This window comes from Mustela lutreola, chromosome 13 (assembly GCF_030435805.1).
Source record: "Mustela lutreola isolate mMusLut2 chromosome 13, mMusLut2.pri, whole genome shotgun sequence".
NCBI lineage: Eukaryota > Metazoa > Chordata > Mammalia > Carnivora > Mustelidae > Mustela > Mustela lutreola.
Genome location: NC_081302.1, coordinates 29,212,863 through 29,284,951, shown reverse-complemented (window position 1 = coordinate 29,284,951; position 72,089 = coordinate 29,212,863). Strand labels below are relative to the sequence as shown.

General features: G+C 41.3%; 2 protein-coding genes across 2 annotated transcripts; both read right to left on the bottom strand.

Moving 5' to 3' along the window:
* Positions 1-4,836: 4,836 nt before the first annotated feature.
* Positions 4,837-8,280, bottom strand: POU4F1 (POU class 4 homeobox 1). Its single transcript, XM_059144218.1, has 2 exons — positions 8,052-8,280; positions 4,837-7,341 (listed from the first exon to the last, which is right to left on the bottom strand). The coding sequence occupies exons 1-2, from the start codon at positions 8,172-8,174 to the stop codon at positions 6,199-6,201; spliced, it is 1,266 nt and encodes a 421-aa protein (XP_059000201.1). The 5' UTR covers positions 8,175-8,280; the 3' UTR covers positions 4,837-6,198.
* Positions 8,281-17,697: 9,417 nt separating this feature from the next.
* OBI1 (ORC ubiquitin ligase 1) lies at positions 17,698-61,905 on the bottom strand. The gene is made up of 6 exons (XM_059144305.1): positions 61,752-61,905; positions 49,028-49,163; positions 46,863-46,954; positions 43,615-43,863; positions 39,387-39,475; positions 17,698-20,469 (listed from the first exon to the last, which is right to left on the bottom strand). The coding sequence occupies exons 1-6, from the start codon at positions 61,821-61,823 to the stop codon at positions 18,954-18,956; spliced, it is 2,154 nt and encodes a 717-aa protein (XP_059000288.1). The 5' UTR covers positions 61,824-61,905; the 3' UTR covers positions 17,698-18,953.
* Positions 61,906-72,089: the final 10,184 nt, after the last annotated feature.

Sequence of the window (72,089 nt, the reverse complement as noted above, 5' to 3'; positions counted from 1 at the left end):
TTATCAAACTTTTGTTTGTAATTCTTTTTGCCTAATCAAGGTGGGCAGTCTCTTTTCCTCCTCCATCCCTTCTTTTGCCACTTCTCCGTCCAAGCTCTCTTTTAGCTGCCTCAGTTTCCCCTCTTCTTTCTCTATACTCTTGCCTTCGTAAATCAGAGTTGCGACCTCAGGGCATTTGGGATTGGGGCGGGGAGTGGGACGGGGTGCTCTTTCTCCACCCCCTGCGTTTGCGGGAGCGGGCGCTGGACTCACTACTAGTGCTTTGCCAGGTTATCTTGGACCGAGATCTTCCACCCCCGTTTTCCGATCCAGGATTCTACTGAATTCTCCCGGACGGAAGCAGAGTGGCCAGCCTTCTTAACACTGTGGGTGCAAATCCTTGCCTCCTAAGTTCAAATCCTTAATAGGGTTTTCGTTGTGTGCACCTTAACTACAACAAAAAAACAAAAACCGATACCGTATTGCTTCCAAAAAAAAAAAAAAATTTTTTTTTTTCTTTTTAACGTAAACGAGTTTTGGAAAGTTTCATGGTGTTTAAGGTGCCTGCTCGACTTAGGCAAACTATGGGGAGGGGGGTATTTTTAACCTCTGTGAGTTACCAGTCCCTTCCCTTTTTTCTCAGGACACCCTCAAAGGCACTTACATGGTAGGGGAAGACTTCTGAGAGCTCCTAATTACCAGCTGCGGAACTCCGACTCACCTCTCGGAGGAGACCGGGAGCTCGCAGCGCGCATGTGCGAGCTCCGCGCGCTCCCTGCGCACTCCGTGCGCGCCCCGTCCGCCGGGCGCTCCCCGCGGTCCGCGCCCCGCCTGCCACCCGCCTCCGCTGCGCAAGCGCGCCGGGGGTCCAGACCCGGGACCGCTTATCCGTTGGGGTGTTTGGCGGCCGGGCCAATTCCCAGCCAGGGCCCGAAGGCTGGTGGCTGTCCCGCTGTCTGAGAGGACCTGCGGTCTCGGGTGGCTGGAAGCCTTCAGACCAATCGGCAGGCGGTGGAAGGGCGCATACCCGGCGCCCTGCGGTCGCTTGGCGGAGGCTTGCGCGCTTGGGGCGCTGGGATTCCCCGCGCGGTCGGCCCCGGGTGGGCGGGTGTTTCGGTGGCAGAGGGAGAGCCCTACACGGGTCGGGGGAGGGCGGGTCCCTCCTGGCTGCAAATTGTGACCCAATCATCTCCGCTTGCGGTGTGAAACGGCACCCGCCCATCCATCCGCTCGGAAGTCCGAGGTCTAGCCGAGAGGACGAGTGAGCAGCAGACTGCGGCGGCTGGAGGGGAGGGAGCAGACCCACGAGGCGGCCCCCGAAGTAACTCCCTGAGACCCGGGAGCGCTAGTCCACTCCACCTGCAAGGCCCTTCCCCGCCCGCGCCCAGCCCTCCAGGGCCTCCGGATTCGGGCAGAGGGGGAGAGGGAGGCCTGCCCGTCTCCTATCAAGTTGACTTGACAACAATTACGAAAGTTTTTAATTAGCTTCTTGTTATCATTCATTTTATTAATTTCCAGAACTCTCCAGCCATGAATTATTCAAAGAGCAAGACAACCCGAGCGGGGCGGTCGCGCGCCCCCGCCGCACGTTCCCGGCCCGGCTCCGGCAGCGCAGCTCGCCGGCCGCCCCGGAGGGCGCGAGCCGGCCCCGCGCAGCTAGCCGCGGTGGCGGCGCGAAGGTTTGATCAAATATTAAATAACGTAATTATTGCGACAAGGCTTATCTCGCAGGTGGAAAAGAGGCTCCCCGCGAGAATTAGAATTCGGCTGCTATTTTTAAAAAATCAATTAAGCTTGCGGTCTCCTTTGAAACCGCCCGCGAGCTCTGTGTGGCTCTCATCGTGGGGCTGAGACTACGGCAGCCAATAACACGGATAAACAGAACCATACCAGATAATAATTGTGGTCATCACCTTTACCATCGCGGGGGCCACCAAGGCAATTCGAATGGAGTGGGGGAACACTGCTTTTTAGCCAAAGTCAGAACTCAACAATTCCCACTTCATGGACTAGACTATGAAAGCTCTTCCCCCAGAAAGATGGAGCAGGGATGCTTCACGCAGGGCAGATGAGAGAGAGGCCCGGGCGACGCGGCTGCGGGCCGTGGGCGGGGGCTGGCCAGGTGAGTCCTAGGAGCTAGGGCGCCCTGTCTTCCGTTGGCCTGGCTATGTGTGGTAACAGGACCGAATTAGCCTTAGTATCAGGAGAAAATATACCATCATGGCAGTGGGTGCTACGGTTTATTTATGAAAGTGTAATCAAAGTTGAGAGCAATTTAAGAAAACGCATTAAACAAAAATCTACTCAGAAGTTAGTTGATGTATCTTGAGGGCATCATTTCTCAGACCTATAGGAGCAGGACTCTGAGCTAGGACTGGGGCAAACTGAAATTTAAAATGAATGAATGGCATCAACGTGACAGGTGCATTTCATGCTTATTTTTCTTTTGCCCTGCCTACTCCACGAACGCCTGGATTTCCCGAGAAGCTGAAATACAAACGGAGCGCAATTTTCCCACTCTCACCAACTTATTTTAAGATCATTCTTTTAAAGTTCGCAGCCACACATTTTAGTATTTCCACTCACCAACTGGTTTCAGACTGTGCTTAAAGTGTGGTTCCTCTTCCCAACCAGAAAACTTTGAAAGGTCAGCTACTGCTGAGTGACAAGCCTTTGCTCTCGCTTCAGGAGGACATTTGTTTGCTTGTTTCTTTCTAAATTGACAAAGGTGTCTTAGAACAGTCTTATTCCTTCCCACGGTACACAGATTCACTCACCAGAGAGCAAAGCATTTCTGTTTTGCACAGTTTCCTACTGCATAAAATAGGAAACTCTGCAAAGCATGTGTTTTCATGATGTTTTATTAACATAATATTGTCTTTTTATTTGATAAGGACTTTAATACAAAACAAATGCTTAAGTTCTTATTACATACATTGGTCATCATTATATAATACAAATGTATTTGCCTGCAACATTTGCGTTTGGAGCACATTGGGGGGAAAAAAAAGCCTTTGTAAATCTTTTCATTTGTTCATTCCTGGTTCTCCAACAATGAAATCCGGTCATACTTTCCTATGAAATAACGGTTGGTTGGTTGGTTGGTTTTTACAAATGCATTTTATTAAAAACTTTGATGACATTTCAAGTCAATAACAACAAAAACAAATCAATTTTGATGGAAGAGATCTATTTTTAAAAATACCTCTAGTGCTTTTTTAAACATTAACAACTGTTTAAAATCACAGCTTTTTAAATGTACTATTCTTTTTTGAACATCAAGTGTTTTGTTTCACAGATTTGCCGGTGAAATTAAAAAGATTTGGCTAAAATGGGATGATGTCAGAAGATATAATCCCAGCTATTAAGAAACTTTGTACATTTGGCATCTGATGTAGTCCAGGGTCACCAAGAAATAGAGTATCTCTGGTCTTTCTGGAGCAGTAGGTGGCACACTAAATGTTTCAGATGAACACAGGCATTTGACATGGTGGCTGGACAGATCCGTGGATGATTTTTTATATTTATTAACCTCCAAAGCAAAGTTATTTAGTTACAACATTTTTTAAAGAAATGTTTATAGGCAAGAAACACCACATAGAAATCTCCAAATGCCTCTTTTCCCTGAACCTCAATTTAATTTGGGGAGGGGGCCTGGTTATTTATTACCTTCCACCACTCTGAAGTGAGAACTGTGGTTTAAGAGTTTCTGCAGTTTAAAAAAAAAAATTGATAAACACAGGAAACTAATATAGAATTCATTTTATTCAGAGCACCGCTTTTGACATGAGTTATCTGAAAGTGAATTCTGATTCAGCAGAAAAATACATCATTCTCACCCCTTCCTCACTTTTTATCCCCCTTTCAATATCCTCCCTTGTATTTGTGGTTGAACCTCATTTTTTGACCGGCTCTACCAGGACTTGGCCCAGTATAAACAAAAATGCACCCAAATCATAAAACTGCTCTTCTTTCAGTTATGTTTTATTTGCAAGCGTACTGGGACACATCCCCCTGTTGTATTTTGGCGCACAGAAATGGTTCTAATAGGAGTGGGGAGGAGGAAAGGTATTAGAGCAAAGACATAACCAAGGAGAAAGCTCAGCAGACATACATGGACAGATAGATCAATCGTGAGACATTTCAGGATTAACACTGGCAGTTTTGTAACCATTGTGTGAGTGTGTGCGTTAAAGAAAATATTTACAGTAATTTTCCTTTTGTTCTCTTCCTCTAAATACAAGAATATGACAAGAATGTTGTGTTTTCGGTGAAAACAGGCAGTAGACTGTGAAATCACACTATCCACAAAACGGTCTATCAGAAAGCTAGCCCAGTTTAGTGCTCAGTTTCAAATGCATAGTATGTTTGCGCTGCAAACAATGATATACAACGTAATTAAATAAATAATGCCTAACCAGAGTGAGAGCTAATTGTGTTTCTTTCTGCACCTTTCAGATCATGCATGATTTCAGTCTTGTTAAATGGCAGAGTTTTCCCTTTCTCATTTGTTCTGTTTTCAATTTTTTACCTCTTATTAAAGGATGGTGATAAACCATCTCCACAAGAGATCAAAAGAGTATCTTATGCACCAAGCAGGCATTTTACCTAACCACCTTCAGCTGTCTTGTCTTTGTTTTTAACCATCAGCAGTTCAGAGAGTACCTTGATTATTACTATGAAATACTATACATGATTTTCTATTTGGGAGACTGATAGTGCAAATTAAAGTTCTTGCTACCCAACATTTATCCCCAGCAATAAATTACTTTTGAATAATAATAATAATAATAATAATAAAATACAGTTGTTCTGCTTCCCCCCCTACATGCAGACCCCTTTGAAACAAATGGAGGGCTTTAAACCTGTCTTCCTCTCTCCTGGGATTTAGCTGATTTTTGTCCCAGCCAAGTCCTGCTCCAACTGAAAGCAGAAACTTTCCAGTATTTCCAGAATGATTTCGTGGTCTTCAAGAGAGAAAGAAAGGGTACCTAGAAGAGCAAATGGGTCTTGTTCTAGAGAGAAAATGGGGCACAGTACCTTTCCTAGTGTCTTCCACCCCAACAGTGTATTTGAATCAATAGGGGGAAAAGTCAGTAGGTAGTTTAAAATAAACCACACTCAGAAAAATAAATGAAAGGGCAAGCAAGTTCTATGGGCACGGGGGGGGGGGTTCAAAATAATCTGTTTTCTAGATCTTAGATATAAGCAAAAATGGAAGGGGAAAAACCTTGTTAAATTGTTTTATTATCTTAGAATAAAATATTTATTTCGGAGACCCTAAATTCTGCCTTTCAGTCAGCTCAGATTGTGTGTCTCTCTCTCCCTAAACATCCCCACCAGACATGACCAGACCACAGGAGTATAGGCCAGGTCACCCGAAAATGTGGGATTCCTGAATAGCCTCCCTCTCTTTGCTGTGCCCCCCCCCCCCTTTCTGGCAATGGAGAGCAGCTATAGGAGTCTCATTGGAATGGATAAAATAAATCAAAGAGGACACGGATGGGGTGGAAGTGAGACTTGGAGGGGGGCAGTAAACACAGAACAACTAGCTTTGCTACCCAGAATTTCACCTTCGGGTTTGTTTGGTTTGGGATTTTAACTCAGTTTATGTATGTAGGGTTGGGGTGGGTGGTAATAATAGTGGTGCTCTTTTTCTCTCTTCCTTAGGGAGCAATGAAGCTGCAGAACCTGGTTCCCCAGAGTTAAGTTTCTAAAACATTTTTTTTTTTCTTTTTGTTGTTTTGTTTTAGTTTGTCTTTATTTGTCTGGTTTTTGGTGGTTGGTAGGTTTGTTTTTGTACATAGTCCCTTGGTCCCCAGGAGATTTTGACAAGTGTCTCTGGTCAAAAACAGTCCATTTCCCTAGACTTCCCGAGTCTCCCCCCACCCTAACCCCCAGAACCAATCTGCTCCTCAAAACCCCTCCTCCAATCTCTGCTTTCCTTTCCCTTGACTCCCGCTCGCCCAAATATTCCCTCTTTCTCTCCTGCCTAGCTCTCCCTCGTCCACACCCAGCACCGCAGTCCTCTTTTCTGGAGAGGGGAAAGGGCAGGGAGAGCAAGAGAGGGGGGTAGAGAAGAGTGCGCTAGGAGGGACTCCCCAAATGCAAGCAAGATAACGGACACTCCAAATCTAGAGGAAAACAGGCTCGGGGAAAGGCCCCGAAAAGCCCCCTTCAGCTCCCCGCTCTGCCCCGCCCTGCACCTCCCACTCCCCATCAGTAAGTGGCGGAGAATTTCATCCGCTTCTGCTTCTGTCTCTGGTTGCAAAACCACACCCGCACCACGTTCTTTTTGAGGTCCAGTTTCTCGGCAATGGCGGCGATCTTCTCGGAGGAGGGCCGGGGTTGTACGGCGAAGTAGGCCTCGAGGGAGCGCTTCTCCGGCGCTGCGATGGAAGTCCGCTTGCGCTTCTTCTCGCCGCCGTTGAAGAGCTCGGGCTTGTTCATTTTCTCGCGCTGCGCGCCCTCGGCCTCCTCGAGCCACGCCTGCAGGATGGGCTTGAGCGCGATCATGTTGTTGTGCGAGAGCGTGAGCGACTCGAACCTGCAGATGGTGCTCTGGCTGAGCGAGCCCACGCCCGGGATCTTGAGGTTGGCCAGCGCCGAGCCCACGTCGGCCTGCGTCACGCCCAGCTTGATGCGCCTCTGCTTGAAACGCTCGGCAAACGCCTCGAGCTCGCGCGGGTCCGTGTCCGAGTCGCAGATGGACGCCAGGCCCGCCGCGCCCACCACGGCCGCAGCCGCTGAGGCCGCCGCCACCTGCCCCGCCGCCGCCGCCGCCGCCGCAGCCGCCGCGCCGTGGTGCGCCGCCGCCGCCACCAGCCCGGGGTGCGGCAGACCCGACGGCATGTTCATGGCGGCCGCCGCCGCCGGGTGCGACAGGTGGCCCAGGCCGTGCATGTGCGGATGCGGGTGCGCCGAGCCGCCTAGCAGCCCGCCGCCCGGGCCGCCGCCGCCGCCCCCCGGGCCACCGCCGCCGCCGCCGCCCCCGGGGCCGCCGCCGCCCGGGCCGCCGCCGCCCCCCGGGCCGCCGCCGCCCCCCGGGCCGTCGTGGGCGCCGCCGCCGCCGCCCGCCGCGCCCGCGCCGCCGGCGCCGGCCATGAGCGCGAGCGAGGGTGACGAAATGTGGTCCAGCAGGTCGCCAGGCTCGAGCGCCTGGTGGTGATGGTGGTGGTGGTGGTGGTGCGCCAGCGGCACGGTGGACGTGGACGTGCATGGCACGCTGTTCATCGTGTGGTACGTGGCGTCTGGCTTGAACGGGTGGCTCTTGCCCTGGGACACGGCGATGTCCACAGCCGCCAGCGCCTCTGCCCGTGCCAGCAGCGTTTCGTCTAGGCTGGCGAAGAGGTTGCTCTGCAGCTGCAGGCGACACAAACCAAACCAAAACAAACAAACAAACAAACAAACAAAAACAACCAAAAAAAAAAAAAAAAACCACAAAACGAAAAAAAGCAAAAACACAAAACAAAACCACGCACAAGCCGGAAAGCACAAGCAAAGGGCAAACCAAACACAAAGCAACCAAAATAACAACAACGTGGGTGGGGACAGTGGAGGCCGGGAAAGACGGAATGGGGAGCACATTGAGGACAGGACGGGGGGAGGGACAGATGAGAAGGGACGTGAGTGTGGGGAGAGAGACAGGTTCAGGGGAGAGGGGGACACAAGAACACATTCCGGGAACCGGCGTGGGAGACCAAAAAGGAAGGGGAAAAGAAGAAGAAATGGAAATGTAACTCGCAGCTCGGGACCCGTGTCACGCACCCGAACACGCACGGAGACCGCCTTTCCGAGGCGTGAAATTAACAGAAAAAGTGGAGGGAAGTAGAGAGTCATGGCCCCAGCGCTCCCCACTCTGATCGCAGGCGCCCGACACGAGGCAGAGGCGACGGGAACACGATATTAAGAGCCACTGGACAAAACGTGCCTCGCAGCGGGATTCCTCTAAAACTCCCTGCCCGCAAAACCCAGCACCTGGACCCGGAGCACAGCAGCACCCGACATGCAGTGTCTCGGAGACGGGGAGGGGGCAGGCGCGCGGGCCGGGGCCGCGGGCGTGGGGCGCTTACCGGCGGCGTGGGCAGGCAGGCCCGCCGGATGGCCTCAGAGCTGGAGTGCAGCGACGGGTACTTGTGCTCAGGGAGGGTGGGATGCATGGCAAAGTGAGGCTGCTTGCTGTTCATAGACATCATCTTGATGGCTTGGCATGTAAATCCACAAACACTCCGAAAGTCTGCGGGAAAGTGCGCACGCCGGCTCCCCCAGCCTCCCTTCGGAGGCTGCAGCCGCGGCGGCTGGCTGCGCGGAGGCGGCGGCCGCGCCGGGGGCTGCTGCTGCTCCTCTGCTGCCGCCCGGCGCTCCCTTTGACCGTGCAGAGCGCCGCGCACCGGCCTCGCGATCCCACTTCTCCTAGAGCTCTAGCCCCGCGCGCCGACGGGATGCACTCCTCTTACACCTGAGCCCCACTTCTCGCGGCCGGTTCTGGGAGCTCTCGCGAGAGCTCCCGGCCCCGCCGCGCTGACAGGCATCAGCTGTCTGAGTCTGTCTGACGCGCGCTCTCTCTCCGCGGCGCCGTGCGTCTGCGCGCGCGCGCGCTCGCCCGGCCGCGACAGGCGCTTGGGAGCCACTCTTATAGTGACCACCAGCAAGGACAGCGCAGGTGATGCACCTGTAGCTACCCGGGCATGCGCAATGCACGCCTCACCTTTCCCACAGCGGCTCTGGAAAGATCAAAAGGGCTGGCTATTGTCTCAGGGTACCCACCTTTTATGGGGAGAAAGACATGATGCTCAGAACCCCTTTGGTGCTTTCCCTCTCTCAAACTCTCCCCCAACCCCATCGCAAGCCCGGAATATATGCGCATTACTTAGGCACACCTCCACTCTGGGATGTCTAACAAGCTGTTATATAATGTATACAGCTGGGTATTTGTATGTTAAATTATGCCCGCGCATTCCTCTGTATACAGTATAAATAACAACACAGAAACGCAGAAGATGCTGTCTTTTGCTGCAAGAACCTGTTTCTTTCAAGGTTTATAAATAGGTTCCTGGAGAATAATCGCCGTGACAGACATTTGTTTGAAGCAGTCAGACGCTATTGATTTCCATATAATTTAATTTCCTCCGCATACTTTGTTGTTGTTGTTGTTGTTGTGAATATAACTGTGTCAGGCACCGACAGTGACAGCCACTTAGGAGCCACAAGGAGCGTGTGCTTTCTACTAAGGAACTGCTGTTGAAATGAAATTGTGCATTTCTCTTATTGTTTGTCTCCTTTAACCGTGTACAAACCCACATTTCAAACGAGCTCCGGGTGATCTGAGGCTTCTAGTAATCAAAAGGAAAAATAGTTAACAGGGTGTTGTGGGGATCCTTTCCTCTCCTCAGCGTGTACACACACACACACACACACACACACACACACATTATGCTGGAAACTCCGGGAGAAAAGAAAATCGTTTCAGAGAAAAAAGAATTAAGATGTTGAAAAGAGAACTTTCTTTTCCCTTCCATCGTCTTGGCTTTGGCCTCTTTGCTTCGTGTGTGTGTGTGTGTGTGTATAATATATATATATACACACATGTATATATATATATATATATATATATCTTGAATAGGAGACAGGATCAAGCCAGTGTATAGGAAAGTGTGATTAAAATATTAATTCAAACCAATCTGGAATAAAGAAACCTAAGCTCTGGTCCAGACTTTATTTTTTATGTATTCTCTGATTGTGAAATCAAAACCTAAGAAGAATGAATCAATTAGCCAACCTGTTATATGGCCCTTGTGTGGCAGGCAGATCAAGTGCCTCTGGGGAGAACCACAGTTCAGGTGCCGAGTCCCCGGAGACACAATGCTTGCCCCCGGTGATAATAACAGCCCAGATGTTATCACATCTGTGGCGGGAGAGCTGGAGAGCGGCAAGGGGCTACTTATGGGAGGCAGAGATCAGATAAATAATCTTCTGGTCGCTCCCACACCAAAGAAGTCTGTTATTTCCACCAAAGAGCAGATCTCATTTCTAAAAACCTCAATTTGTGTTCGTGTGGATCTTTTCCTCAGATAAACGTGTCCGTATTTAGCATACCCACTCAATACTCAAATTCCAAGAAAAGCCCACAGGCGTCACCATGGCTTTTTCTTTCTTTCTTTTCTTTTCTCTCTACCCTCCTCCCCTATTGCAGCCAGAGAAGGGAGAAAGAAAGATGTTCACTTGCTGGTTCCAGAGGAGCCGCGCGTTTCCATCCATTACATGGTCCCCTGGGAGTGCTAAATGCAACTTATCTCTACGGGGAATGGACGGGGAGCAGGACATCGCTGGAGGGAGCGAGTGAGTCCTAAGGTAGTCGTCGCCCTGGATGTCCAGGCTTAACCTAATCCTTCCTGATACCCATGGCAGCCGTTCCCTGAGCTCTTTCACTAGGGAAAGGAAGGATCCTGCAGAGGGCAAGAGCCTAGATCCTGCCCGCACCTCAGGGAAATGCTGGCCCAAGGGTGGAAAGGTGCATGGGAGGCAGAACCACAAGCAGCACAGGTTCCTTCTGAGTGGACCCCCAGAGAGCGAGGCCAGCCAAGTACTGGAAACTCATATGGACTTACCTATGACTCTGGGAGGGCACGAGGAAACCCAGAAAACAGGCACCCTACCAGAGAGCAGGAGCTCACAAGCCTGCCCAGACTCTCCTCCTCCAGTTCACATTTCTTTGGACACTTTTTTTTTTTTTTTTTTTTTTTTTTTTTTTTTTTTTTTTTTTTTGACAACCCATTCCAGAATATCTCAGCTTTTCCTGTGGCTAGAACTATGAGGGCTGTGGGTTCAATTCCCAACCCACCCCCTAACCAGTGGACTGGAAGCCCATTTTAGTGCACATCTGTGTCCACAACGGTACCTAGCAAAGTGCTTGGCACAGGGTAAAAACGCCCCATCGAACAACACATGTGTGTAGAAGGAAGAGAAGGCAGATGGGGAAGGCCAGGAGTGAAAGCCAGAGAGTTCAACAAGCCAGGGTTAATGGGGAGCAAGCAGGAAGATCACTGAAGGGTCTCCTCTCTTCCAAAAAGGGAAATGGAGATTGGGCCAGAAGGGTGCGTTGTCCCCATGCAGAGCTGTAAATCTTGACAGCAGCTTGTTCTTTTTCGGAGTTCAATTATTTCATCCCTCCCTCATTTACATTCTATTTTCCCTTTCTTCCTCACATGCTTGGTCATCACCAGTCTGGGCCAGGGCAAGACACTGGAGAGAAAATGAGGTATAAAACAGGGGTAGCTGCCCTGCAGGAGATGGCAGTCTCTAAGAGTGGGGCAGCCCCAGGTGAGGGGGCACTTATGGTTCAGGTGTGACAGGTGCAGAGAAAGAGAGTTGGACGGAAACATGGATGGGGTGGGAGATGGCGCCTGGACAGTTATCCAGCCACATCCCTGCTGGGCCTCGGCCCCAGGCTAGAGCTTGGGGCATGGTGGCAGATCTGCATGCAGTTCTTTGGGCCTTATGAAGTCTTTCTCTACTTACCCCACGGCAGCGAAAGAAAAGGATGGTGGACTGGGGCTCACCAATATGTCACTGCTTTGTTTTCCTGGTCTGGCAAGTGCAGTAACTAGTTGGCCCCTGCCTGTGCTAATGATGCCCACATGGGTTCTGAGCCTTGGCATAGATTCCTGGAAAGGTCCCCCCCTTCCTTCTTGTTTAATGACCAACACAGATTCTCCCCTCCCCCTATCTCATAGCTTTGCATTTTATCAAGAGGGGGATAATGAATGCACAGCTATTGATTTCCAAGGAATTTCTCCCCCCAGGGATAGGGAGTCTATCATCTGGATCAGAGACACATTTCTTTCCCTCATTAATTAATTTTCTCCTCCTCCTTTGGCAGGCCCCACTTCACATCTTCTTTGGCAGCTGCTGTTTCCCCCAGCTCAGAGAGCAGAGATTCCTTGGTGGGAGGGAGGCCCAGCGAGAGAGGCGCTGTTCAAGGGCCCACACTGCTGGGAGTGAACTGTCCTTACCTTAGACACCCACCCACCTCCACAGAGCAGCAGAGCGAGCCTGACAGCTGCTGCAGGCTCGGGCTGCCCTTCTCCAAAAGAGTGAGGGGGTGGGGGAGAAATCAGCGCTGGACATAGCAGCCACTACCTGCACACACACACACACACACACACACACACACACACACACACACCCCTCTGGGATGGAACCCGGGTTATTTCTTAGGATTCAGGAATAGCGGTTTGGTCCTGAAGAATGTCTACTTAAGTGCGTGGAGAGAGAGAGAGAGAGAGAGAGAGAGAGAGTGTGTGTGTGTGTTTGTGTGTGTGTGTGTGTACTGGAGGAGGGTATTGGGCTCCACGTTCTGGCTTGAAGATATGGCCCTACCTGCAGGCCGGCCCCCTCCGGTTCTGGCGGCCAGAGTGGGAGCTCTGCACCTCCCAGACCCGGGGTGCCACAGTTCCCGCGGGCAGTTGCCCAGTTTGAAAGTGGGCACATTTCACAGCGCGGCCCCGCTCTGCGTGCAGGCGTAGCCCCCAGAGGTCAGAGCTGGCCGCCTCCAGAGGCCTTTGGAGTTGTTTGTAAGCCTTATGAAGGGGCAGGCAGGGGCGGAGCCGGCCCAGAGTAGGGAGTGGGGGTCGGTTCTCTTGAAGAGGAGCTGCTCTCTACTGGGCCCGGCGGCGCCCTTACGCTCCGACACTTTCTGCCCAAAGCGTGGAAAAGGGGAGCTGCTGTTGCGGTACTTTCGCTTCCTCTCGCGGCCGCCTTCCCAGGGCCGTGCCTGGGCTGCCTCGATGCTGGGTCTCTGTTCGCACTAGCCCCCTGCGCAGGCCGTTCCCATCTCTCCCGCCGTTCGGGGCCCGGGCTCCTCGCGGGTCCTGCCTACGTCCTCTGACCTCCCCCACCGGACCGCAAGGCCTCAGTGCCCGCCTCGTCCGTCTCTGGGCGGTGACCCTGCCCTCTGCCAGCCCCAGGGCCCAATCCTGCCCAGGCAGCAAGTTCAGAGCCACGCTCTTGCTGCCGGGAGCTCGATTTCTGGAGGCCCGGTGCTCCCTTTCCACCGCGCCCCGCCCGCGCTCGGGCCGCTCGTCGGAGGTGCTTGAGTTACTGAGGCCCACGGTGATCTCGTAAGGCTCCCGCCCCGTGCGCATTCAGACTGAACTCCAGCTGGGACCTGCGGAGAAGGTTCTTGAGTTATCCGGTCAAAACCCCACTGCTTTCTTTCTTGGGGCCGTTTAATTCAAGCGCCACTTCCGTGGGGAAACTTTTTCAGGATGTCGACCATCCCACCCCGAGATGATGCTCCCCAGTAAAGTTCGCCGCCGGTCATTATCACTCTTGGTGTTACTCAGGTAGAAATCAATCGATCTATCTACTATCATCTATCTATCACCTCCACCTTCTCCGCCTTAATCTCTCTGTGGACTCAGAGCCAACCCACCTAGTGAAAGATCTATGGGCGAGGCAGGACAACTAGGTCTAGGTCCTAACAGGGCAGGTCTGCCCCCCCCCCCCCCGCCCGCCCGCCAGCTGCGCCGTCCGTGTGAACATGGTTGTATCACGACACAAGGCCACGGGCCCCTGGGGTTTAGATCCTAAAAGGAGCAAATTCGTCCCCGCTCCACCCCGGCTCCTTCAAAACCAGAAGAGTGCGCCGCTCAGAGAAGGGGTTCGAGGTCCCCGGGTTAAAAACAACAACGAACAAACCAACTCTACAGCAGGCACTCCCGCCAGTGACCCTAAGCGACGAGATGGAAATTCGGCCGCCATCCCTCTCCTCGGACAGCCGCCGCCGCCGCTGCGATGCGGTCGCACGCAGGCCGGGGTCGGCGGGAGCTCCCCGGGCGCCAACGGACTGCAGAGGACCCCCGCCCCGTACGAGTGCAGTTCCGGGGGCCGGCAGGCGGGAGCCCAACGTCCTCCGCAGGCTCAGTTCCGTCCGCAGGAACAGGATCCCCCAGGAGGGCCCAGAAGCCGCCGAGGAAAGCACGAAGCCGCGAGTCCAAAAGCCAGAAGTGCGGAGTTGGGTCCTGTCGCCGGGCTCGGGCGCTCGCCGGCGCCGCCGCCAGCCGCCCCTCCTCCTCGCCGCCCGCACAAATCAAAGCCCCTTGCGAGGGACTGGGAAATAGTTGCCTTGTCATGTAACACATTGCCCTGATTTATTATAAAATTTTAACGAAATCATGCATATTTTAACAGCCTTTAATCACTGCATGAAAATTTAATTCATGGACTGTAGCGCGTTTAAATAAATGAAGTGTTAATTCATTAGGATTAATTAATTTGTTAAAGGATTGTGTGCAAGGTTAAGGTGGAAAGAAAACTCTTTGTTGGTTTCGCGTCTTAATCGCCAGGTTTCGCGAGTGGTAATAAAATGAAAGGAAACCGCAAAGCAAGTCGTTTCCTCGGGTGGGGCCTGGGCGAGAGACCAGCTGAGAGCGCCCTCGAGAGCGCGGGAGATTCCGGCTGGAGGGGCACCGGCAGATTTGTCCTCCCAGGGGATCGGGGTGGGGGGTGTGATGTTCCGGGTGTTGGGGGAAGAGCCGCGCTGGCTGCGGAAATCCCGGAAGGCTGGGAGAGTTAGAATCAGAGGGAGGTAGGGGCCTCAGAACCGAGACAAGCGGACTAGACCTCACCTCCCCACCCCCAGCACAAAGATGACCCTGTGAGTGAAGCGAGGTCGCGCCTTCCGGCCGTCGCAGCGCAAAGCCCCGGCTTAATGGACAGATGATGGGCCAGCCTTGCCACCTCCTGAGCCTTCCAGCGCCCAGGGAGTCACTGTCTCGCCATCAGGCCGCCGGCCCCGGCGGCTAGGGCTAGCTTAGAGTCTCAGGGGACGCTGAGATAGAAGAGGCGGAGCAAAGCCAAACTTGCAAGCTCAGGCTGGAGCAATCTAGAAACCTTCTCAATCAGAAGTCCTGGCATTAGGCAATGGGTCCTTCAGCACCGCTTCTGAGACGTCCGTGAAGCCGCCCCTACAAGCACAGCGAACAAGCAGAGGAGACGTCCTTTTCCACACCGAGCTCTTATTCATCCTTAAAGACCCAGTGCAAACAGTACTTCCGTCAAGATGCTTATTTCCTCTCTGCTCGGTGCTATCGCCGTCACCGACTTTTTCCACTCACCATGCTGTAAGAATCAAAATGGACCTGAACTAGCTTCTCTGTCCTCACAGGGTCTCGGTAAATGTCTAAATCCTTGCCCTTGGAAGCCCCGAAATTCTAAGTGTCCCACAAGGCACACACTTCTCCACACTTGGTTAATTCAACTAACATTCATTAGAGAGGGGTCTGCTCCCTCTTAAGAGACAGCAGACCTTAGAATCTTCCATTTCAAGAAGTGGAGCTCCAATTCAAAGTATTCTAGGCTGCTTCTGTCATGTAAGACTGAAGATCACCCTACCTTGAGCTCCAGATGGGTTCTTAAAAGAAATCTGCATCTTAATAAATGTTTCCTCGCTCAGAGTGGGGTTCCGAGAATTAGGAAATAAATGTTCACTATGCACTCTGAGATCATTGCTTAAAAGGTTTTCTCTCTGCCAAGTATTATTAAAAGGATTAGGTTACATCATCACAGGCAAAGACTGTGTTGTAGGACTCCCACAAATAGGAATGAAAGACCTTCTTATGAGGCTTTGGAAAACACTCTTTTAATCTAATAGTAGGCTATACTCCATAAAGTTACTGTTAATCTCAGTTTGATGTTCTACAAGTATCATTCACAGGTACAAAATCTATGTATTATACTGTGGATAACTGAAAACCATTCAAATATACAGAAACAAGTTCCTGAAATATCTTAGGATTTAAGACCAAAATTCTCCCCTTGTTCAGTAGTACCTTCAGTTTTAAACCAATATAGATACAAAAGACATTATAGGAATACAAAGTAGATTTGAAATTAAGGGGCTATAAATCTTAGAATCTACCATTTTCAGTTTCAGTCTCAGATGATACATTAAAACAGGAAAAAAAAGTCATTGTTGATGGGATTAAATTTTGAAAATTAAAAGATGAACACTAAAGTTCATGTCAAAAAAAAAACCCCAAAAAACAAACAAAAACCTACCATCATGTCACATTCCCTTAGCCATATTTTAGAAAGATGAGCAATCAAAAGATGCTGTTTTTACAGGCATCACTGATTAGTGTCTGCTTCCCTTATCACAAGTGCATCTTGCTCTAACATGGCCTTTAGTGCTATCTAAACCTTCCAATAAGGGTTAAATTCATCTAAATGTCAGAGTTAATGCAAATTTTCCTACATTAATTCAAAGAGGCAAACAACTCTCACCACTGAGCTTCCACTTAGTAGTGGAACATTGGCAGGAAGAAAATGCTACCTGAAAAGAAACATGCCAGTATTTCTCAAGTAGTACTTTAAAAAGAACCCTTGGAAATTTCAAATCTATTCATCCTTTGGCCTTCAGATGTGAACTTTCAAGCACTCGGGAGGAAGAGTACATGCTCTAGAATTAGGGGCCCAGTTCTAAGACATGGTTCTATTCCATTCCAGCTGTGTGACCACTAATCCTCAAATCATTCACTTTAAACTGAGGCTCTTGCCTTACAGAGTTTGAAGAGGATTAAAGGAAACAGAAATTAGTAAAATACTTGGTTTAAATAAATTTGTCTTTCGTTTTTAGAGTGTGTGTACAATATACTTAAAAACATATGAAACCACTACATGTATCATGATATATCAGATTATGGTAAAAGTAGTAAAGAGTACAAATGAGAATGTGATTAAAATAAAATCCTGCAGGTTATTCTCTTCAGTGGGGAAATGTCACGTCTGATGGGTTTAATATATGACATATCGTGGAGCAACGCTTTCTGAAGCAGCTGGGAAATACTCTGGTCCAGTAGAGACGTTCTAACCCTGATTAGGCATCACTAATCAGGTTATTCTGCACTGCCATGGCACACTGCTGGTATATATTTGGATTAATGGATTAAAAACTGACACATTCATAGTAAAGAAGAGTTATAGACAGAATTAAAGTGAGGCTTACCCCCTAATTTACTCTATGATTACTTAGAAAAATTATAGATTTCTACATTTAATAGAATTTCAAATATGTTACCATTGTCAAAGATATCTAAACTACTCTCTAAAAGTATCTACCGACTTCAACACATCAAAAAGAATAAAACAGCACACAAATACTTATTGGAAAATATATATAATAAAAATTATGTTTCACTTTAGCTTTTTTTGCCCCTTATTATTTCTAAAAGTGGAGGGTATGATTCTCTAAATCATAAAAGTGATTTGTTATACTTTCACGGTTTTACTGAATCCACAGAGTCTATTATTAACAGGGGTCAGCAAATATTTCTGTAAAAGGCCAAAAAGTAAATATTTTAGGCTTTGTGGGCCATATGGTCTCACTGGCAGCTATTCAGTTCTGCCACTGCAAAGCAGAAGCAGTCATAGGTAATATGTAAACAAATGAGTGTAGCTGCGTTCTAATAAGACTTTATTTAGAAATATTGAAATTTGAATTTTATATCATTTTCCTATATTATGAAATATTTTTTAATTCTTAAAAGCCATTAAAAAGTATAAAAACCATTTTTAGTTCACAGGCTTTTCACAAAAATAGGTGTAGGCCAGATTTAGTCCATGGTCCAAAGTCTGTCAACCTTGCTACAAGATCAATTAAAAATGGTAAGTTTTACTGGTTGTTATAGGCTAATTCAATATCTGAGACAACATCAAGGATTACAGTGCTTATGACATCCTTTATTCAATTCACATAGAAAAGCATGCAGTATTAATGTAAAACAGTACAGTATTAATGTAAAATGTTCAGTGCACATTAGATAAACAAGTCATTAGCATACAAACCATTTTTAAAGGCCTATACAGGCATACCAAACATGTTTAGAATATACTTTTTCAGAGCCTAAATTAAAAATTGTGCTTAGCTCACCTATTCTCATCCCAACACTCTTCATGAAAAAAAAATCTGTCCTACATAAGAGATATTCTATTAACCAACTAAAACTTCTTTTTCTAAGTAAGGAAAACAGTGCAAGAAAGAATGCTACCATGCATACAGAGTTTCCACAAAGAACAGTAACATGCAAACAAGAACTTCCCTCCAAAAAAGCTCCCCTGGGATGAAAGTGAATCAAGCATTTGGCAAAGAGCACTTCCACACCTGTGTATCTGGAACAATGAAGCTACCATACTGAGGCTCCTCCAAACCCAACCAACCATTCTATGCCTTCTTTCCAAAGCAGGTTCAATTTCCGATTTTCAACACACACAAAAAGATGAGGAAATGAAAGCTACCTCACATAAAACAAGTATTTTCATATAGAAAATGTGTTTTTCCATTGTAGCAAAAGGTTCTCACAAAAACTGTACAAAACACAATGTTAAAAATGCAAACATACATATACAAAACCTAAAAAACAAAACAAAACCAAGTAAATGAATATTGGACTAAGGTTAAGAGTGCTCTTTCTCCACCATGGCCCTGCCTAAAAGTTGAGCCATCACTAAACATAAATAAAAAAGGACAGGCAAAATAATTCCCAGCTTAGAAAAGCTTTAAGGAAACTCAAGTGTCTTATAAGCAGTGTATAGACAACCCAAAAAGTTTTATTTAAGGAATCCAAGTTTTGAAGACAACCAAGGCTCATTAATTGGCCACTGTATTTAACAGATAAATCAAGACTTAAGAAAACATAACACACCCAAACCAGATACATATAATATTCATTAAAAGAAACCCTCTCCCTCTCCCTATCTTTTCTGGTTAAAAAGATGCCCAAATGAAATGAAAAAATGACAAATTCTTTAAAATGAACAGAAGTATTTTAGGTACAGGCTAATCCACCATTCTGACTTGATACTTGACTACAGATTATCAATTCAACATTGTACAGAACTTTTATGAGGGAGAAAAGTAACTTTAAAAACTTCTATTCCTCTCAGGACAAAAACATAAATGACACCTTTCTAATGAGTCAACTTTTAGTTGCTTTTGATGGGCTGGCATTGGAAAGACTGCTCTGGATTTTTCTTTTCGTTGACTGATTTGTATTTTTATTCCTCTTCTCAGGCACAAAGGAAGTAGACCAAGGAGACTGAAGATGGTTATGAAGACCATGCATCTCTGAGGTCATCTTAAATAAAGATGACCCAAACCTCTGATCTTCAAATAGCCGGTGTGAACTGCTTAACAAAACACCCTGGGAGAACTCAGTCTGAAACAAACAGCTTGGGGGTTTGATTTCATTAGTTCCTGGGTTAGAACCGGTATGGAGAGAAAAATCTTCATTCATTTCTTGGTCAGATGGAGAGAGGAGGAAAAAAGAAGTGGGTTTCCAATCATTTCCATTTTCTAACTGATCAGTAGTTAGAGAACCTTTGGAAAGGTTTGGCTTAGTTCTTTCCTCCAACTTATCTGGCTCCTCAAGAAAGTCACTGCCTTGAGAGGACTTTGATAACACATCTAAGTCCACTGACTTAAAACCGTTATTACAAGGGCTCTTGCTATTGTCTGATTCCGACATCATCGAATCCAACTCGGAGATTTTGTCAAGGTAAGCTGCGTCCATGGATGCTTCACTGGATGTTCTCGTCCGATTCATTTCAAACGAGCGAATAGAATTCAACCTCTTAGATAAGCAGGAGCCTGATTTCTCACCTAATTTTAAAGAAATTTCTCCAACAGAATTTGCTATTGTGTTCCCCTCTGAGCTTTCAAAATCCAAGTTTTGGGCATAGCTTGTGGAACAACAGTCCCAAAACCCTGTCTTTGAGGAAGCAAAACATTCTGATTTCTTTTCATTTTCACTTCTATCATCTTCTGATGAATCTTTATTACAAACATTCGGAGAATCACAAAAATCATCAAACACCAATTTTCTAAGATGGTTCGAGTGCTTTTTGGAACCTACTGCTTTGACTACAGAGCTCTCTCTATTTTCTGGAGTACTGAGCTGAAGGCAACTAAGGGACAAAGGGGTACAAGGAGCTGGAAGATCATAAAGTTCTTCATCTTTGTAGGGTATACAATCACTTGGCTTATTACCCCATTCTCTTTCTAAATAAGAATCCATGCTTGTATCTGTCACATCTAACATTATTTCCACTTGTTTTTGATATAGGTCTTTGTTCTTGGAACAATTTGGTTCTGTTTTGCTGGTGCTTTCCTGCCTGGCAGAACTGCTAGAAGGTTTTGCCAGGTGAGAACTTGAGGTGGATGAGCCAAGCGGCTTTCTGGCACCATCACCTTGATTCTTTGATGTCATATCTTCCTCGTTGCCTATGCTCCCTTTGCCATCTGTAGAAAGGGCTCTCTGGCAAATGGAATTCATAGCTTCCTTCTCTTCACTTGAATTTTTTAGCTGTGAAATTTGAGATTCTAGTTCCTCTATATACTTATCACTTCGTTCCAGGGCTTTCTTGAGGCGATTGGTTTCACGTTCATGCTGTTCTACTTTGGACTGAAGAGCAGCTACTGTAAACCTTCCAAACCTGCAAGGAATGGAAAGATAGTTAACTTTACAGTTCAAGCTTTTTTTTTCCCCCTTTCCAAAGTTTAAGAGGGCATACTGGCTCAACCCATTTCAATTTCACATACCAATGACATTTCAGACCACCCGATGAACAGGTCAAGAGCAATGCCAGATGTAGTATCTTCAGAAAAGAGTTTTTCACTTTATATAACAATATGCATATGATAACAATAGCAAAGATCTAATAGGATATTTTTGTGGTCAAATCAGATTAGTAATAGCAGAAGGTCAGACACGCACAAACTCACTGCTGATTTCCCTTCCAAGAGCTAGCTCTCTCAATTCAGCTCATATATGCATGCAGGGTTATCCCCTAAAACAATGGCAAAGATTTATGATAACATTTGAACAGTGGTCCACATCCTGAAATATTTACATTCAATCATTTTCCTATTGTACAGCAGTGTTTTACAATACATTTCTTATACAATGTCACCTTGTCAAACATAAAATGCCAATTTGAAATTCAGAAGTCTTAGCAGTCCCAGCAGGGGTGGTTTTAAATACTTATTTGGACCCTTTCAATTATAGCTACTCTTGATCTGAAGCTTTTACTTGGCTTTTCTGAACACTGGGCTTTAATTCATTCCAGCTCTACTTATTTTTGGCATTTTACAACTGTGTGGGACATCAATCTCATTTCTTCCAACTTTGAAATACAAAGTCAGTGCTTGTGGTTCCAATATATTACACATAAAAACATCTTCACATTTTCTGAAAAGGAACATTTTGGAAAGCAACCGAAAAAGAACATATCAAAAATTCACTTCTTTTACTTAAGATTATCTTGTTTTCATTATTCCCTTAAAAATGGGTACTGGGTATTCGTCCTTTCTGATGGAGGCATAATACTCCATAGTGTATATGGACCACATCTTCCTTATCCATTCATCCGTTGAAGGGCATCTTGGTTCTTTCCACAGTTTGGCGACTGTGGCCATTGCTGCTATAAACATTGGGGTACAGATGGCCCTTCTTTTCACTACATCAGTATCGTTGGGGTAAATACCCAGGAGTGCAATGGCAGGGTCACAGGGAAGTTCTATTTTTAATTTCTTGAGGAATCTCCACACTGTTCTCCAAAGAGGCTGCACCAACTTGCATTCCCACCAACAGTGGAAGAGGGTTCCCCTTTCTCCACATCCTCTCCAACACATGTTGTTTCCTGTCTTGCTAATCTTGGCCATTCTAACTGGTGTAAGGTGATATCTCAATGTAGAAGATGTGGTCCGTATACACTATGGAGTATTATGCCTCCATCAAAAAGGACGAATACCCAACTTTTGTAGCAACATGGACGGGACTGGAAGAGATTATGCTGAGTGAAATAAGTCAAGCAGAGAGAGTCAATTATCATATGGTTTCACTTATTTGTGGAGCATAACAAAAAGCATGGAGGACATGGGGAGTCAGAGAGAAGGGGACTGGGGTAAATTGGAAGGGGAGGTGAATCATGAGAGACTATGGACTCTGAAACAATCTGAGGGGTTTGAAGTGGTGGGGGGGTGGGAGGTTGGGGTACCAGGTGGTGGGTATTATAGAGGGCATGGATTGCATGGAGCACTGGGTGTGGTGAAAAAATAATGATACTGTTATGCTGAAAATAAATAAATTTTTAAAAAATTAAAAAAAAAAAAAAAGAATGGGTACTGGGGGGTGCCTTGGTGGCTCTGTAGGTTAGGTGACTAACTCTTGATTTCTGCTTGGGTCGTGATCTCAGGGTAATGAGATTGAGCCCCAAGTGGTGCTCTGCCCTCTCCACAAAAGTTCTTTTAAAAAGTCTCTTTCTATAATCTTTTTAATGACTTAAATATTGACCCCTGTTAAAGAATTCATGGATTATCTGTTTGGAGCAAAGTACTTGAAAAGATGGCTTCTAAAAAAAAATTTTTTTTTTTAATCTATGGGTTTATCTTTTTCTCCCTTTCCCCCCTAATTATAATTACAATTAAGGGGCACTTGGGTGGTTCCTTGGTTTTGGCTCAGATCCAGATTTCAGGGTTGTGGGATCAAGCCCTGCCTAGGCTTTGGCTCATCAGAGAGTCTGCTTCCCCTCTCCCTCTGTTCTCCCCACCCCCAAACATGTGCCCATGTGCACACATCTCTCTCTCTCTCTCTCTCTGAAATAAATAAATAAATAAATAAATTTTAAAAGTTATTACAATTAAGAGAATGTACTAGGTATTTTAACCAACTGGGCCACCCAGGCACCTCTGTACTAGGTATTTTAAAAAAAACAAAAACAAAAAAACAAAGAAGAAACTCACAGTAATTACCTTTTAGAGACAACCACAACATGTGCTCTCTCACTCAATGCCTAACACCACCTCCTACACTACAGACCAATTCACTCTCTAGCTCACTCTGACCAAATTCCTGCTCTGGTCACTCTGGGGGGAAAAAAAGCAGAAAACAGATTCATAAAATCTCAGGCTTATAATGGCCTTAAAAGACACAGTATTGAATATTGATCTACTCACTGCAATCAACCTCTAAAAAACAAAGCAAAAACCACAGGTATAACAAAAACAAAACCAGCTACAATAACAAGTCCCTCTGTTTTAAAACCAATTTTACTACTACGAATATCTGGTTAAATGAATGATGGTAGCTTTTCCTTCTTTGTTAGAGAAAAATGTTTTAGTTTATATATGTAGTATTTGACAGAGTTTCTGCAAGAGAATTTTAAAGAGCAGACAAATATTTTAAGGACATCAGCAAAAATGTTTTTAAGATCTTGATAATAACTACTCTAAAATCAAATAACCCATATATTTTTAAATGGAAAAAACATGCAGCATGTTTACTTAATGCAAACAGCAAAAGTGACAGCCTTAAATTTGCTTACCAAGATAAAATTTATCTTAATTTCTTACATGCAATTTTTACAATAAAGGTAAACTCAGAAGGAAAAAAAAAATCAAACAATTCTTTAAAGATTTATTTATTTTAGAGGGAGACAGAGTGCGAAGAGGCATGAGCTGGGGGAAGGGCAGAGAAGGAGACAGACTCCCCGCTGAATGTGGAGCCCTACATGGGGCTTGATCCCACAACACTGAGATCATGATCTGAGCGGATATTGAGTTGGATGCTCAACTGACTATGCCACCCAGGTGCTGAAAAATCAAACAATTTAAAATCAAACAGTGTTGGGGTACCTGGGTGGCTCAGTGGGTTAAGCCTCTGCTTTCGGCTCAGGTCATGGTCTCAGAGTCCTGAGATCAAGGCCCACATTGGGCTCTCTGCTCAGTGGGAAGCCTGCTTTCCCCTCTCTCTCTGCCTGCCTCTCTGCCTACTTGTGATCTCTCTCTCAAATAAATAAATAAATAAATAGAATCTTAAAAATAAATAAATAAAATAAAATAATGTTATTAGGTAGGTAAGTCAGCTATTACCAAAGGATGTCCTTGGGAACTCAGAGGCTTATGTAAGGGAAGACTAGTGACAAATAAGAAATGTTTCCCAAAGTATTAGCAGCTTTTTATTAGAAGGTTTTAACCTGGAATTTCAAGCATGTCACTTTAAGACGCTACATTTGCCCCTCTGTTTTTTCTTTTTTTTTTTTTTTTAATTATGTTTTTAAAAGAAGTTAACAAATGGTTTTGAGTTGAAGTCAAAATGACAGCCCCATCCATGTATTCTGGGTTACTTCAGAAAGCTAAAGTGCCATAAGAACTAACAACAAAGGCCAGCAATGGGGGCACATTTGACAGGGACAGCCAGCAGAAATCACTGATGGGGCTGGCTGTTTTCTAAAAGGTCACTGCCCTCAATTCCCCAAAGTTCCATTTCAATACTTTACAAGTCTATAATACTTTGAGTGATCAGACCTTTTTACCATGCTAATAAGAGGCCTGTGCTGGTAGGCAAACTAACAGAAATATATAGTGAAAGCCATGGAACTGATCAATTAATTAACCTATCCACATAATTTTTTAATCTTTCTCTCCCCGATTAGAGTATAAGCTCCAGGAAAGCAGGGCGTCTTGACCATCTTACATTCACTGCTAGCTCCCTACAACAATTCCTGGTATACAGCAGTCCTCATTAAATTATTTCTTGAATAGATGTTATTTTCTTACTTTCAGATAGATGCATTAGTGCCTTACATTAAGACAGAGCCAACAGCATAGGATAAGCCAAAGGTCCTTGCGTCTCTTTTACATGTAAGTATTCTGAATCACTATATTACTAAACTGAATGTTTCATACATTTGACTGTTTTGTTTTGTTTTTTCATTGACACTAAGGAAAGCAACAGATAACAACATATACAGAATATAGTTCTGTGGCTTTTGTTTTGTTTCGTGTGTGTGTGGTTTTGTTTTGTTTTGTTTTTCTACTATAGGCTTGCCATCTTATATTGCTCCTTCTAAAAAAAACCCTGCCACTTATGGCACATGGTGGCTCAGTCAGTTAAGCATCTGCCTTCAGCGCAGGTCATGATCCCAGGGTCCTGGGATGATTCCGTGTCCTGTCTCCCTGTTCAGTGGGGAGCCTGCTTCTCCCTCTCCCTCTGCCCCACCCCCTGCTCGTGCTCTCTCCTTCTCTCCTTTCTTAATCAAATAAATAAATAAAATCTTTAAAAAACCCTGACACTTTAACCTTAGCAAAAGAATGGAAACATATGAGACTTTTGATATAGCTATTAGGAATTTTAAGCTTACCCTGGATTAGTGTATTAGATTTGGCAAAAGGAAATAAACCAAGTCAGAGAGAAATAACAATTATTTGTTAATAATATCTGCATATCTGATGCTATACTTCTATAAAAGAAGACAATGAAGATAAGAGCTTATTTAACTTTGGGTTTTAATATTCTTATTCACACTAATTCCAGATATTTCCAGAGTACATAACATTAAATAAATCAATGCCAAGGCAAGCCGGAGGGAATTCTAACATCATTTACCATACTTCCTTTTCCTGAGCAAATTTCAAAATGGAGTATTTTTATAAACATTCCATTAGAGACCAAAAGGCTTTGATTTTCAAAGTAGCAGTGATGGCCAAAGGCTTCATTATGTCAGAGAAAACATCGTAAAGCAGTTTGGGAGCTGCAACTGATATATTGGAAGTGTGCTAGAATCTGGGAGAAACGTAAAGGATTTCTCAGCTTGCAGTGTTAAGGGATATACACATTCTGGATTAGGGCTCCCCTTGCCTGAAAAGCTACAGAGGTACAAGATTGTTCCTGTCCCTACTAACAGTAAGAGAAATCAAAGTCCTATTAGTTTGACCTTTAAGGTATTACACCTAGAATAGAGTATGACTAATAATGAAAAGCTCTTCAGTTCAGATTTTCTCATAGCCCATTACGCAGGAGTAATAGGATGCGCTTGAAGGGAATTAAAAGCAAGCAAATGTGGTAAAAGAATAAATGCCAGAACGAAGTACCAAAAGACCTAACTTCTAGTGTTATGCTGCTATTAAGTAGTTATGAGAATTTGAGCAATTAACTTGTTTCTCTAGTTCTCAATGGCATCCCTAACAAAAGGGACAAAGTCAGCAAGCCCAGTGGGTTGCTGAGACCACTAAACTTTTAAAACATCTTCAGGACATAGGGAGGCATGAGGGAAGTGAACCCATCTGCCCACATGTATCTTTGATTTCATATCCTTTCCTTACTTGCTAGATGAAGTAGCAATTATGAAACAAAGTGAAAGCAATCTTTGGATCTGGACCAGCTTTTAGGATCTGGCCTATGTGACAGTTTGTCAACACTGATATCCTTGCCATACATGCTTCCAATACGCATGAATTTCAGTTGCCATAGTTTAGGTAAATAAGCCTAGTTATTTAACAAAGGGTCCCAAATTTACATTATATTAACTGTAACTAACAGCATGAAACTGCATAAAATAAACATTTCAATACTTGCTTTTCAGCTCACAAAACAGTACATACATAACAGATGTATATCAGTGACCAATCAGGTCACTTCTTTCCAAGTCTGAAAGTGGTTGGTCCCTCTGCATCTATTACTCTATTCACACACAGACAGTAACACAAGCAGTATTGTCACATACATTTTACAAGAATGGATCATCAAAAGACAGAACTGGCCAACAAAAATGAAGGTGCAGCAAAGAACTAAATAGTGATCAATGCCAGAAGTAAAATTGGAATCAAATGTAAATGTAGTTACTGAAGCACTGACCATGGAAACATTGAAACTGCCACCATCTGAGAGACCCTGGCAATGCCTGAGGAATTTGGGAGTGACAAACTTATTGACATAAATGAGAAAAGTAGTTTTGATGAAAAGAATAAAGTTATCTAGAGAAAGTGACAGGCTAGCAAAAAACTTCACATTAAAGCAATATGGAGCTATTTCATGACATTGAAAGCATTAAGGATAAAATGTTCGAAGCTGATGCAAACTCAGGAGTATGACAATCGTCAAGGCATTAGAAAAGATGCTAGCAGCTTCATATCATAAGTTATAGGATAAGAAGATAAGCACTATTCAGATTATTTCCCACAGTATTTTTTTACAAAGAAATAAAATACTTTATTTCACAATGTTTCTAATGGTTTAAATTATACTAAATATTAGTGTGCTAAATATTGTTTTATTCTTTTCATTTCCATAAACATTTATAACTGAGATTAAGAGATTTAATGTTTTGACAAAAAATATTGAAGTTTATAAAGGAACTTGATTCTTCCCATTGATTATTAAGACTGCTTTTCATGGTTTTTACTTGAATGGCTTTTGGACCTCCACTTCTGTGCAAAGTAAGGATTACCTATACTAAAGGAATAGTTGACATATAAGAAAACCAAGTAAACTTACGTGAGTCTTGGAATTTTTTTTAAAGAATAACCTATTCATAGAGGGCATTTTGTTGCAGAGTTGCCTGTTTACATAACTGTAGTTACATATCTTCTCATTCCCTGACTGTCCGAGATATTAGAAAACATCTTATTTTAAACATAAAGCAGAGGTAGGGTTTCAAAGGGAAGAACATTCCATTATTCTTTTCCCTTTCTTAAATATTTTCTCCTAAAGTAAAACTCACCAGAGATTACCTGAATTTGCAAACTCCTCTTTTTGATTACAGGTAACAGAAGTAGCCTGTAATATGAACTCTTCAGAAACATGAATTTTGATAGGAGTGGGAAGAAAAGGGAGAGGCCCAGTACTGTGTTCTGCTTTGTGCTTTGTGCAAGTGGGCAGAGGGCTTATTTCAGGGGAAAAGGGCAGAGAGGACCAGGACCATAGGAAGCTCAAAATTGTACCTGGTGGTGGGGGCCTTTTGCTCTCACCTGTTTCCAAAGAGTTGCTTGTGTGTTTACCCTTATCTGTCTCACCCTTGTACACATGTCAGAAGGATGGTTGAAGGCATTCTGTCTTTAAACTACTAGGGAAGCTCTGGGAAGAAGCTGATACATTTTTATCTGCTACAGAGCTGTATGACTTGCCAGTGTTTCAAGAGTTTTCTCTTTTTAAAATTAAACATCCAGTGATGAAAATGCTACATTCTTAGAAAATTGATTCATCATAAAAGTACTGTCTATGACTAATCCTAGACTCGAGTCGGTTCCACAAAAAATATATTAAATAATATGAACCATACTAAGAAAATAGGAAGAAATCCTTCCCCCGATGACTCAAAGCAACATTTCTGTTTTCTGGACCACCATCAAATAAACAAAGAAAGAAAGAAACAGCTCATAATCAAATAAATAAATAAACTTTTGTGACGGAATTTACCAAAAGTAAGTGTAACAAGTTAAGTCTTTAAGAGTAGCCTGACCGCTACTGATAATGACAGCGACAAAAGTAACAGCAGCAACCAAAATTTACTAAATGTTTACTTAAATCCAGCACATTGCTATATGCTTGTTATATATTATCTTTCTGATTTAATTGTCCTGTTGACCTAATGAAGGAAGATCTGTTATTTTTTATTTTAAGGATGAGAAAGGAGAAGCTTAAAAAGACTCTCTCTTGTTCATGGATTTGCAGAAAGTGGCAGAAATGGGATTTGAATTCAAGTGTGTCTGAGTCCAAACACCATGTCTGACATTACAGGAAGTGCTTGAACATAAGCTCCCTTCTTCAGTAATATAAGTACCTATTTATGCTGTAAAGTAATGTAGGATTGCTGAGCACACAGTCTGTACACACAGGTAACTAACTAGGATTGTTGTAATATTTACTAATACATACACATGCTAATAAAACACAGAGAGGAAAAAAGGGATCAACAGATATGTATATACAAAGTTGATAAATATTTATAAAAAATCTACTATGTTTTAGACACAAGTTCAAGAATATTTTGCAATTTCAGGGCACCTGGGTGGCTCAGAGAGGTAAGCCGCTGCCTTCGGCTCAGGTCATGATCTCAGGGTCCTGGGATCGAGTCCCATGTCGGGCTCTCTGCTCAGCAGGGAGCCTGCTTCCCTCTCTCTCTCTCTCTGCCTGCCTCTCCGCCTACTGTGACCTCTCTCTGTCAAATAAATAAATAAATAAAATCTTCAAAAAAAAAAAAAAAAGAATATTTTGCAATTTCAAAAGATCATTTATTAAAGTGGCAGATCAGACAGATCACCCTGACAAATGCCAACCCAAAGATGGTAGCTATTTTAACCAGAGATATGTAGACTAAATCGGAACCCAAACCACAAATTTGGAAGCCCCATCTTTAGGTGTGCTAACAACAGAAAGTATATATGATCATTTTGCCTACCTCAAGCATAATCAGCAGGCATCTTCAACTATAAGAAAACAATGCTACTTAAGTGAAATGAGAAAATTAAAAATGTAAAATTTTAGGGCCAAAGCATCACATAGGTACTTGTCCCAGGGTCTAATATTGATGAATAAAAAAAATACAAGCCATATTATGCTGCCTCTTAGTTTTAGCATAAAACAAAGTGCTTCAACATTTGCAAGAATAAAAAAAGTCATGATTTCCTCCTTAAAGACAAAGGTCACATAAGCAGTGGAACTAGATAAAGAATTAAGGCCCGTGCAGCCATTCCTCCCTCTTCTACCTCCCAGAAGTATAAAGATCAAGGTACAGGCTGCTTTGTAAGCTTTCAAAGAAAGAGAAGCTTCCAAACGTAAAGCAGAGTTTTAAAATAACAGCTCACATTATTAATACAATTTTAAAGGAAGTTTTATATGTGTGTGTGTTTATTAAGCTAAACTAACCATGTATTTGTAGTTGGAAACTGTGACATTGAAAAGTCTTGCTGAGATACCTAGAAATTCTTAACACAAACAACCTTAGTATTGGGCTGCATATGTAAATTGAAGAGGAACAGATTCCCTTTTGTAAAAGGGCTGATATATCTATCTATATCTATATCTATCTATCTATATATATATATAGTGCACCTGAGAAGGTAGACTACTCTTTTAACTATGAAATAAATTCCATTTTATTTGATACATACATTTCACTTCAATTCCACATAGAAATGCACCCTAATTTTCTGCCTCAAAAGAAAAGATCAGCTTTGAGTTTACAGGACACTAGTGGGGATCCTAATTTTTTGTGGAAGGAAATAAACTACACACAAAAGATATTTCATATCTTTTTACAGTTCTAAAAGGAATAAAGGACTTATATGTTTTCCCAAATATAATAACCTTGACAAAATCTCAACAGTATAAGAGGACAACTATTGTTACATGAAAAAAGCATACTTAAAAATCCCTGGACTGGTATTTATCTATACATTTTTCACTACAGTTAAATCAACCTCTCTCTCACCTTGAGGAACAATCTAAAACAAAATAAAACAAAAAAGACTGTGATCCAGCCACCCTGTAATTATTACTATGATGACAGTTACTGAGGACTTAAAGTATGCTGAGGGGTAAGAGAAAGGAAAACAAAAGGAGTAGAAGACATTCTTGTTCTTAAGCAGTTCCTAATATTCCCAACAACCTTATTGCTTAGTCATTAGCATGCAATGCAGGCTCCTAAAATATCTTATCAATACCATAAAGACAAGTTGACAGAAAACTGCAAGAACTGTCCATCCCCAATTAGCTGAATACCCAGAGAAGGGCCCCTCAGGCAGCTGAGGGGCCTGTGCACACCTGGCTGTCACCGTCTGGCCCCAGGGTATCATCAGACTCCCCTGACAGTCTACAAGTTCCCCTTCCGGGAAATCCAAAGGGCATAGCAGAATCAGTCATCAGATCAGGCTGGGGTCAAATACCAAGAATCATGGCTTTTGTCAGAGCAGAATCATGAGTCATGAGAAGTAAAAAAGCCCAGAATAAGTTAAGAAGGCACAACAGCCAAGCCAGCAAGACCAGAGGTGCTGCCAGGGAAGCTGAAAGACAGGAGTAGTCTGAGTGGTACTGGCATGTCTTGAGACACAGTTTAGGAAGAGCAGAACTGTGAACCAAGGAGACACAGCTCAGAGTCAGCATGGAGACAGATAAAGGCAGGATAAACCCAGTTCAAGTAAGGAGACATAGATAAGAAATCTTATCTGGGACCCCAGCAACATCACGTCCTTCTTTCTTTCTCCTTTCTTGGTCCCAGTCTCTAGTATGACTCAGGAAAACCCTCCGCTCTTCTCATTTGGAGAAAATCCCAAGAATCTTGGGATTTCTTTTCCTTATAAACTCTTTGTACTTTAAGCTTCAAGAAAGCTCAAAATCTTAATTCTCTGGTTAGTTCTCTCCATATTGCAGCATGAAGGACTCCTTCCTTCTCCTAGTCTCCAGAGAAGGAACACACACACACACACACACAAATACACACACAGTGATACACACACTTACATGTATTTTAGACAGATACACATACGGCAAGAATTTTTATAAATATGTCTTAGCTCCAAGAAGCTAGCTGGTAGATTAACTGAGCATGAGTGTCATGGAACTTGTCAGTATACCAGATCCTTAGTAATACAAGAACAATGGGAAGAACAAGAGGAGAAGTGTTTCTTCTGTCTTAGGAAATCATGGAGGGCTTCAATTAGAGTAACAACTGAAGAGGAATTAACAAGGCAGAATAAAAAGGAGAGGCTACTGGGGAGGACCAGGGAAAACAAAGGAAAAGGCATGAGCAAAGGTGCAAAGGCATGTCATAACATGGCAAATCTGGGCCCAGTAAGAAACTCAGCATGGCCAAAGTAGACTATAAGCAGGGGAAGGTTGGAGAGGACACGAAAAGGCCAAAGCTCAAGTCATATTGTAAAGAGCCTCCCATATTTATGAAGAAATTTGGGCTTTAATTTGAGGACAATGGGGAATCAAAGGTTATTAAATAAGGGAATAAGATGATCAAATTTATATTTTGGAATCTTGGCAATAAGAACGCAGATGCTTTATTTAGGGTTAAGAGTGGAAAAGAAGAATAAGCATAAGATTGTTAAACTAGACTAAGCAAGAAATCATGTGAATCTAAACTAGTGGGAATACAAAGATGGATTACAGAGACATTTAAGAGGTAGGATAGATAGAATATACTAAACAATTAGGTGTGGGATGAGGAGAAGGGGTGGATAAAGCAGACTGAGGTGTTTATCTGAGGCAACTAGATGAGTAGTAAAGCCATCAAGGATAGGAAAAAAGCAAGAGGATAAACAATCTTTGGAGTAGAGAGGATAATGGATACAATTATTTAAACACACACCTCTATCAGTTCTTTGTGCTACACATGGTTTCAAGGACATAAAATTACTTCCGTTCATCCTCGCAGTAACACATCATCCATATTTTATATATATATAAAAAAAATAATGGCTCCAAGGGATTAAGTAATTTATAGACTGTTATTTATCTCTTCATTTAATTGTTCAACAAATATTTATCACATGCCTTCCAGGTGCTGCGGTTTTGCAAGTAAAGGAAGTAGGCAATAAGATTCTTACCCTTGGGGAGCTTAGAGTTTAGAATGGAGGGGCAGACAACAAACAGATCAAGTAATTAAACAAGATAATTTCAGACTGATTAGGGTTAGGAAGACAATAATACTACAACCTTGGTTCAGTACTAGCTGTGGGCTCTGTTAAAAGTACATTTCAAGTTTTCATTTATTTAACCCTTTATACTCCCTACAATATAGGTACTACTATTGGCCTCATTTCACAGAAGTCAAGAACAGAGATACAAAAAGGTTAACTCTCTTCCCCCAAATCACAAAGAGTAAGTGGACAGTTCAGTCCTACTGAGTCTGACTCTGGAGCCTGTGCTCAAAATCACACACTATACTGCTTCGTCATGCCATGATTTTATCACTGTGGTATCACAATAAGACAGAGTAAGGACTTTAGAAGGTACTAAAGCAGAGGGCTGCTTCAGAATGATGTTCAGGAAAGGCCTCTCTGAATCTGATGACGGAAGGAGTCAGCCACATAAAGATATGGAAGCAGAACATTCTAAGCAAAGAGCAAAAGTCCATCATGTTTTAGATACAGAGGAAGGCCAGTATGGCTGGAGCAGCATGAGCCAGAAGAATGATATGAAGTGGAACAGGCAAACATAAGACTGGTTTGTGAAGAATCTGGATTTTATTTTAGGAAAAAAAACCAAACAGGACAGTTTTAGGTAGGAGACTTTTATATAAATTTTGATTTATATTTTAAAAAAACACAATTTCAAGTATGGTGAAAATGAACTGGGTAGGGGAAGGAGGGGCAGAGAGCAAGCAGGGACATTTGCATCCAGGTAATCTGTCTCCAGTGCTAAACATTTATTTGAACACCACACTATGTGGTGAATTTAAGGTATAGGATCTCGGGTGAAGGTATCAAATAGACAAATATGAATCTATAGAAGACAAAAGGTAAAACCAAACAAAGATTTATTATATTTTATTTTATCTCTGACATACAGGTAGATGATAATTAAAGCTATGGGAGTAAATGAGATGGCTCATCAAGGCACACTACAGCAGAAAGAGAAGAAATCCCAGGTCATAATCTATGAAATCAATCCTTTCCTCTTCAGAGTACTTTTTTTTTCTTATACTAATAACAGAAAATACTGTTCACTATCCAGAAAGTATCTGGAGCCTTTACCTTCCCCCAGAAGGAGCAGGGGCAGGGGGAAGACTGGTACATAATGACAAGCCTTGGGGTTGCTGTGCAGTAGAAGAGCTGCATACAGGGAGACATTATCAAATCCATAGATCTCACTAAAGACACAATGACAAGAACACATAACATTCCTGAATACATATTTCCAGAAAGGAAAGCCATTAATCCAACTATAACCAAGTTTGATGTTAATGGCCTACAGAGTTTTGTACATGGAGTTTAACACCCTAGGCTGTTAAGATAAGTTAGTAGCCAAGGACAAGAACTGTTGCTCCACTAAAGCCTCCTAATAGCTGGCACGAACCACAAAAACCCTGCCTAAAGTGCCCAGAGCGGGGTGTGTGTGTGTGTGTGTGTGTGTGTGTGTATGTGTGGCACAACTGAAGAGAAAGATCTCAGAGAGAGGGCATGAAACTTTCTAATGCTTTAAAAGTCAATTCTTCATATCTCTTCAAGCTTAAAAAATAAAAAAATTACTAAGGCACTCCTAATTCTATCAAGAACAAGTATATCCACATTTCTGGGCACAGTTTAGGAATAGTAACTGAAGCCAAGGATATTTAGGAATATGAGAAATGTTAAGTCTTCCCTTAAGGAATATGAGAAATGTTAAAGTCTTCCCTTAAGCTTCTCATTCTTGTATTTTTTACCATGTGGAGGTGTGACACACTTCGCATTCCCCACTGAACAGGAGACTGAGAACAGGCCTTTCTGTTTAAAGCAAAGAACGATGGATATCGTGGAGTCATGCTAACCAGCTATTTAAGCGGGGTGATGAAGGTCACAATGGAGAGATATGCAAATTACATAGCGGACTTCTGCTCTGATGAGTATGAGAAGGAAGCCACCATGTTTCTCAAGCGTAACTGTAGCTACTACTGGAGACAAGGGACTGGAACTAAAGGGACTACTTAGTATTTCTAACAGCTCAAGCTGTTTCCCTCTAGCTCAGAATGCCTTCCTTCTCATAGAAATCTCCATCTTTCAAAGCCAGGCTCAAGTCCTCCCTCTTTTTTTTTTTTTTCTTTTTAAAGGATTTTACTTATTTATTTATTTGAAAGAGAGAGAGGGAAACAGAGCATAAGCAGGGGGAGCCGCAGAGGCAGAGGAAGAAGCAGACTCCCTACTAAGCAGGGAGCCTAACATAAGACTTAACTCCAGAACCCTGAGATCATGACCCACGCTGAAGACAGACGCTTAACAGACTGGGCCACCCAGGTGCCCTCAAGTCTTGTCTCTTTGATAAACACTCGCACCATTGCAACACACTGGTCATTCCCTGAACTCCTACTGAGGTCTCTGATATTTGATTTAGTATCTGTTCTGTATTTGTTTCATATATTTTTGTCTCTTGCCTTCGTTAGATTATGAACTTTCTAGAGGTAGGAACCACGTTTCATGGGTTTTATTTTTTGATTATACATCCCCTTTCTTCTATTAAAATACTCTATAGTCTACATTTTAGTATTCATTTCTAGAAGAAAATATAGACATTTTTCTTAGGTAACCACAATACATAAATAACATTAACAGTAATCCCTTGGTATCACCTAATATCCAGCTCATATTCAAATTTACCCAATTGCCTCAAAAATGTCTTTGGATGCTTTGTTATGAATCAATATCCAAAGATGATCCGTATACTGCATCTGATTACGACTCTTAATTCTCTATTATTGTAAAGCACATCCTGCTTCCCATTTTGTCAATGTTTTTTAATTCATTTTAAAAAATTTAAAATCAATTAATTAAAAATCAACTATTATAGTGTATTATTAGTTTCAGAGGTAGAATCTGTGATTCATAAGCTGCATAAACACCACCTAGTCATTTTTCCTATTAAGTATACCACATTTGGGATCTGTCTTGTTTCCTCCAAGTCTTAAGAGCTATGTTTATCAAGGCACCCGGGTGGCACCGTCGGTTAAACATCTGCCTTTGGCTTGGGTCATGATCCCCAAGTCCTGGATCGAGCCCCACGCTGGGCTCTCTGCTCCGCAAGGAGTCTGCTTTTCCCTCTCCCTCTGCCTGCTGCTCTGCCTTCTTGTGCTCTCTCCCTCTCTGTCAAATAAATACATAAATAAAATCTTAAGAAAAAAAAAAAGAGCTATGTTTATCAACCCTTTACTCAACAAATATATATTAGGAGAAGAATACCAGCCAGAACTCTGTAAAATGCAGTGGCTAAAATAGTGAATACAACTATAGTCCTGGCTTAGACAGAAGAAAACCGTAAAACAGTTGTACAAAATATTAAAAACTAGCAATTATGATATGTGCTATGAAGGGAAAGTACAAAGTAGTAAGAGAAATTATAGCAAGGGAACCTAACCTACTTCAGGGGTCAGGAAGAGTATTTACTTTATATAGTTCAATGCACCTTGTAGAGTGTTAAGTAAATAAACATTCAGTACTCCCAGGGTGGCTGGGAGAGTAAGTTTTCTTCAAATTATCAACCTTGTAAACTAAAGGACATATCACCACCACCATTAGATATGATTCTCTTAGGAGTCCATGTTAAGGGCGCCTGGGTGGCTCAGTGGGTTAAGCCGCTGCCTTTGGCTGAGGTCATGATCTCAGGGTCCTGGGATTGAGCCCCACATGGGGCTCTCTGCTCAGCAGGGAGCCTGCTTCCCCCTCTCTCTCTGCCTGCCTCTCTGCTTACTTGTGATCTCTCTGTCAAATAAATATATAAAATCTTAAAAAAAAAAAAAAAAGGAGTCCATGTTAAAGAAAACTGAAAGAGGAAACATATCATTTTCCGTAGTGAAATAAACTTATTTTAGAAGAGAAGAAAAATTCAGGAACTGGCTATATAAAATCAAAGAAAAAGATCCCATTTTTTGGACTACCAGTTTAGATATTAGGACAATGGATTTTTGACAAGGGACAGAATGGATATTACTGAAGCCAAGAAGAATATGCTTAGTAGAATATCTAATATACTGCTGAAAAAGGCTTTTAGGTTAAAGTTGAGGAAGGAAAATTATCCAGGCACACTTTAAGACTGGATATAATGGATGGAAAAAACCAGAAAAACAGTAGCAGAAAAGATAAATAATAACCCAGTTTTTCATCTTAAAAGGTTATGGCACTGTTTTTAAAGTATTATAAAATACATTACTTTTATATGGCACCATCTACATGAGACCAATGTAAATCCACACCATCTGTTATTCTCGTTATAGGTAACAGCACGATTTGAGTGTCTTGGAAAGAAATACCTTCTGCTATGGATTGTACTGTATTCTCCACCCACAGCCAAATTCGCATGCTGAAGCCCTGACCCTCAGTCTTACTATATAAAGAGAGTCTTTAGGAGGTAATTAAGGTTAAGAAAGATCATAAGGATGAGGCCTTAGTGTGACAGAACTGATACCCTTATAAGAGGAGGAATACAGGGGACACCTGGGTGGCTCAGCTGGATGAGCATCCCACTCTTAATTTCAGCTGAGGTCATAATCTCAGGGTTGTGAGGTTGAGCCCTGTGCTGGGTGTGGGCAGGCAGCCTGCTTAAGATTTTCTCTCCCTCTACCCTTCCCCGACCGCCCTCTCCAAGATAAAAAAGAGGAAGAGAGACCAAAAACTCTCTTTCAGACATGTGAAGACATAGTGAGAAGGTGGCTGTCTGCAAGTTAAGAAGAGAGCCTTTGCCAGAAACTAAAATGGCTGAACCTTGATCTGAGACGACTAGCCTCCAGAACTGTGAGAAAATAAACAATATTCAATGTTTACGCCACTACTTCTACAGTATTTTGCTATGACAGCTCAAGTTGGCACTTACACTCTTCTAAATTTTTTCCTCTCCAGTATCTAAACCTTAAAGCTCTCTTTTTTGCATGATTTGTAGAGTATATCTGCAAAATTTGAAGGATACATCGGAAACTAAAGCTGTATGCATAAAATGGACACCTTGACTCCTAACCAAGTAGAAAAAAAAAAAAAGTAACCGGTTAAGGCACTTCCTAATCAAGGGTACAAAATGAAACATATGGTTTTATTTGCTTGCATTTACTTTTAAACTCTTGAAATTTCATATTTTCTCAGTACAAATAGGAGCTCTCCTCAGATGAACCAGATCTGGGTATTTTCAGCTATGGTCAGCTTCTCTCTGAATCCCACTAGAGTTTGGTGATGCAGAGTAAACAAAGCTATAAATCAAATGCAATGCATTTAATACCTCAATGCATTGCAAATTGATCTGGAATAGGGGTCAGTTCAAATCGTTTTTTAAGTGAAACTATTCCCTACCCCTGAAGGGAAGGAATGGAAGTTAAAGATAGCAAGTCTGAAAGTTATATGGGATTCCGAAGTGTGACTGTTTGTTAGAATAGTCAGAGGCCAGGTTTCTTCAGGTGAGATTCTTCTGTTACTTATCAGGTTGGAGCCATGGATATTTAAAAACACATCCTGGTGGCTGGCATTAAATCTGCAATCTGGTGGGCAACTTTTCAAGAAATAAAAGCTACAGACAAAATAGCTTTAGTTCCATTCAGCACACTGTGGGGAATGCAGCTAATGGACATGCATTACTATGACTGGCAGGGCGGGGTGCCAATAAATGAGACGAGCAGAGATTCAAACCACCACATAACAGCAACATTTCCTAAGCTTATTTCACTAATTTGTCAAAGCAGAACACTATCTGAACAGTGGAAGAAAAATGAGGTTGGAAAGCACAGGGGAAGTAACTACTTAAAAGTAAAAGCTATGCTTCTTTCTCTATTGGTTAGTTATCTCTGTTTTGAGTAATTATGGCTTATTTCTACCAATTCCTGATTCCACACTTGGTTTTACTAAAGGTAACGTTTTCTCTTTTTCATATGATAAGCAGAGAGCTTCTTCCAGTAGGATAAATTTCCACTGGTTGCTTATGTCTTCCTTGCTTTTTTCCAGTAGGAAGACATGAAGTCTAGTAATTACAGAAAGAAAATGTGGAGTTCTCATATGCCACCCCTCAAAGAGGGACGGAGGGCAATATTCTCTGCTTCCTTGTCTTTTTTCCCCCTGGAGAAGAAAAACTTCAAGTGTCATCTCCTATCTTTTCTCCAACTTCAATTTTCAATTCTCAACTGTTTCTTATAATTTTAAACAAACTGCTAAAGAGGTCAATACTTGTACTCTCTTACTTGGAATGGAATGAAAACTATCCCATCAAGTGAAGAACAGATTCACTTAATTGTACAATTAAAATCAGTCTAAACTTCAACAGATAATGCCTTAAACTCTATTTCAGATATGCTTTCTAGTATAATGATTAGTGTAATAATGTAAAGGTTCTCTGTGTAATGTAACACAGCGTGGACTCTGGGACTGGACTACCTGGGTTCAAATCCTGTTTCCACCACTTACTAGCTGTGCAGATTGGATAAATTAACTTAATCTCTCCATACCTCTTTTCTCTCATCTGTAAATGGAGAACACTAATAAGTACACCATAGGTTGTTGTACTAGGCAAAGAGAAAGCACTAAAAATATGTTAACCACTATCAAGATTAGTTCAGAGAATATCTGAAGGGCATTGTATTAATCGCCCTACTCTCTGTTAGTACAATTAAACATTTACATATAAAACCAAGTGAAAGTTCTCCTCTCTTGGGTCATGTAAAACAATCCTCTTGCTAATCAGATAAGGAAAAGGTAAGAAGGAAATCCTTTCTTCAAAATTAGCCTTAAATGACACAAAGATTTCACCAATAATGTAAGTATCCACTTGACTTTTAGAGGCAAGACATTCTATTTAAATCTACATGTTTCAATGAAAATAGTCCAAGGAAAAACACATACAATAACAGCAGCTTATTTTAAAATATTAACATAATCTAAAACATTGCTTTATGAGCAAAATACATACTTCTGGGGTGATCTGTTATCAACTTCAGCCTTCAGTCGTAAATTCTCCCTCAACAGGCCACCATTTTCCAATTTCAATTTTTTATTTGCCTTTAAAAAAGAGTTGAAAATAATTAAGCACAAGCTAAAACAAGTACCTAGTAAAAATTATGTCATGAGCCATCTGTATTTTTTAAAGTGATAGCAGAAAATTGAATACTAGCACATGGCCTTCAGAAACTTAAAAATCATCACTGGGGGGGCACCTGGGTGGTTCAGTGGATTAAAGCCTCTGCCTTCAGCTCAGGTCATGATCCCAGGGTCCTGGGATCGAGCCCCGCATTGGGCTCTCTGCTTGGCAGGGAGCCTGCTTTCTCCTCTCTCTCTCTCTCTGCCTGCCTCTCTGCCTACTTGTGATCTCTGTCTGTCAAATGAATGAATAAAAAATCTTAAAAAAAAAAAAAAATCATCACTGGGAATGACTTGTGAAACTGTGAACACAACCAAGCATTTTTAATCCATAATCCCAAAGCACTTCGCAATTGTCCTATCCAGGGAAATAAAGAGAGCTAGTTATCTTAGATTCATTAAAGGACTATACTAATGGCAAATATTTTTTTTTCCTTTTCACATAAATGTATATTCTAAGCATGGTAACATTACACTATATGGAATCATTTGCAAAACTAATGCTAAGTTAATTCTCATGAACTTTGAGCTATAAGATTGATTTTGTGTTGCTACTTAAAAAAATAGTTTTTTAGTGGTAACAAATCTAACATAATTAAACTACTTGCTTTTCTTCAAAAGGCTTTCCCAAATGCCTTGGCCCACAACTTCTGGGGTTCTCAAAACTGGGTCAATTTTTTTTTTTTTAGATTTTATTTACTGGGGCACCTGCGTGACTCAGTGTGTTAAAGCCTCTGCCTTGGACTCAGGTCATGATCCCAGGGTCCTAGGATCAAGCCCTGCATCAGGCTCTCTGCTGAGCAGGGAGCCTGCTTCCTCCTCTCTCTCTCTGCCTACTTGTGATCTCTGTCTGTCAAATAAACAAATAAAATCTAAAAAAAAAAAAATTTTTTTTATTTGTTTATTTTGACAGAGAGAGAGATCACAAGTAGGCAGAGAAGCAGGAGGGGTGTGGGGGCAGGAAGCAGGCTCCTTGCTAAGCAGAGAGCCTGATGTGAAACTCAATCCCAGGACCCTGAGATTATGACCTTAGCTGAAAGCAGAGGCTTAACCCACTGAGCCACCCAGGAGCCCCGGGTCAAAACTTTCTAATAAATTCTAAGAATTTTCATTTGATTAAAAAAAAAATTTCAACTATGACTTTCTTTTTGAATTGTCTGATACCTAAAAATTATTTAACAAACATTAATTGCTAGAAAATTTAGAAGTTAAATATTGATTCTATACAAAAAGCAGTGTGCCTCAATTTTAGAGTCTTCTTAAAAGCTATTTAAATTCCTCAGTCATGGCATTTTTTAATTCCAAAGAATAACATTCCCTAGCCTAGAAACCAATCTCACTAAATTGCCTTTTGTTTGACTAGAACATTGACATCTAAAACATTTTAAAGTGAATGGGTCACAAAAACTGTCAACAAAAAGGCTTAACCCAAAATACTTAAAAACAGATTTCAAAATTCTGACAAATGTTTTTGACTAATTTCCAGAACTTCTGACTATATTGCTCATCCACCTACACAAAAATACCCCAGGAGGATGACAAGAGAGGAAGGGCAAGAACATTCTTCTGGGCACAAAGGCTAGCTAGCTCTTGCACTTACACTCACGTAGGTTCTTTAACGTTTTTTTTTTTTTTTAAGATTTTATTTATTTATTTATTTGACAGACAGAAATCGAAAGTAGGCAGAGAGGCAGGCACAGAGAGAGGGGGAGGCAGGCTCCCTGCAGAGCAGAGAGCCAGATGCAAGGCTGGATCCTAGGACCATGGGATCAAGACCTGAGCCGAAGGCAGAGGCCTTAACCCACTGAGCCACCCAGGTGCCCCACTCACATAGGTTCTTTCTGGGTTCTTGAGCAGCTGCTTATCCTCATGGTTGCAAACCAACCAGTACTGTGGAGGGTTAATTCTTTAAGTGACTGATAAACACTATTATTGCCCCTCTGAAGATGCAAGGAAAATCATTTACAATGAATTAAGCTTTCAAACATAGCACCATAAGAGGAGTCACTTAGTGAATGTTTTTTGATGATGATGATAAGCTTAAATTAGAAACTCATTTGATTTCTTTTCCCCATCCCTTCCATACTGTATCACTACATTTCAAGATCTTTCACAAATACTGTGGCTCTCTAATATCCTCATTAGGAACTGGCTGGTTCCTCAATGGTATCAGACGTATTTTCTTTTCTTTTTTTTCCCCCCCAACCATCAAAGGCATTTTCAGTTTAGGTGGGTCAAGATTACAAAGGGCAAAGTTCTACCCATTTGTTGCACCTAAAAGAGTAATGAAGACTTCAGATAACTATTTTGCATTGCAACACCGTTTGGGTAAGGATACTGGCCTCATAATGGCTTCAAAACCTACCTAGGCCTTGAAACATTAGAAAACAACTCCATTTCACTCATGCTATGTAGTTTGAATCTCTTGTACTCCTGTATTTGTTATTTTGTACTTCACACTCAAATTTTTTTTCGTTTGTGTCATAGTTTATTGCCTAGTACTACGGAATACCACCACCAGGCTTATTAAATATCCCAAACATTAATCCCAAATATTTAAATAGGCTTATTAAATATCCCAAATAATTCTGAGGACTCAATGTAGCTTTGGGTATTGAATTTAACACGTAACTTTTAAAAGAGCAAAGAAAAACTGTGTTTTATGTACTTCTCTTTCACATAAAAACCCCTACACCACTTTTACAAGCCCAGAGTAATATCTTCATACAGATCCTCACCTTCAAAGAAGCATTTTATTGCCAAAAATTTAAATGAAGTTTAATAACTATAAAGGAAACCACGCAGAACTTAATAGCTCAAGAATACGAAGGGAAGTTAAAGGGGACATTGTAGATTAATGATACTGTAACTTTCCAGCTATCTTTCCTTTTTATATGCTCTTCTGGACAAACCAACAGGCTAATGTTGGCCTTCAATACCCAAAGAAACTCCACACTTCTCCTAAACTTGTACCAAATTTAGTGTAATTACATCTGTAGTTTCTTTTTTCTCTGAAAGCACGAAGCTCCCTTCTTTCATTTCAGCCTTTTCTGAGCTCAAACAACATTTATTTTAGAGGTAGGTATGTGAAGATGGCTTGGTATTTATACTAAATTGCAGACTTCTATGCAACTTAGCTTCACTGAGGATCCAAGGGTCAGTATGTGGTGGTACTTCTTTAAGAAGCTCATTAATGATTTCAAGGAGACTGGATTTAATAATTCCACACAATAACAATAGTTTACGGGAATGCAGACAACAGGTTAAACGGGTGGTTGTGGACATGGATACCACAAAACCATCTCTATTCAGCACAGTACTCCACTGTGGATAAACCTGAAATGAAAGCCAAAGGCTGGTCCCTTTGGCCAACAAAACCCTCCAGCGCTTGGTTGTAACAACCTTTCATACTGAGGACAGGGATCTCTTTTGTTTTCCTAGACTGAAAATCTTAGAGGTTGCCTTTCCACCTATGCCTTATCTTGTTGGATGAAAGGAAGAACAAATGAAGAAAATGAACCCACTCCATAAGCTACAATACTTTTTTACAATAAGTATTCTAAAGCAACTACTCAAAGCTTCCTTGGAATTAGTCATTAAGTCTTTAACTACTTACAATCTTAAAAATCAGATAAGGGTAGTATTAGAAAAGATATGTTCTAAACATTCCATTTTATAGGTAGGGAACTGGATACATGTTCATTTTCATTCATATAGGGTAGTCACTGACAAGCTTAAGAAAAAAAGTAAGGCAAAACACAAAGAGGGGTATAGAAACACATCCTTTAAACTGATGTCACTCTTGTACAAGAAGATGCAAACTCATACAGAAGCACTAGTCTCCAATTATGGTCACAAATGGAACGATCTGATATTTCTTGGCAGCTAATGACATTTAAGAAGGAAAAAGTTCTACTGTTTAAATGCTCATCCAGATTTTTGTCTTTCCCTCAAAATCTTCTAATGAGTAAAGTTAATATGGCTATTTTTACTTTTGAAGGCACTTGAATTACAGAATTTTAAAAAACTACAGTAGAATTTTAAAAACCACCACTACTTACTTCCTTTAACTTATCCACATCATCTTTTACTTTTTCATAGATTTCATTAGCTGTTCTAAGTTTTTTCTTCCACTCCGCTACAGTTTCTGGGTCAATTTTACTTGGATTTTCTGCAACTGGATGCTTGTCTTCATTTTGGTTGCCTTGCATCAAGGTTAAAGGATCCAGAATAGTCTTAATTTGTGACTCCAAGCTGAGATTTTTACTCTTAAGATCTTCTACTTCCTTCTGCAGACAATCTATTTCATCCTGAAAAAGAATCACATGACCATTAAATAGACACAGATACTAAACACATATGTATGTTAAATTGAGGTCAATTTGTTTTTAAAATTTTATACTCAAAATTCTGTAGGTACACAGATGCATCAGAATAGTTTTATAAGCAAAAAGTCACATACAGCTGAAATTCTCAAAACGCATTTGACTCTGATAAAAGCAGGTATTTCCACAGCCTTCATTTTAATTCAGTGATAGTTTGGTTACGAAAATAAAAATGTTGGGGTGCCTGGGTGGCTGCGTTGGCTGAATGTCTGACTCTTGATCTTAGCTCAGCTCTTGATCTCAAGGTCATGAGTTCAAATCCCGTACTGGGCTCCACTTACTTAAAAAAATAAAATAAAAATTAAAATGTCAAATCTTGAATTTTATTGAAGATAGCCAGAAAACAAGGCAAGTCACATGAATTCAACAAGGAAGTAGACTCCACAGAAGAAAATTCTTAGGCATTTTTAACTGCTTTAGTGAGGGGAATTAAAAAGAGACAGTGTTGGGGAACCTGGGTGGCCCAGTGGGTTAAGCCGCTGCCTTCGGCTCAGGTCATGATCTCTGGGTCCTGGGATGGAGCCCCGCATCGGGCTCTCTGCTCAGCAGGGAGCCTGCTTCTCCCCTCTCTCTCTGCCTGCCTCTCTGCCTACTTGTGATCTCTCTCTCTCTCTAATAAATAAATAAATAAATAAATAAAATCTTTAAAAAAAAAAAAAAAAAGACAGTGTTGACCAGGGTCATAATAGTTTTTTTTTGGTGTTTATATTTTTGCTTCTGCATTTGAAGTAGGAGTATAACCCTATACCATGTCCTTCTACTTTCCACTCAGAATGCGTGTAGTTAATTTTTAGTTTTACTTTTAACTATTCTGCATTCTGGTTCTTCTATTACCACTGTGACTATTTCAAGTAATAGTTTTCCCCATCTGGAACTGCTTACTGTCTTAAATCCAATTCCTAAACATTTGGTCTAGAATTCTTTTATGTGATACCATTTACTAATCTATAATAGATATTACATCTTAAACTAAGATCGTTACAAATTCTGTTGTTAGAAAATAAACTCCAAGTAGTTCAATAGCCAGTGAACTCTTTAAAGGATTAATCTGATTAATACCTAAGTATGATAAATATTAAGTATGTAAGAATACATTTTAGAGTTAACAGACAGTACTCTTTACTATTTTAAATTGCAGTACACGTCAAGTTAAATAGCGTTATAAATAAGAAAGTAAGTTTTTTGTTGGAATTAATATATTAATGAATAAACAAATATGAATAGGAAAACATATATGAATGAACATTTATGCAGTCATTTATTTAGTCCCCACTTTATTTCAAAATATTTTTGAGGCAACTGAAAGCAATTTCCATGCATATACCTTAACTTAAAAATATTCTATATTTTAAATAAGAGATTAATAATATCCCCTCTGGAGTCAACATAAAATAACAACTGGGCTTAAAAACCACGCATATTCCAGGGGTACCTGGGTGGCTCAGTCAGTAAAGCATCTGCCTTCAGCTTGGGTCATGACCCCAGGGTCCTGGGATTGGGCTCTGCATTGGGCTCACTTCTCCCTCTCTGCTCCCCCTGCCTATGAGCACTCTTCCTCTCTCTGTATCAAATAAATAAGTAAAATCTTTAAACAAACAAACAAACAACAAATAAACATATTCCATTAGCATGAAGCTAATTTGGAAAATTTCCATCACCATATCAAATTGGCTTCACAAGAAAGAAAACTGCTGCATGATGTCACTAAAATGTGGTATTTAAAAAAACTAGATACATACGAGCAGAGTTAACGAGTAGTTACCCAGGGTGGGAAGGTAGAGGAAATGGGGAGGAAGGAGAAAGGAGATGGGTTAATATGTACAATGTTGTAGTTACGTAAGATAAATAAATCTAAATATCTCACGTACAGCATGATGACTACAGTTAATACTGTGCTGAATACTGGAATTTGCTAGCAAAGTAGATTTCAGATGCTCTCACCACAAAAATATAAGTAGGTGAGGAGACGGCTATGTTAGTTAGCTGACTGACACAATCCTTCACTATGGATATGTATATGAAAACATCATGTTGTGGGCACATAAATATATGCAATTTCTTAATTTTTAAAAAAGATTTTATTAATTCGGGATAGAGAGAGAGAGAAAGAGCTCAAGTACAAGCTGGGGGGAGAGGCAGAGGGAGAAGGCTAAGCAGACTCAATTAGTGGGGAGCCCTGCATGGGGGCTCCATCCCAAGACTCTGAGCCTATGAAGTTATACACTTAGCCGAATGAGCCCCCCAGGTGCCCCAAATATACAAGATTTTGATTTAAAAAAAAAAAAAAAACCCAAAACTTACTGATTAACATTAAAAAAAGGAAAATAGCACATTTCACACCAAAATCTCTTCGCTGGTAGCTGACATAGGTATATTTATTTTACGAAAATGAATCAGGCATAAAATTATCAGGGAATTTATATAGAGAAAGCAAAATGGAATGAAAGTTACAGTCACTGTTTACCTACCAGAGCACTCATAATGTCCTGTGGGGGCTAGAAGACTGACTTTCACAAGAGGGTTTCTTTTCTCTCCCAACTTGAGGGAGCAAATACTTATAAATACTTATAAATACTTATAAAATGATGTGTCTGTGTAGGACAAATATGGAATTAAAAAAAGGGAAAAGAATGCTTATATTTGTTCTTGTATTCTATTTGAAATAGAAAAGGGAAAAAGAAAAAAAAATTATCAAGTAAGATATTAAGTAGGCTCCACAGCCAACATGGGGCTTGAACCCACGACCCTGAGGATCAAGCATCACATGCTACCAGCCAGGCGGCCCTCAAACAAGATATTTTTTAAAATGGCATCTAAAATAAGATTTCATTGGATGTTCACTCTAAAAAGTCCAGGAATTCAGATAGCTCAGTTTTAGCTTGAATTCAAAGCTGTCTTAATTTTAAATTATAATTACTATTTACCTCATACTCTTTGTGGAGTAACTCAAGTCTAGTTTTCCGAAGGTGTTTCCTGACTGTATGGCTTAGCATAGGTTCACTTTCACTTGTTCCTCCTACAAGGGGGAAAAAAAATCGAACTTTCATTCTGATTTAGGTAGTATGAAAACAAAGATAAATGGTTTTCTTATTGTATTATATAGTTCTCCAGCTAAATTTCTACCCTTTCCCTTACATACACACTTGGGGCTGCCACCTAGCGCTTTTCTCCAGCTCAATCTTGAGAAAAGATAAATATCAAATAACACCACAATACCTTCAGTAAAATATCACAGGTGTTCACTTACCTGTGTATCTTATTATAATAAATTCAATGAAGGCAAAGGCTATATTTTGTTAATTATCAAATATGGACTACTGCAAAATCTGAATACCAAACAACTGTTAAATGATCATAAAACTAATCATTATATTTATATTTAACCAATTAACATATTATCTACATTATCTACATTTAAATTTCACATAAACAATTATTCAATGTTTTTATACACACACACAAGTTCATATTACAATCATATTACGATATATATATTATTATAACCAATGTATTCAAACATACCTAGATACTGATAACACAAATGAAAAGATTAATGCACCTTTTTACTGAATCTAACAACCCAGTTATGATAGATTATGAATCACAGCATTAACTGTATGCCATAATGCAATACAAATATACTTAAAATGAATTCTTCCTGAGAGCTCTTCACCTATGCTGTGGTTATTTTCTTTGTTGTACTTAGTATCATGACGGCAAAGGCATTTTACAGATGTTCTTTTTCAGGACGTTCTATCCAAGTACAAGGATGAATGAGCTATTTTACTTGAATTAATTTATGAAATATCACTTAGATATCAAGGCAGAAAAAGCGACGTGAGGAGAAGCTGGGGAAAACACATTCAAATTATTTTAATCATCAGAGTTCACAACAGAAAAATATTTCTTTACCGTATTTCACCCAGGTACCAAGAAAGAAACCTTGTAATAATCTCTGATTCCTTCTTTGGATTTCTTAGTTTCAAAGTCCTACTAGTTCTTCTTTTGTTCTAGTATATATCTTCCTTTGCATTCCCACTATAAGAATCTTACTAAGTCCATTTTCCCTAAATTGGGATTATTACAATCACTTCTTAGGTTTTCTGAAAAGTGTTTTCTATACAAATGACAGATTCACTTTCAATTTTTCCTAAAGCAGAAAAAGTAAAAATCATTTTAATTTCTGTAATCTAAGAATTATAACTTACAAAATAAAATCCAAAAACTAAAAAAGCTCTTTAAATACTTAATATTTCAATGATCTTCTAGTTCAAGTTTTATCTCCCTTTTACCCACACTGGTATGACACTCAGTGTTAAGGATAAAAAATAAACCGGATTCATGTTCTCCCTTAACTGGGTTTGAGCCTCTTACCTAACATACTCACATTGTGTCTCTTCCCTTCAACCCAACTCACATATCATCACTCAAGTAATATTCCTCAAGCACATTTTGGATTTTGCCACTCCCTTGTTCAAAACCATCATCTCACTTTCCTCTTCTATTCACCCACAGAGCAAGTCCCTGAATAAGTTTATTACTCAAGATTCTCCGCACTAGAGTCTCACTTGACTTTTTCAGTCTTATTTCAGTAGTCAGACCCAAACTAAACTACTGATCATTTCTAAAAACATGCTTTGTGTTTTCTAACTTCTAATCCTTAGTTCATGCAATTTCCTCTGTATGAAATGCCCTTCCTAATCTTTACCAGTTGAAATTTTATCCACTCTTAAATCTTGTGAAGCCACCTCCTTTATGAAGCCTTTCCTGATATTCCCAGCTGAATTTCCTTGCCTGAATTCTATAAGCCTCTTTTGACCTTTAGCATCTGCTGCTTTAAACCATTAATATTTTAGTCCACATGCATAGCCTCCACCATAATGTTAATTCCACAAGGCTCTAAGGTTTTTCATAGTGGCTTGTGCACCTCATGTGTTCACTTACAGATTATGCAAATGACCACTCCATCCAGGATGACAGTGGCAAAATGATGTCAGTGAAAATGGGCTATTTTAGTCTTTCTCCAAATATACACTATTTAGAGATTGTTTCAAATCCGTTTTTGTGTGTTTATAAAATAGGCCCTTACCAATAATCTCTTTGCAAGGATTTTCAGGCGTGATGGGGACTCTGCAAGCTGGACACTGGCTATTATTCTTCAACCACAAATCGATACAAATTGAACAAAATACATGGTTGTTGATGCATATGACAGGCTGACGTACCTTTGAAAAAAGAAACATTACTTTTAGTACAGGGCAACAGTCATAACTAGAATCCCAATAGGTTTAGTTTAGAGCAAACTCTAGTTTGCTCTAGTTTCTCTAGAGTATAGCAGAGTAGGTACTTTAAAAGGAAATTATTCAGGATTTATAAAAACACTGGTTTATAACTTAAACAGCAAAAAATATTGACAGAAATAATGACATATACTAAATATAAAAATCATTGACTCCATCTATATAACCACAAATACTAATACATTTATATAGTCTTGTATTTTACAAAGGGCTTTCACATGTATTTTCTCCATGTTTTAAAGAGTCCTGTGAGGTAAACACAGTAAATACACCTCATAAATAAGGAAACCAAACTGTGAAGAAACCAGATGGTTCGGTCAGGATTAAGTGTTCTGACTGTGTCTAGTTGTTTTATAAGACAAAATAGAAGAAAGAAGTTACTTTAGTTTTCTACCTGATATTGTTTGTTTACACATTTAATATCTATCTCTCCTATTAGAGAGGAAGCTGCATGAGAACAAGAAATTCCTTCATTTCATTCATTCCTAAATCTCTGATGCCTAGAAGACAGCCTAGTACACAGTAGGTACTCAATAAAAACTCATCAGATTAAGTAAATGCTATTAAGACAGTATTTAACATTAATTAGTTAGGGAACTGCCAGAGGTAATAATAACTTAATGTTCTTCAAGTAGCAAAAATTTTAAAATAAAAACCAAAATGACATGAAAATGTTTAGGCTTTCACTTGATTCACAAGGTCATGTTACTGTGGGACTCAAAACACATTATAGCATTTTCAATATTTTCCTGTTCATTTTTATTATTATAAAAATGCCATTTTACAGTCCTTCTACACTAGAGATCAGAAGATTAAGAAAAAACACAGAAAGTACTGGGAGAAGAGAAAGAACCACCACAAACTACTTATTTTTTTTTATTATGTTAACTTATCCACCATATAATACATCATTAGTTTTTGATGTAGTGTTCAATGATTCATTAGTTGCATATAAACACCTAGAGCTCATCACAACACGTGCCCTCCTTAATACCCATCACCTGCCACCCCATCCCCCAATTCCTTTCTTCTGAAACTGTAAATTTGTTTCCTGGAGTCCAGAGTTTCTCATGGTTTGTCTCCCTCACTGATTTCAACTCGTTCAATTTTCCCTCTCTTTCCCTATGGTCCTCCGTGTTATTCCTTATGTTCCACATATGATTGAAACTATATAAGTTATCTTTCTCTGCTTGACATTTGACTTAGCATAATCCCCTCAGTTCCATCCATGTGAACGAGAATGGTGGGTATTCATCCTTTCTGATGACTGAGTAATATTCCATTGTATATATGGACCACATCTTCTTTATCCATTTATCTGCTGAAGGGCATCTCGGGCTCCATCCACCATTTGGCTATTGCGGAAACTGCTGCTATGAACACTGGGGTGCAAGTGCCCTTCTTTTCACTTATGTCTGTATCTTTGAGGTAGACAGCTAGGAGTGCAATTGCTGGGTCACAAAGCACTTTCTACAGAGAAAACGCTTGTGCTGCTCTATGTCTGCCTCAGAAAGATAATGAGTATTCATTAATTTGAAAGGGGGCTCTACTTTCAAAGAAATCACAGATGTATGGCGATCCATGAAAGGCAGGAAATCATTTTAAGTCTCACTGTAAAGAACTCAATGGTCTTAGCCTAGCTTTCCAAACACTAAGATGCTCCCTTGATTATGAACATTAACATAAGAAAACTAAACAGAAAAGATGATTCAGCATGAAATTAGACTTCCTTATGGAAAAACCAATTCTAATTCATTCAGTTCAACTAATCTGAATGAATGAATGAATAAATGAATAAGACCATGAAGGAAAGTTTCCCATACTCTTCTTCCAAAGTGCTCCTACCTATAGCAAGGACTGAATGCTTATCTAGAAGGTATTCCTTGTCAGAGTCTCAAGAGGCAGACAAGTTCAAATTTCCTTTACAGGTTCTGTTTTTTTCCTAAAACTCATGTAATTTGTCCAAGCTCACCAATATATATTTGCGGGTGTTTTTATTTCATCTTCAGTCATGAAATGCCTTTTTTTTAAAGAATTTATTTATTTATTTGATGGACAGAGATCACAAGTAGGCAGATAGGCAGGCAGAGAGAGAGAGGAGGAAGCAAGCCCCCTGCTGAGCAGAGAGCCTGATGAGGGGCATGACCCTGGGATCATGACCTGAGCCAAGGGCAGAGGCTTTTAACCCACTGAGCCACCAAGGCACCCCAAGTTATGAAATGTTTTAAGAACAAAAAAATTTCTCAAACTAAGTACCAGAAAGATACTGCCAAATCTATCCTATAGCTTCCTGAAACACACACACACACATACACACACACCCTAAATTACTATAATACTCCAAGAAGTAAGTGTACCCCTAAATCAAAAAATTCAACTAAAGAAAGAAAAGTTATTTCCCTGGACTTTTAGAGCAGTGATTTAATCAATCGATCAATTTATTTATTTTTAAAATCATGAACTGATCTAAAATGGGTGAAAGCCAATGGTCAAAACATAAAACTGTGCACATTTGGAAAGATTCAAGATGCTCTCCTGCTTCTTACAGGCTTCCCTCATCAGAAGCACATTTAAAGGCAATCAGTATTTTCTATGTAACTAATTCCACAAAAAAGGTTAAATATCTCCCCAATCTAAGAAATGGGTTTGGATAACTCAGTGGTTGGTGCTATCATTAAATAAGGTGAGAAAGATGGAGGAAGAGAAAGTCTGAGAATCACCAGCATAAAAAACGATGGCATTTAAATCGACAGGACTAGAGGACAGCCCTCCATGGGCAGAGTAGCTATGGACAAGGCATTCTATCAAGCAGAAGAAGGAAAAAGAGGAACAGCCAGCAAAGCGAACTAAGAAGGAGGGGACTGTGCTAGAGGACAGGAGCATGGTCTTACAGAAGGCAAGAAAAGAGACTTCCAAGAGGAAGACAGTGGCCAAGCATGTCAAATAATAAGAGAATGAGCTTGGGTGGCTCAGGCAACTAAGTGTCAGACTCCTGATTTCAGCTCAAGTCATGATCTCAGGGTTATGAGATCAAGCCCCATGTCAGGCTCCTCCCTGGGCATGGAGCCTGGGAAAGAAAAGGAAAGGAAAGGGAAAGAAGGGGAGGGGACGGGAGGGGAGGGGAAAGGAAAGGAGGGGAGGAAAGAAAGAAAAAATGAGCTTGGTATTGACACAGAAATGACTATGGGATTTAATTATATGGAAGTCACTGTGATGTTACTGACAGTTTACTGTTTCAGTAAATGGTAAGAATGGAAATTTGACTGAAGGCTGAGAGACAGTGACAACAGAGAACATAGACAATTCTTCATGTTTTGCTGTGAAGGAGTGAGCGTAAGAATTAAGTCCACGGTAAGAGATGCCAAAGAGAATGATACAGTTAAGAGGGGATATTAATGATGGAGGAAGAAGAGGAAGGATTAGAACCACAGGCAGCAAAATCCCTAAAAAGTCAAGAGGGAATAAAATCCAATGCACAAAGCAGAGGTTTTGGCTTTTAAGGAACTGAGGATCTGTCTTTCATTGTAACAAAAGGGAAGGCCAAGGGTGTCAGAACAAATGTACAGGGGTTAGAAGATCTGTTGATGGAAAAATGAGAGAATGTTCTCATGTTCTAACTACTCCAACTGCTTATATTTTAATCATTAAATATGAGGAGAGGTTACCAGCTGAAAGTGAGAAGTGAGTATCAATATCAACTTGAGAAAGTAGAATAAAGCAGCTATTTTGAAAAGCAAGAAAGTAAATTTACTAGTAATTTACAATATAGCAGGATTGCCAAACGCTGTTGAGTTCCTATTTGAGATCTGCAATTTTCACTATAAACAAAAACCAATTAACAAAGGTGTGTGTTTTTCTTACCAATTTTTACCTATTCAGTTTCAGGCAGGAAGCAAATAAATAGATGGGTTCACTCAGAGCTGGATTTTTACGAAGGAGAGAGAGAGAAAAGGGACTGATGATAATAAATGACCATGGCTAACAAGGGACATGAGTATATGAATGGTAATGATGACAATGAAAAAGTGATATTCATGGAGTCAACGAACTGGTCTTGATAAGGCTGAAGTAACGCTGGAGAGTAGGTATGATGAAAAGAGGATCAGAGTTAGATGCTTAGAGTCAAAATACCAGAGGTGGTACAGCTGCTTTCTTTAATGCTTTTTTCCTGGGCCATCTCATCTGGCATAGTTCTATTTCCTCTCTTAATCTCATGTGTCACATGATGTTAACATCTTTTCTATGACAACTCCTGAGAACCCTCTGTAACTGGACCTCAGTAAGTGGCAGAGCTTAAGCTTTGAGAGACAAACCTGGGGCTAACTCCACCTCTGCCACTTGAGCTGTTCGACCTTGAGTAGGCCTTTTAGTTACAATGAGCATAGGTTTGTCTCTGAAGGTAGTGGCTTAGTATACTTTTCATCCAGGCATTAAGACTTAATAACGTAAAGATAAAAACACTGAGGGTTCCAGATAGCAATCCCTCAAAAAAAAAAAAAAAGAGAGAGAGAGAGAAGGAAAAGAGAAGGTATCAATATTACTGTATCTGTGCCTCGGAGCCAACTCCATGTAAGGCTCTTGTAGCTTCCTCAATCATATGTCCAAACCTGAACTTTGTCTCCTCCACTCCTTATCCAAGTTAATAGCACCACCACCTCATTACTTTAACTAAAATACCCAGCGCTCGCTCTGACTGACCCTTTTTACTTCGCCTCACCATCCAGTTGGTCACCAAATCCTGGTATCATATAACAAGTCTAAGTGCCCAGAGATTTTAAGATGCACCAATATTTTCTGTACCACAAGAAAAAAGAATGAAAAATGCTGCCAACTACAAAACGCAAGATGCCATCACTTTTAAGATACAGCCAGGTTTCAAAAAAGTTATAATGTGGAAAAATTATATCCCAGAATTGTCAAAACTTGGCAAAATTACCTCTAAATGTTTTTTGCTTTTACTTTTACCTGTCATGTATCCTTTCCTTTCCATCTTCACTTGAATAATGGGTTCAGGTTCTCATGGTTTTGCCCATGGATCTAGAGCAATGATCTCCTCCCACGCAAGCTTCCTGGCTTCCAAATATTCACTTCTGTCCACCTTTTTCTTTCTTTCTTTCTTTTAAGATTATTTATTTATTTGTCAGAGAGAGAGAGTACGCACAAAATCACGGGGAAAAGGCAGAGGGAGAGGGAGAAACAAGCTCCCCACTGAGCAAGGAGCCCGAAGCAGGACTTGATCCCAGAATCATGGGATCAATGACCTGAGCTGAAGACAGACACTTAACCAACTGAGCCCCTGTCCACCTTTCCTACTGATAACAGAGCTATCTTTCTAAAATAGGAATTAATAGCTTTCACTGCTCTCCTGCAAAACAGCAATGATTTTTCCCTGTTCACAATTCCAAGCATAGCATTCAAAGCATAATCTGGTTCATAAACAGCTCTTTCATCTGCTATTTCAATACTTGATATAACCTATACTTCAACCACACAGATCTACTTGATGTTCACCAAATTAATAGGAACAGGGGAGGCTCCTTTTTATTGTGCTCTCATTTCTTAGGTTGACATAACCTGCTGGTCTCAAGCTTCCCCATCAAAATAGAATCTCCATCAAAATAGAATCCCTTCTACCTTTTAAGATGAAAATAAAATGCTACCTCTTCTAAAATGCCTTCATTAATCCCTTTTAGAATTAACTGGGTCTTTGTCTGATTTTCATAAGGGTATTCTTTCTGCACTGATTTAATGTTCATTTCTTTCTGAACAGTACTTAGAAAGTTGCTTCCATCCTGCTTCCCTATTAGATTTCAGGCTCCTTGGGGGCAGCGGATGAACATCCTCATCTTTGTATGCACCAATAGCACTTGCTATAATGCCTTGCACACTCTAAAAGTGAATTCTGATGTATTAAAATGAAAGGCTGAAATAATGTTCCTAAAAGCATCTCAGGAAGCAAAAAAGTCAATGGCCACTACAAAACTGAAAAAGCCAGAAGTTTAACCTTCCCATTTAATATGCCAAATTCTATAAAAGAACAACCACAGGCAGATTACTTAGCTCTCTCGGCTAAGACCATTGGTAATACCACCACAGAAGAATCATTTTCACTGTCTAATACCTGGTATTGTCACTGTCATTGTGTTGGAGTTTTAAAACAGCTGACTAATTTCTTTGGACCAAGTACTTACCAGATGACAATTTCTTTTCTTTTCTTTTCTTTTTTTTTAAGATTTCATTTATTTATTTGACAGAGAGATCACAAGTAGGCAGAGAGGCAGGCAGAGAGAGAGAGAGGAGGAACAGGTTCCCTGCTGAGTGGAGAGCCCAATGCGGGACTCGATCCCAGAACCCTGAGATCATGACCTGAGCCGAAGGCAGAGGCTTAACCCACTGAGACACCCAGGCGCCCTCAGATGACAATTTCTAAATAATGGTTTAAATTTAGCTTAGGAGGAAAAAAAAATCTATAAAGAAATAACTACTAAAACAAATGACTTATTATTTATTTGACTATAACTTACAGGAGCAAAATACAAAGAATCTAGTCTCCCCTCAATTCCTGTCCACCCCTCTTCCTCTACCCAGATCCTGGGATATACAATACCCAAACACGCACATAATTTTTCTTAATATAATCTTCCTGAGATGCAGAAATAGTCGTAACTTGCCTGTTATTAGACTTTATATCCAATTTACTCTCAATGGGGTCTGTGGCAATAAAACAGTATTCCTATGAAATAAAAATACTGATGACAACAGCAAGTGACAAGTACAATTTCCAAACTCATCTGGAGTAAACACATCAAAATGATATTCTAGGGTAATACACCCTGAGGCTGGTGAGGAGGAGGAGAGAGAGAAGAGAAAGCAAGGTATAAAAAGTGGGCTCTTCTCACCGGACTGGGCCTGAGGGGCAGTCCTAGGTGCAGAAAGATTAACCCTAAATCTGTAATTCTACTGAGTAGTTTTCATTTCTTTTATTTTAAGATGTTTCAGTTTTAAGAGACCCTACCACCAAAGCTAATTTCTTAAAAAATAGAAGTACCTGAGAGGAGTCAAAGGGGTTATACTCTAATAACCATATCATCCTTGACTCACTTACTAGACGTTACTATACATTGGTTTATTAGGACAAGGTTTCTCATCTTCAGCACTACTGGTATTTTGGACCAAGGAACTTTTTGTTGTAGGGAGCTCTCCTGTATATTGTAGAATGTTTAGCTAGCAGCATCCCTGGGCTCTACCCACTAGACATAACTAGCACACCCCTGGAGTCAATCAGAAACATCTCTAGGCATTGCCAAATCTTCCCTGAGGGATGAAATCCACCCCCACCCCTTTGAGAACCACTGGTCTAGGATATTTGAATTTCCCTAATACCATGGCCCTGGTCGTGTCAAATTCATTTTCAGCTATGGAAACTGAGACTCAAGGAAATAATAATACAGGTTGTAAGTAGCAAAACCAGTATTTAAGCACCATCCATTGTGACTCAACTGCAAATTGAGTGCTCTTTCAAGTAAGAAATAGATTTCTCTTCCTTAGGCAGAGTTAGTAAACACTAGTCTGAGAGGAAAAAAAAGAGGGCACATGCCTGAAAGAAGCAAAAGATTACAATGAAGACTTTGGGATCAGTGGGGGCTGTAGAAAAGGGGCACTGATAAAGGTGATGGGAGGGAAAGACAACTTAACCAACTGGCCTGGCAATTACACTTAAAGTCAACTCCTCTGTTTTTTATCACCTTTGCTAGAGACTAGAGCTAATCTTTCTTCAAAGAATATTCCTTCTTGCACCTATGTCAAAATTTTATGGGCTTCATTAGACAAGACCTAGAAAGACTGTGGAAAAGAAGGCTGAGGTATAGAAATGATGGTAATAGCTCCCCCACTATCACCAAATTTGGGAATTTGGAACTTTTCAAAATAAAATTTCTGGATTGTTTTTGTTATGTTTAAAGAAATATTTGGCTCTGGATCAAATTTTGGTCGTAGAACTTTAAAACTGTGTGATCCTGAGAACTAAGTTCCTTAAATGCCTATTGGTCCAGGTCCCCATTTCTGTCTAGGTAAAACGAAAGGTAATACATTTTGCCCCACCTTTATCCCTCCTTAGAATGCTTTCAGGAATCTTATTTGTTTCGTAAGCATGCCAGCTATTACATACCAACTTTAAAATTACTACGATATATCAACACTTTTTTAAAGTTAATTTTCTCTTATGCTCTAAGTATGTTTAAAAACCCACAACATTATTATACATTTTTTAAAGTGTCTGCATTCTTTAAACTTAATTTGGAAAAAAGAAAAGTGTAGTCCATGTGGCTTTTTTCAAAGCAAATTACTTGTGACAGTTATGTACAAGGCTGTTCTTAAATCCACTCCTGGGAACTAAGAGGCAATCAGGACTCCAATGTGGGCTCAGTGTACTGAGGCTGATAACATGCTGGCCAATCACCAGCCTCTGATGAACTCTGATGAATAAATTTAGTCAACCTAGAATGAGGACTCTAAGTTGCATAAAGCTTTGTACCTAGCCTTACCTTGTTAACATTTTTAATCAATAATATGGGTGGAAAGCAAGACAAGAAGTCCTCCCTGGGAGGGGGGGGGGAATTCTTCTTATGGTACTCTTAGCTGGAAACAGTCCACCCTATTACTGGACTCTATAAGAAACAGACACCCCACAATCGAAGGAAGCTGATTTCATCTCAGATTATTGCAGCCAGAGAGCTTGCCCTTACAAAAGTATAAATCTTAATATTGCAGAGTGACATAAAGCCTGATTCCCTTCTAAATGAAAGAGTTTATATTTAAAGATTTGCTATTAGGGTGCCTAGGTGGCTCAGTCTGTTAAGCCTCTGACTTCAGCTCAGGTCATAATCCCAGGTTCTTGGGACTGAGTCCCACATTGGGCTCCGCACTTGGTGGGAAGCCTGCTTCTCCCTCTCCCCTGCTTGTTTCCCCCCCCACCCCCCTCCCAGGCCCCGTCAAATAAACAACAACAACAAAAAAGATTCACTATCATGTCCATTCATGCCAACACAATTCCACTTATATTTAAACTCAATTTATATTTATAAATTCCACTTATATTTAAACCTCAATTTCAACTCCTTTTCAAATGATTTCAAAATACTCTCGTTTATTTATATTTATTTTAAAGTCTGGTATCCCAAACTGAACTCATACTCAAGTGAGGAATAACAATACAATATGCTAATGTTAAACACCGTCATAAGTCTAGCTGCTTGGCACTTCACTACAGAACCTCCTACATCCTTTCATAAAACTAACTAGGGGCCACATGGGGAGATATGTCATTCATGGAAAAATGCAGACAAAGTCAACAAAGGTACTACATGCTACAATCATTTGATTTCACAGCATGAATCCTAGCTGAAGAAACAAATGACTGGAATTATCTAGAGATAAACTGGTCTGTAGCAATCTGGTGCCAGGACCAAAATGTCATTTAACAGATATCCTGAACTAGATGAGTCTATATTTCTGCTTGCTGGCCCACTAGCCCAAGGCAAAGGGAAAAAATTAAGGAGGAACAGGCAAGAAAATGTGTTACACAAAACTCATCCCACAGGATGTATACCTACATTCTTCAAGCCACACAGAGCTCTTGTGATATTGGCAAGGTTCCTAAACATTGTTGGGCAGAGAATCCACCTTTAAGACTGAGGTAGAGACAGGCAGAAAATTCAAGATGTCTAAACTGTCTAATTTTAAGTACATTTATAAATACAAAAGGTAAAGTATTGACAATGTGCATACTTAGGCTATCTCTACTACTTCTTTACCTCTCCGTTCTTCCCCATCCCACTGAGCATCTGTATTTTCTACTTAGATTTGAGATCTCTCCTACCCCCACTTTCTCCTTTAAAGTAATATGCATTTTTTTTTCTTTACTGTGACCTTTCAGGGATAATGGTCCCTAATTCTGTTGAATAAGCAAAAGAAAAGGATCTTGCTGATAGTGAGGTTTTGGGACAAATAATGAGGGTGGCAAAAGAATGGTTATCTGTGTGAGGGCTAGGCACAAAGGACCTTAAGGTAGATCTCAGAGTTGGCTGGAGATGCTGTGTCAGGGAGGTGGAAGTAACAATGGGAACATGGTACTTACTACCCCAGATTATGCTATCTCCAGTACCCCCATACCCCCACGAATTCCAGTATGTGGGGAGGGTAAATGACCCAAGCATATCAGATTTGCTTTAAATATACAAAAAGCAACTGTTCTATGGAACCAGTTAAACCTCAGGACGTACTGTAGCAATTTCCAGAACAAACAGGTATCACGTCATTGGGAAAGCAAATCTTCATCAAGTGAGTGCACTGCCTCAGAAAGCAACTGGAAAGAACAGTTACTTGAAAGGCTGGTTTCCTTATCTGAGGGCCTGTCTCAGCACCCATACTAAAGGTAACCATTCATTGAATATTATTATGTCCCAGACCTTATGCTACACACTAACATGAATTACTTGATATAATCATCCCAAAATGCAAAGAAAGATGTTGCTACTATTAACCATTCCCATCTTACAGATGAGGGCACTGCTCTGAAAGAGGTTTAGTAAGTTGTATAAGGTCATGTAGCTAGTAAACGTAAGAAGCTGGAACTTATGCAGTCTGAACATAGAACTCAGGCCTTCAACTACCACACCTTTAGATGACAGTTTATAAATCGTTCATCTTTTATTTGAAGATTTCATTTTAGAAAACTGCTAACAAATGTAGGGGAAAAAAGAGAAAGGAAGGGAGGGAAGGAAGGAGATCCCAAAGAGGTTTGCTCTCATGAGTTTTTAGGAAGAAATCCACTGAAGACACAAATGATAATGATAGAGGTTGAAACTATAGGCTATAAGCCTTAATTTTCTCATATTTAAAAAGCAGGGTGGGTGGGGGGCAAACAGCCTATCTGTCTCACAGCACCAGTGAGAGGAATTAATGAAGTACTTAAATACATACAAAAGCATTCTGTAATCTACAGAGCACTATACTCTACTAGTATCATTTCTGTTACACACAAAAAGCATAGATAGGCAAAATCAACCAGGCAGAACACATTTTCAACACAACTACAAAAGGGCCTATTAACTAATGGAAACTAGATAAAAGCACAAAACTGAGGCCACCTAAAAATTATTTCCCAAGATGTTTCTATCAGCTTTTAATGCTACTGCTGGGAGTATATTTACTCAGAATTTAACATATGCTGGTGGGAACTTCATACCAGAATGCAAATGTAAACTAGCAAACACAAACATCACCTCCTCCTCCCAGCTATGTAAGTAAGGCAGTGGCAGCAAATGCCAGCTCAAATACCACCTCCATGCAGCCATCCTGGATTTCTCCAGTCAGAATTGATCAAGCCATCCCCTAGATACCTTCACAGCACATCTGCTCTTTCCTTGGCATTTCATTCTGAGGAATATCAAGTTATCAGTTGCTTCCCGGCCTGACTTCCTACTCCTTGAACTCAGTAAATTTCACACAGAACCCCAAAGACCTAAGGCAGAGAACCATGTTGGCTGGCACTCAAATGTTGGCTCTATGAAGTGTGTACGTCTCAATTCTGAGTAGGTGGCTGTAGTTTCAGTCTGCATTTTAGGGTAAACACAGACACATCACAAACGTAAAAAAAAAAAAAAAAAAAAAAATACAGTATCTTCTCCTTTCTTGATCTCTGCGTTAAAGAAATGCTCTTTTAAAAGCCAAATGGGAGGCACGAACGGAAACGGAAGGGCCGGCGACTGCTTTAGAACCTTCAAAATCCCGTTTCTAACTCAGAACTCCTCTCTCCTACCTAGTTTCACAAACACAGCCGGCACCTTCTGCAACACAAAGAGAGGGTATTCTAGCTCAAGGCTGATCCGTTCTTGGGAAAAAAAGACCGACCGTGCCTCTCATTTTAAACACCACTCAGGGGCGGGTACTATTTACCCTTCCCATTTTGAACCCAGAGCAAAGGCCACTCTAAAGGCTGGGGTAAGCAGGGGAAAGGAGGTTGGGAACGCTCAAGACTCCCCGGCTAGCACTGCGGGCAGGCCCAAGGACAGGAACACTCGCGCAGGGGTCTAAGGAATCCTGGGCCAGGCTCCCAGGAAACGTGCTTCAATGCGCTTCACTACACGCCACACGGGTGGCTCCGGGGCGGAAAACACCGTTGTGATTCCTTTCCGACGAGGCCTCCTTCGACGCCGGAGTCGGCCCGGTGAGGCCGCCGGCGGACGCAAGAGCCGCTTGGCCGCCCTCCCTCCAGACCCCAGGCCGCTGTCATCCTCCTCCAAAAGGCACACAGATGAACCTAGTCATCACGACGCGCTCCCTCCGTCCCCCAGGACGCGGCCTCCCGTGGCCTGAGGAAAACGCTGGCCAGCGTCTGCATACATCTCGGCGCCTCACGCCCCGTCCCCGCCACACACGGAGACCGCCCTGGGCTCCGGAGGGCGACTTCATACCCGACCCTGTTTCGTATTAGTGCCCAGAATCACCCATTACCTTCCCCAAGCAAATGTGGCACGTGATGGGCAGAGTGAGCGACAATGTAACGTTCTGCACAGTCTGAGCCATGGCAGCGTTCAGAATCCCGCCAACACGGAAGTCCCGCCGACGACGGCTTCTCGCCGCGTCTGGGGCCGCGCGAGGCCGGCTACGGCAGCCCGGCAGGGCCATAGCCCGCCGGGAGAGGAAACGAAAACGCGCTTTCGAAACGCGTAGTCGCCAGGGCTTTTTTTTCTTTCTTTCCTTCCTCCTTCCCTCCCACTCTCTCTCCCTTTCCTCCCTTCCTTCCTTCCTTTCATTTAAAAAAAAAAAAAAAAAAAGAAAGAAAGAAAAAGGAAGGAAGAAAGAAAGAAAAGAAAAAAAGAGTTCCCGTGTTGGGGAACTGCAAGATTCTTGAGAATGGGAAGGAAGGCTGTATATTACAGGCATCCGTGGAGGATCCTGAAAGTTTAAATGAGAAAGCGCGGAGCCTGGAGGAAGATGGGGAAGGCGATTTTAAATGCCTTGCCTTTTCCCAGAGGGCGGAAGGGGGGGGGGGGGAGTTTCCCCGTCTAAAAATTAAACCCTACACAGTGTGCAAACACATGGCGCAGTCTAAAGAGGAAGGGAAACGATGTTATCTCTACATTTTAATTTTCGAAACAACTTTCTGTCTCTCTCAGGTCTTTTTCCATCCTGAAATGAGGTAATGTCACTTAAAAGCAACAAAGAGTGATTGTCTCTTGATCTGTTTCCGAGACAGGTTACATTTTATCACAACTTTCCCTGAAGACATGCTTTTCGTTGGTCCTTCTGTGCTTTCTAACAGAGACTTAAGGGTCTGAGCCTCGGACTCTGATTTACACCCACCAGTGAGAATGCTGCAAATAGTGCCAGCCGTCCACACTCCCGGAAAGCACGTGCACAAGCGTTTAAAGCCTTCGTTTCAGGTGCATATTGAATAAGATATGTGTCCTTGTGCTGTAGAACTCGGAAGGACGGTGTGTGAGGTTCTAAGTCAGCACTTCCTACCAGCGAAAAAGAAAAACTCTAAAAACTTCCTACCTCAATCTTGAATAGAACAGATTTGAAATTTAACAGCAGCTGCTTAAAGTGAGAAAGAGCCAGTGTGATTAAGTTATGCAAACAAATACAATTTGTGAGTAGCCAGATCTAGAAACAAATCAATGGGACGACTTTTGGTAATCTTTATGGAAAAAGAGACAGTATGATCACAAGAAGCACGTGGTCAGTGGAAAGGGGTTCTGGACCTGCATGGGGAGGGCAGAATTCCCTGCCCCAACAACTTCCTGGCTCTACTGGCTTCAGACAATTTATTTAACCCCTTTGCTTCTTAGGTTCCTTTTTGGTAAATTGTGTGTGTGTGTGTGTGTGTGTGTGTGTGTGTGTGTGTATTAAATGAGGTCAATGTATGCTTAAGATCATGTTTCAAAGAAACAGACAATAATGAGACTGGACCAAATAGGAATTCACCTAAAGAAGGCCACGTCCAGTTCAAAATTGTCTCACAGACAACAGTGAGAATTCTAACAAACAGTTCAAAATGTAATTTCCTGAGAATTGGAGGCCATTGTGTGTTTAGAATTGGAGAATAAGGCAAAATAGTCACATCGCTTGTCTGGTTATTAACCATTTTTTCAAAATGCTTGGCATACAGTCATCTGGTTTGGTTATTTTCTGGCTACTTGAAGTGATATTTTTATGGGGTCAAGCTTACATGTTTTGCTAAAACATTGTTCCTGTCCCTGGGTGTAGATCTGAAACTTCAGAATGAGAAAACTCCAGGTCATTCATTACCACTGTCATTCAAGTTTCACCTTTCCCAGGTCCTGCTGCGTTCTTCCTACTCTCACCTAGCCCATTCCCTGTTCTCACCTCACTGATACCTAAGATGGTATGTCAGGACCTATCATACCCACCCTCTGAGTAGGATATAGGACTGAGAATGTTCTGTCTCCCACATCCATCCTTGAAAACAGTGCAGGGGGGAGACATGTTGAAAACATTTTTTAAAAAAATTCTTTTCCGTTGTTAATGGAGCAAATTCATTTTTCATTAACCACCTTGGTGACTGGTGTTAATATTTAGTCACCAAGTGAGTTTGAAAAATTGTAACCTACGTTTTAAGTAGAATGTTAAAATCTAGAGTATTCCCAGCCTCTTTTTCCACATTCACTAACATTGTCGCAGCTCCTCAGTGCTGTTGTCGTAGTTTGTCCATATAGTTATTTCTGTTGTGATCACATCATACTATAGTTGGTTGTTCATGTGTTTGCCTCCACAACAGACTGTTTTTTGGAGGGCAGAGATTGTGTCTGATTTATCTCTAGTATCTGGTACTAGGTGACTCTTCCATAGAAGGTAGTATTTTCTTTAGCTACAGACTCAGGCTGTTTTAAACACTGTCTTTACTTGTTTTTCACTGCAAAATGGAAGACCACATTGCTTTTTTGCTAATTATAAAAATCGCTTCTCTTAAGAAAATTAAGCCATTTATAAATATATAAAATAATGGGGGGAAAAGTTCCTTGTATTTATGCCTCACCTTTCTATCCTGTGTGGTAATCGCTATTAAATTCTAAGGGCGCCTGGGTGGCTCAGTGGGTTAAGCCTCTGCCTTCGGCTCAGGTCATGATCTCGGGGTCCTGGGATCGAGTTCTGCATCGGACTCTGCTCAGTGGGAAGCCTGCTTCCCCCTCTCTCTCTGCCTGCCTCTCTGCCTACTTGTGATTTCTCTGTGTGTGTGTGTCAATTAAATAAATAAAATGTTTAAAAAAATTCTAAAGCATATCCTTACAGTTTAATTCATATATTTATGCATAGGATCATAGGATAACATACCTGTTTTGTTTACTAATGTTTGTGAATAGGTGCACAGATACACACACACACACACACACACACACACACATCTAAGTAATATTGTTAACAATATGGGCTGATGAGGACTATCTTGAGGTCCAAACCGATGCCAGGCCAATTCCCAGACATCACTTCTAATTATAATACAATGGTTTAAGGCCAGAAACTATCCTTTCCCTTTGCTCTATGAACACCGTTTCTTTTTGTTGACAAATCATGTTCTAAACAGATGTCATTTGGCCAAAATTGTTAAGTAATGTTGCCATTACTCTAATAGGAAAAGCAAAGATTATATGGCCCATTGACTTTGTGCTTAATCTGTGCCTTGGCTTCTTGGTAGCCAGGTCCCTGTGACCTGGGACAGTCTAACCACCCCCCCCCAAATTCTTAGAATTATAAACTTTTAGAATTATAAACTTTTTATAATTCTTAGAATTATAAACTTTAGAACTAGAAAGAATCTTAGGGGTTTTTATGCAGGCCTCTCCTTTTACCGATAAAGACATTCAGATCTAGAGAAGATAAATGACCAGAAAATGGTAGATTTGAAGCAAAATCTTAGATCTTACTTGGATTCTCTGAGATTGTTGGCCCGATGCCTTTGCGTTAAGTGCAAGATGTATTATTATTAATAAAGTAGTTCGGTAATAAAAAGTCAGTCATAATTGAATTTCTTTACTAAGAAAACCATCAAATAGCTATGGAACACCTTTTACCCCTTGTTTAAATCAGATTCATTTTTATGATAAATTATTTAAAAGCAAGTTTAAAAAAATATAAAATCTTAAGTGCTATTAAAAATTGATTAGGCATGCATTATTCTTTCATTGACCCAGTTCAGATTGTTTTTTAATTTTTTGGTCAAAGCTAATAAATTTGAGTAGATGTTTCAGACAGACGTTTTGTAATCATTTGGCCATCAGTCAATTAATCACAACTTCATAAATATTGATTTCAGATTACATTTATCTTTCATTCCTGAAACACAATCTTTTTTGTTGTTGTTTGTTTTAAATTTATACTTCCCCACTTGGATTGTGGTTAACACTGAGGAAACTCATAAAAGTTGGATTAAAAAAAATTAATCATAGGTGCTGGCCCAGCTGCCTGGGCATCAAGCATGGGACAGTCTTCTCATAGGCTGGAGAATTCTGAGCTAGAATATCTCAGGATGGTGGCATGAAAGATGCTTGTTAATAGAGCATGTGAATAGAGCAAACTTGCAAGTTTTTTTTTTTTAATACACTACTGATAGTTTGCATGCATTCATATAATGAATTTTTTTTTTAAGATTTTATTTATTTATTTAACAGAAAGAGACACAGCTAGAGAGGAAGCACAAACAGGGGCATGGGAGAGGGAGAAACAGGCCTCCAGAGGAGCAAAAAGCCCGATGTGGGGCTCGATCCCAGAACACTGGGATCATGACTTGAGCCAAAGGCAGATGCTTAAGGACTTCTTAACACCCAGGTGCCCCAATATAATGTATTTCTATTAAAAACATTAAGGAACAACGAACTCAGACAAAGTTCCGTCTCATGGAGCCTTCCTTCCAGTGGGAAAGTTATACTGCACTGGCTTACAACCAAATCTCGGCCTCTGGAGGAGCAGTTGAGATTTTAATGCTGAATTTGCACAAATTTGTATGTAAATCACAACGTAAGTGATTGCAGAATGAATGAATAAATGAATAAATAAATAAATAAAATTAGTTATTTGTTATTCTACCAATATTTAAAAGTTGTCTTTTGTTTTTGTTTTTGTTTTAATGTGCCAGGCACTGTTCTAAGAGCCTGGTACACAGCTATGAAAACTTGCCTACTTTTATTCATTCAACAACCACTTTGCTGACTACCATTGAGGTGCCAGCCACTGTACTATTGTGTGTGTGTGTGTGTGTGTTTCTTTTCTTTTCTTTTAAGGTAGGATCCACACCAAAGGTGTGGCTTGAACTCACAACCTGAGATCAAGGGTCGCATGCTCTACTGACAGAGCCAGCCAGGGCCCCACCACTGTACTATTAATGGGCCTCTTTATAAATGGAATTACGGAGCCCAACTCTTTTATTTTACCATAAAGTGCCTATTTCTATAGTGATTTCTCTTCCAAATGTTCTTATTATGGGTTAGCTTCTGGCGTTGTGACACAGCAAGTTATAGTTTTAAATATTTAAAATGTTGCAAATTGGGTGATTGTTTCAAATTAGGGAATTTTTTAAAGAATACTTTAGTTCCACCTAAGGCTAAGTGGTACTTCACAAATGTTTGTTGAATGCTAGAGAATAAATAAAGGAAATATTATCTCCGGTAATATTGTAACAGGAACCACAGAGACAGAGAAGTTGTGGGATTTGCCACAGTAACAGAATAGGGAACCATGCTCTGATATCCTAACAGATCACATTCCTTTTCTTTTTGCCCTTAGTTCAGGTGTTAGCAGAACTTCCAAGGTGAGACCCTCCATTAAGACATGAGAGCCAGGGGTTCCTGAGTGGCTCAGTCAGTCAAGCATCTGTCTTTGGCTCAGGTCATGATTCCGGGGTCCTGGGATTAGGCTCCGCAACTGGACTCCCTGCTTGGCACTCCCTCCTTGCCACTTCCCTTGCTTGTACTGTCTCTGTCTCTCTGTCAAATAAATAAAATTTAAAAAAAAAAAAAAAAAAAAAAAAAAAACTGAAAGCCAGCCCCTTGTTTTCGTGTTATTTACTCAAGCCCTATGAATAATTGCGTTCAGAGGCCTCTCCCACAAAGGCATCCTGCAGTTGGCCCTAGAGTCATGGCAGCTGGCTGCAGTCTTGCCAAGTTGCTTTACTATTTTCTACACACTCAACACTCCTGGTCATGGTTTTAGCTGCTGAATCCTTTATTTCAGGTGTTATTTAAGATATGGCTTCACGGAGCGCCTGCGTGGCTCAGTCGTTAAGCCGATTGCCTTTCCGCTCTGGTCATGATCTCAGCATCCTGGGAACGAGCCCCACATTGGGCTCTCTGCTTGGCAGAAAGCCTTCTTCTCCCTCTCCCTCTCCCACTCCCCCTGCTTGTGCTCCCTCTATAGCTGTGTCTCTCTGTCAAATAAACAAATAAAATCTTTAAACAAATAAACAAAGATATGGCTTCATTTCCTCATATAGCACCATCCTCAACTCTTTGATCTGTGATTTCTTCTCACCCCCGCCACCTCCTGCCACAGCATTCATTATATTCATTATGACCAAGTCTCAACTTCCATCTCTTTCAGGATGCTTTTCTGGTCGCCCCAGCCTCCTCACAACCCCTCTGACTTTCAAATTCTGAATCACGACTAACCTATATCAACCAATTTTTGTACCTCATGAATTTATTTTACAAGCCTTTCTTTAACGCCAACTGTGGCTCAAGCACTGTGACAAATCCTAAAGGTAAAACTTTGAGACTGGCTCAAAGTCCGAGATCAAGGTGTCACTGGGTTGGTTACTTCTGTGAGGAAGAGTCTCTTCCGTGCTTGCCTGGTGTTTTCTGGCATTCACTGGTGTTGCTCGCTTGTAAAAGCATCAGTCAGATCTCTGCCTTCAGTTTTACAGGGCATTCGCCCCGCAGGCACGTCTGAGTTCTAATTCCCCTTCCTTTTTCTTTTTTTCTAATTTCCCCTTTTTTATAAGAAGGGCAGTCGTGGATTAAGGACCAACCCTACTTCAGTATGACCTTATCTTGCTTAATTAATTAAGATGTGATGACCTGATTTCTAAAGAAGGTCACATTCTTACATGATAGGGTTAGGACTTCCACACATGAGGGTGAGGAGCACAATTCAACTCATAGCAGTATCCATGAATGTTGTTTAATATGATGTCAGCTCCCTCCCTCCTGAGCACATGATTGGTCTACTCTGCCTTGCCCTCCTGTCTGTGGTGGGACTTTGGGTCTAGTTTAGCAAAGAAGATGCAACTAAAAGTTGCATCTACGTGGTTCCTTCTTGGCTTGAAGCCTTTCATTGTTTGAGGCTGCTGAGAGCTCTCTGTCCTTCTGCCATGATGACCAGTCATGCAAGATGGAACACATAACTAGAGCAACATGGAGCAGAGCTCTGACCTTGATAGGGCAAAGAGCCTGAAAGAACACTAAACCTTTATTGTTGTAAGTGACTAAGAGATGTGACCATAGCGTAACCTAGGCTTTCCGGATACAGTAACTTTGGGGGGTATGATTTATTTTTATTTTTGCTATGGACTTAACTGTGTCTCCCCAAAATTTTTACATTAAATCCTGAATCCTCAATGTGAGTGTATCTGGAAATAGGGTCTTTTAGAGGTAATTAAGGTTAAATGAGGTAATGAAGGTGGGACCATAATCCCATTGGACTGTGGCCTTCTAAGAACATGAAAACTTCTCTGTAGCTCTCTGTATCTCTCTCTCTCTTTCCCTATTTTTATTTCTTTCTCTATCTTCATTTCTCTCTTTCTCTTCACTCCCTTAACGCATAAGGACACATGAAGACAAAGGCTGCCTGCAGGGCACCTGGATGGCTCAGTTGGTTGAGAGCCTGTCTTCGGCCTCTGGAGTTCTAAGATCCAGCCCCGAGTTAGGCTCCCTGCTCGGCGGGGTGTCTGCTTCTCCCTCTCCCACTTCCTCTCCCCAAGCTTGTGTGTTATCTCTCTCTTGCTCTCTCTCAAATAAATAAATAAAATATTTTAAAAAAAAATAACTATCAGCAAGTGTTGAGGAGAACTGTCATCGGAACCCGACCACATCTGACACATTCTGATCTGGGACTTCCAGTCTCAGAACTGAAAGCTACCCCATTCATGGTATTTTCTTATGGCAACCTGAACTAAGACACTTTTTTTTTTTACTTAGTTATACTGATATACAGGTTTTCCTACTTGGACTTATTTAGACTCTTATGATTTTTTTCTTACTTACAATTTTGTCTGATCTATAAAAAATACTAGTTTTATAAACATGAAAGATTTAACATTAAAAAAAATCATTCAAAGCATGCATCATAATGCCATATATTTTAGTAGATCTGCTATCCAGGTTATCTTTACAATGAACTAAATTCAAAGGAAAATGTCAATTCAATTTCATAGAAATGTATTGAGAGCCTCAGCTCTCATGGCCGCTATTCTAAAGAGCTTCCCACAAATCTCTTACCTTTCTTTCTGCAGATACAGACTTTTAATGATAACACACACCATTTCTGTACTTCATGAACTTAAATGGTAATTTGTGGTATTGTTCTTCGTCTCACTCGAGTGTTCCTTGAGATGAATGTTACTGGGGTATCTTGTATAATTGTTCACCAAAATCGGCTTCCTATCCATGCCCTGGGTGGGGAATCTATTTTAGAGTCCCACTGAAGCTGGGCTTGATTTGGCCAGATTTTCTTTGGCCAGAGGCATGTGCGCAGAAGTGACCTAGATCTCTTCCACACCGAAGTTGAAAGAGCCGGTGCTTTCTTCCTCATGCCTTTTCCCCCTGCCCTGGGAACTGGGAGGCTCTCAGCGGCAATTGTGCCCTATACCCGGGTGGCAGCGAAGACAAAGCAGAGCAGAGCCTCGGGCCATGTCCAAGAGACTTGAAACATGATCTGGGAAGTCCTTATTGTGATAAGCCACTGAGTTGTTTTGTCTTGTTTTATATTGTTTTAAGGGCTGCAAATCCTAGTCCAACCTCACTGATACAGCATTATGTAAGACCCATGTGGTGTGCGTCTGAACGTCCCACAGGCTAGCTATTCCTTGGGACAGCATGTGTGATGGACAAGAGACAAACCACTCCATTTTTAAAGATTTTACTTATTTATTTATTTGAGTGAGAGATAGCATGGGTGGGGGAGGGGCAGAGGGAGAAGCAGGGTCTCCTCTGAACATGAAGCCAGAGGGGGTGGGGTGGGAGTGGGGTGAGGGTCGGGTGTGGGGGGGATGTCTCTTGGAACCTGGGATCATGACTTGAGCAGCGGGCAGGGCAGACTTAACTGACTAAGCCACCCAGGCGCACACAGGGGAATCTTGACACAGCTGTTGAGAGTATTGTCAACAAATGTCCTTCAGTTCTCAGCCCGTTTGGGGTTTGCCACAGTGGCAGAGAGGCATCTCAAGTACGTCATATTCATATCCTTCCTAGGCTGGCCCGCATCTGGGAGCTCATGGGGGTAGGGCTATAAAGCCTTGGCCAGTGAAGGACAGCTCTGTTGGGTCACTTAGCTCTAGAGCTCCTTGTGGAATGGGTGAGGTGTTGAAGGGCCTGCACCTCAGCTTGTCTGCTTCCTTTGCCCAGTCCTGCTTCCTTACCTTCCAGTCCAGAGGCCTTGACCACAAGTGTACTTCCTGATAAACCTTTTGTGCGTTCAACATTGTTTCAGAGTCTTCTTCCCAAAGAACCCAGTCTGCAACCAACATGCTTACCTTTAAAGGAGATAAGAGAAGTGAGTGGGTGAGTGTGTGTTGGGGGTGGGGAGGATGTGAGCATACACATAATACCCTCCCGGTGGGTCTCTGTGTTGGTTGTCTCCCCGCTTTCCTCCTTTGGTGACCCATTTGTTCGTAAATATGCCATTATTACTAATTAGCTGCAGCCAACCTCTGCTCCTGTGGGCCTTGGAGACCGTCTACCTTCTTCTAGCAGATGTGTCAAATGTGCAAGCATAACTTTTAGAGTGTGACCTAGTTTCTTTGCTTAAAGTCACTGCGAATAAAAAGGACCATTCAGAGGTCAGGAGGCAGGGCCACTTTAATTTTTGCTTTTTGTTTATTCTTAAGATTCTCCAGTATATTAAAAAATGAAAAAAAGCCAATACAGCATCACAAATCTTGTGGTGGATTTTGAATATTTACATTTAACAGATTAATTCCTTTAGCCCCCAATACAGTCTAATGTAATTACTTCCACATGCCCAAAATAATTATAGGATTTATCATAGAAGATGAATTCCTGGCACTACAGGTAGTATTGTCTTCTAAAATTGTTTTTGTTTTTTTCAGCCCATGGGTCACATCCGCATTAGAGGATCATGAAATCAATTCCTATGAAGAACAGGGCAATCGAAGTGTGGAAAACTGCCTCACCCTCTCTCCCTTTTGCCAGGGTGAATGAGCATTTGTATGTGGAATTTGTGATTACCCCTTTTAGCCAAAACACCCACAGTAATTTATCCTGACTGTCTCCACTTTTTTTTTTTTAAAGATTTATTTATTTATTTATTTATTTGACACAGAGAGAGAGAGAGAGAGAGAGAGATCACAAGTAGACAGAGAGGCAGGCAGAGAGAGAGAGAGGGAAGCAGGCTCTCTGCTCAGCCCGATGTGGGGCTCGATCCCAGGACCCTGAGATCATGACCTGAGCCGAAGGCAGTGGCTTAACCCACTGAGCCACCCAGGCGCCCCACTTTCTCCACTTTTCCCATCCCTTCCCCTTCACCTCCATCTGCTCTGGTTGTAACCAACAGTTTAAGAAACTTTCACTTGCACACAATGGAGCAAAAAAGCACACAGTG

Bases quoted from the DNA above. Each gene is read 5' to 3' on its own strand.
- POU4F1 (XM_059144218.1), bottom strand. From the start codon at position 8,174: ATGATGTCTATGAACAGCAAGCAGCCTCACTTTGCCATGCATCCCACC. The intron at 7,342-8,051 runs GTAAGCGCCCCA...TGTCGCCTGCAG, and splicing joins CCTGCCTGCCCACGCCGCCG to CTGCAGAGCAACCTCTTCGC.
- OBI1 (XM_059144305.1), bottom strand. From the start codon at position 61,823: ATGGCTCAGACTGTGCAGAACGTTACATTGTCGCTCACTCTGCCCATC. The intron at 46,955-49,027 runs GTAAGGGCCTAT...TCCCCCTTGTAG, and splicing joins TCCTTGCAAAGAGATTATTG to GAGGAACAAGTGAAAGTGAA. The intron at 39,476-43,614 runs GTAAGTAGTGGT...TCTTTTTTAAAG, and splicing joins ATGTGGATAAGTTAAAGGAA to GCAAATAAAAAATTGAAATT.